Source organism: Mytilus galloprovincialis, chromosome 9, assembly GCF_965363235.1.
Source record: "Mytilus galloprovincialis chromosome 9, xbMytGall1.hap1.1, whole genome shotgun sequence".
In the NCBI taxonomy this organism is placed as follows: Eukaryota; Metazoa; Mollusca; class Bivalvia; order Mytilida; family Mytilidae; genus Mytilus; species Mytilus galloprovincialis.
Genome location: NC_134846.1, coordinates 44995451 through 45067539, shown reverse-complemented (window position 1 = coordinate 45067539; position 72089 = coordinate 44995451). Strand labels below are relative to the sequence as shown.

Below are 72089 nucleotides of genomic sequence, written 5' to 3'. Positions count from 1 at the left end.
GGAAGTCGTCGTAAGAACAACAGTAATCCCTCTTTGTCATAAATGCAAACCAATGTAATGTTATCACTTCAAGGTTCATTTAATATGTGATTCAGAGTTTAGTGTACTTCCATTTTCACTCAACTAGTATGGATAATGGTTAGGAGACCAGCTAAATCCCCATCTGCTGTGTTGAAGAATTATTTAGGTGGCCTTGGGCTGTATTTGCTCTTTAGGTCATGATGTTTTTCTACATGACACTTTTCCTATTTTAAATCTCAATTTATGTTCGACAAACAAAATTTTGTCTATGAAATTTCCTATGGACACATATTTTTTTCAATCGATATTAATTAGCTAAGTTATTGATAATTATGAAATCCAAAATCCAGGTCAGTGGAATATTTATAGATGTAGAATCTCAATTGACTTCATTTTGTACATAATTCAATAGTAATAGTTTATGAGTATTTATACAAGGAGGAAATTCCTTGTCAAACCATATATACCTGACAACTATTGTAGGATCTACCAGAGCCTTTCTTCTGCCAGCATGTGTTGGTTGATACAGATATACCTGTTTGTGTGTCACCATTTTCCTCTGCACGAAAATACATGTACATATATTAAAATCATGATAATTAAGAGAGAAAGTTTTTTTCCTATAGCTAAGATATATAGTGGTTATATTTTCACTATTTGTACTATAGTGTAATTAACAGTGATTTTCAAATTAGACAACTAACATGACTATGGGAATAACAGTACCGTAGTAAAAGATTTAAAATAATAAAAATAAATATTTATTAAAGAATTTTGTGAACAATAATATGAAAGGTTCTAAATAATGTACTGCAGAAACAGATAATAATGAAATTAAAGTAGCAATATTTTATAACACTTAACTCATAAAAATAGTAAAATTTGTGAACCATGTCATGACTGAAGGAATATGGACAATATTCAATAATAGTTTAGAAATAAGATATGGCAATAATAATTCTACTGCATACTAAATATCATAGACCTACAATTAAGGGTTCCCTGTAAAATGAACTTTTAATATGTAAGATATGCAAAAGTTTCAAAGTCAATGGACCATGCCCAAATAATCTCCATGGAAAAAAAATGTCAAGGCTTCTTAATCATGTTAATAATTAAATTTAAACACTGGTTCCATTTTGAAAAATCTAATGACCTTTGTCTGAATTCACTTCAAAGTCTGTATTAGATGTAAAAATGCTGACATTCCTTTTTTTAGCTCACCTGGCCCGAAGGGCCAAATGAGCTTTTCCCATCACTTTGCGTCCGTCGTCGTCTGTCCGTCGTCGTTGTTAACTTTTACAAAAATCTTCTCCTCTGAAACTACTGGGCCAAATTTAACCAAACTTGGCCACAATCGTCATTGGGGTATCTAGTTTAAACTAGAGGCTCTAAAGAGCCTGTATCGCTCACCTTGGTCTATGTGAATATTAAACAAAGGAAGCAGATGGATTCATGACAAAATTGTGTTTTGGTGATGGTGATGTGTTTGTACGTCTTACTTTACTGAACATTCTTGCTGCTTACAGTTATCTCTATCTATAATGAACTTGGCCCAGTAGTTTCAGTGGAAAATGTTAGTAAAAATTTACAAATTTTATAAAAATTGTTAAAAATTGACTATAAAGGACAATAACTCCTTAGGGGGTCAATTGACCATTTCAGTCATGTTGACTTATTTGTAAATCTTACTTTGCTGAACATTATTGCTGTTTGCAGTTTATCTCTATCTATAATAATATTCAAGATAATAACCAAAAACAGCAAAAATTCCCTAAAATTACCAATTCATGGGCAGCAACCCAACAACAGGTTGTCGGATTCATCTGAAAATTTGAGGGCAGATAGATCTTGACCTGATAAACAATTTTACTCCTGTCAGATTTGCTCTAAATGGTTTGGTTTATGAGTTATAAGCCAAAAACTGCATTTTACCCCTATGTTCTAAAGCATAAAGAAGTGACAATCAGTATTTCTTTGACTTGAATATTTAATGCCAACCAAAGTTGGGAGAGTTGGCAGACATGAAAATTATATATTCATCTAGCATTTGCATTTTTTCATTAAGTTGTACAAGTTGGCTGAAGGAACATTGACATGATTGACAGGATTTAAGTTAACACTTTTCACAAGTGGGAGGATTTGTTCTGCTCAATGAATATCATTACAATTAAAACCTGGTAAGGGGAACTGATGTCCCTTTGATACTATTAAATTAATATTATGTGTGTATTCATAAATTTCCGTACTGTAATAAACATAAAATTAAACATTGTTAAATGCATGTTAACCTGTAGCTATTTTAGTGTTGACATCAAATACACCTATGACTCTCTTGTTTTCACCAGGGTAATGTGTCTTTCCTAATTTAATTTTGATTAAACGACCACATATTGGTCTATTTCAGACGATATACAAGTTGGGCGTAATAAACACTTGAGTGGGTTCTATTGGTTTATTAAAGTAATCTTGAATAAACACCCTGTAACATATAAAATACACAAAAAGTCACAATACATACGTTCAAAGAACGATAACTCTAACTTTATCTCCATATTAATAAAATGAAATATAAATTATCCAAGTAGTTAACTTCAATTCGAAATATACCATAATTAATAAAGTATGTTTTACTACAAATCTTGAGCATGTATACCAAAGTCTATTTCCGGTAACTGTTCAATATGCAATTCTACAAATATCAATAACACCTTGTGTCAACGATCATTATCTAAAGTAATCGATTCTAATACACTATTCTATTCGGAGATATTCGTAAACTAAACAATAACACATTACAAACACAGACAAGACACACATTAATTAAAACACATATTACAAATAGACAACACGTAAACAAATAAACATGTAAACACAAAACACAGCTTACCGTGTATATAATACAAGGGCTGAGCAGTGCTCCTCTATAAAGTTACTGTACTCTTTAATATACTTCACATACTGGAATCTGAATATAAAGAAATATGACTTCATAAGTCTTAATGTCAAAAATAGTATATAATCAAGATAAACTCAATGCAAGACAATATTCCATGCTGGAATCTAATAACAGCCAAATATGAAAAATAATACAATAACTGTAATATTCTTTCTGTCTTGCAAATACCAACTTAAAGTAAAAATATGAACTCTTTCATACTCATGGGAATCAAAGTAGACTTTCATATACATTTTCATAACACATTCATATCTTTTATACCAAGATAAAAGTATAGAAATACATGCATCAAATACTAATGTAAGGAATATAACTGACCTGAATATAAAGAATGGTTTCCAGAATAAGTAGAATAAATATATCTAAATCACAATAAAGTATCAGTGTGCTATATCTCTGTGTAGGATTTGAAAAGAGTGCCTCAATATCAAAGGAGTTCACAGAGTAACCAATCGGAATAAAGAAATAGAAAACCAAGGATGTAAATACCAAAGTGAATAGAAAATCCAAGTACTGTCATACTGTATACTCTGTCAAAGTCAGTCAACAAGTCAATGCATGAACAAATATATACAAATACTATTTATTAACATAAATGATAAAATCAAGCTGTACTACATAGCTTTTGTTGGTTTCAGGAGGATATTTGGTTAATGTAGATGATGTTTGCAGTGATGATGAAATAAAATAAGGGTGGTCTTCTAAAACTATGTCTGAGACTGAGAACTTCTTTGTGTTTTAACTTTTCGTCTACTTTCAATAAAATTATGTATTCTTTCTACAGGTTTCTTAGTTGAAAAACGCCCTTTAACACTCCTAATGGTAGGCATTTCTAGGAGGAAGACGACATATAAAGATATTACGAAAGTCTCATCAAACATGAAATTTTACCTTTTTCTTCTTCTGTCGACGGGTCAACACGACTGGTTGAGGATTCGTTCTATGTATGTGATTTATGTGAAACTGCCTCATAGTACACCAAAATGCTGCTCATGTTCTATATTTTCTGAGCAGCAAGTTAGTTATTGTAAAAAGCAGTTCACCGTTGAGCAATGTAAACATCGCCACGTCTTTTGTTATGTCCATTTTTGCTTTTCCGTGCATGCCGGAAGTGATCACTGCCAAATGTTATTATTAAAAGATGTGTATTTGAATTTTTTTTTCAATAAAAAAAAAGTGAACCCGATTAATTGAAGGACATAATGAAGAGAATTATGTTTTATTTTCATCTTGGTACAAAGTATTTCATTTACGACAACAAATTGAATGTCGATATCAGATGCGCAATTTCTTGCGCAGAAGGCGCGAAAATTTAAACTCCTATGCCACTAGGGCTTAAGGATGTACTTAGGTGAGGTTAGGTGAAAATTAATAAATTAAGAATTAAAATTGATGCTATAAACTGGTAGAGCATCAATTAAGGATAAAGATAAGCTAAAAATATTGATAGGTCATGGACCTTCTTTTCAAGATATTTTGGATTTAAAATATGGCGGGAAAAGGCTGACTCGGACTTTTACCTTATATTTGCATTGATATTATGTTGGTTTCAAAACAAAAGAAAGAAAATCAAGAATCTACTAAAATTTTGGTAAATGACCTTTCATGGGCTATTAAGTCTTATATGAAAAAATTAATCGGTGTTATGGGGCAAAATATGCTACCTTGTATTGTATGGAAAAACACCAAGGAGTCCGAACATTTGACCTGAATTCCAAAATCTTACCTAAGTACATCCTTAAGTATTGTTAATGAATGATTCAGTAGATCTATCAATGATGGAATGATTACAAGAATGGATTTGGCAATGTTTCTGGTAACCATTGGCTTGGTAAGTATTGTAAATGAATGGTTCAGTAGAATTATAAATCTGTAATGATTACAAGAATAGATTTGGAAATGTTTTTTGCAACCATTGGCTTGGTAAAAGAGAAACAAACGAAAGATAACATGGGGCATTCAAACTCATGTTGTCTGCTCCATGGTCGGGTATTTGTCTGCTCTATGGTCGGGTTGTTGTCTCTCTGACACATTCTCAATTTCCATTGTCAATTTTAAGTCGAAAATGAGATGACAACTCAATGGGTAAAATAAGAAAAAGAGATAAACAATAGTACACAAAACACAATATGCAAAACTAAAGGCTGAACAACTCTAACACCAACCTCTATACAGCGGTGTCGTTCGAGTCATACTTTCCGTTCTCTTCAAAATCAGCGTAGCCAGATGTCACCACTGTTTCGGAGTTTGCACGAACCCCACCAAACAATGGGGATGATCAATGATGTTCAGCTTCTTCGTATTGCTATTTAATGGTTTAGTAGATTTTATCTAAACCTTATCGCTTTTCCCGCTTGATCCGAGAATCTGTCCTCCTTTAAAATTTGACGTTATACAACAATCACTTTTCTATGCATTGTGGCGTCAGATATTTTCTATTTTGACATCAAAATTTTACGGGAACTTGTGTGATGTCCAGTAATGGTGGATAAATAGCGATAAGTAGTATACTGGAATAATTACAATTATCGAGCTGGAAATGTTACTGTCAACCAGGGGCTTGATGGGTATTGTTATTGAATGGTATAGTAGGTGTATGAAACACCATAGCTGTCTTATAATAAGAATAATTATATCATTAAGAATTGAGATATAACATGACGCAAATTTTCTATACTAAACTATTACGACATTTGGCTATATACTCTGTCAATTTGCTATATTTCTTAGATAAATTCATATACTATAAAGACGTTTTGATGTAACATAAAGTTACCTTAACATACTGTTCTGTCCTTTTACTTTCTCATGAAGATATTCTTTTATAATATACTACATGTACTATGAATACATCTTGATATAACATGGAGCTACCTTGTTATACTTATTTGTCATTTTACTATATACTATTATGTGATATTGCTATATCATAAACTGAAGATACATTATATACTATAAAGACATTGAGTAACTTTATCTTACTTTTTTGTTCCCTCGCTTTACTATTGTATCGTGTTACTATCTTATAACGATAATTGTGTATACTATACAATCATCTCTATACAACATAGAACAACATTTTCATACTTTTCTGTTTAATCAATGGTACTATCTTACGAATGATAGATAGATTCGCATACTACAAAGACATCTTTTAAAATACATGTACATTATCGTATCACATCACTTTGCTATTCTAGCAGATTGCTATACCATAATGATGATGTTATACTTTAAAGACATATTGATATAACAGCAGTGCTGACCAAGGAATATATAAAAAAAGTGCAAGTTATTTTGTTTACGTAGAAATTACTAAATTGCTTTCAAATTTATTGCCTCAAATTCTAAGAATGACATGAATCAATAATTAACTTAGCCTTTTTCAAAAGTCGTCATTATTATTTATCGTGTTTACTGTAGTGTTTTGCAAGTGGTATTCCACAATGAATTGATGTCAAGGATTCAAAATATGTACACAATACATGTAATTTCATATTTAGTTATTATAAAAGCTAGCGACATTTCAACATGTGATGCGAACTTCGAGTATATTTCATCATAGAGTTAAGAAATGAGTATCATGAATTTGTTTAACTGGTCATCCACCAAAGATATTTTTTTAATAAATGTATTTAAAGATTAACAAGCACCTACCGTGTCTGCTAATTTGTAGCCGTTCAGAAATATCCTGAGCATGCGGTCCCGTAAGCATGTTACCTTTGGTACCTATTGTGGCAGTTAAACGCATGACACAAAACAAAAACATGCATATTTGTGTATTCTTTTACCTTTCTTTAAATTGTCTTTTTCAGGGAACGACAATTTACATATCATGACAAGAGCAAGAAACTATGTCATCAGATTTGAACTCAAAGACTTCGCAGACAACACTGCATACGCTGAATATCAATCCTTTCATGTCGCAAATGAAGCTTCCAATTACAAGGTCACATTTTCTACATACACGGGCACTGCTGGTAAGATCAGTTTTTAATGATTGGATGGGGTCTACTATACGACGGGCGGCTATATTGATTGGTTTTTGTTTTATTTGAGTTCAGTGGCATATATGTCATGCATGTTGCATCCGAAAACAGGATACCAATACATAGAAAAGATCAGCTCTACAAAAGGGACGATACAAAATGCAATTTCAAACTCATAGTTCAAAGACAAACTAGCTCCGCCAAGGTAAACGAGAAAATCGACAAAATGACTTCAAACAATCAAAACATTTCAAAGAAAACAAAACACAAAATGGATGATCGCAGATACTCTAGAAGGGTTAGTATATCATGCTTAACATGCGATACCCTTACTGTTACTCCTATAATATAGTGTCACGGTATAGTAGAATGATAATGGACTCTATCTTACCCTACAACATCCATCACCGATTGAATATCCATCAGACATGTAAATTTCCAAACTTGAACATGAAAGAATGAGAAATAATGAAGTTGTAAATCTTTTTCCAGTACAAAGGATAGACAAGTCTGTTACCGGAAAAAACAACACAGACATTGAAAAATTAAAAATCACAAAGGACAACACTGAAAACTGTAGCACGCGGAATACAATTTGAAACATGTATTGAAAATTAAAAAATTGTACAGACAATATTTACTTGAGCTAGTTTGTAAAAACTCTAGTTTGAATAACGCTCGAAAAATTGTAGTTTTAGAAGTTCGAAATCCCTAGTTTTGCTGTAGTAGACTAACCATATTTTTCTTTTTTTTTTTTTTTTTTATTTCTTTCTCTTTTTTTTTTTTTTTTTGTTACTTACTAACCTAGGGTCAATGAATAAATTATAGAAAATGCATTGGATATCAAGAATTTCAGTATTTTGATTCAACTGTTTTTAAATTAACCTATAGGTAATGCCATTGCTCAAAGTAATGGAATGGAATTTACGTCAAGAGAAAATGAACGTGACAACGACTTCCACATTTATCATTGTGGAAAGGGACGACTTGGACCCTGGTGGTTTAACGCATGCGGAAAATAAAGCCTTAATGGTCCATACATACGAGTACCTAGTACTAAAGAGGATGCTAAAGTAATACATTGGGCTACATGGAGAGGTTATATTGCATTGAAAGCCACCGAAATGAAAATAAAAACCCTCGAATGATACTTAGTCTAACTTTGTATCATGTCAATGAATAATGACAACAGTATATGTTGCTTATGACCGCATTCTACATAAGAAAATGTGTCTACCAAGTCACGAATATGATAGTTGTTAACCATTCGTTTGATGTGTTTGAGCTTTTGATTTTGTCATTTAATTAAGGACTTTCCGTTTTGAATTTTCCAGTATTTTTGTCGTTTTACTTTTTTTTATTCAACAATCAGGTTGCTTTTTAAATCTTAAAAAAAAAATATAAAGGTTTTTTTTTTCTAATTGTCGATAAATTGGAGTACAGCTAAATAGATTTTTTAAATTGTTCTAAATAATGATTTTTATGAGAAATAAATATAAGTTTATTTGTACCCGTTATGCGTGTACACAGTTGAATAGCATTGATGACACAAATTCAATAAAGATACCCTATTTTTACTACACAGCGTAAAAATCGAATTAATCTGTATGTAATAATGTATGTTTGTTCAACTTTCGTATAACTTTTGTATGTATGTACAAATACATCATGTAATATTTATTGTGTGTATTGCTATACCAATGTAATTTGGTAAGTTGAGAAATATAGATATGTAGAAATTCCTACAAACGAAATCAACTAATTAGGTATTTGTATTTTTATCCTTTCCCCTTCATGTAGATAGGCTTTGAAATAACAAAGTTCAGTTTTGAAGCCTCAATCTGTTAATTTATTATAGACGTGATTGTATTAAGTAACCACTATATTGAATGATTTTAATGTTAATCTTGTAATTGCTCTATTTTGTGTACTGTGTTACATGTATGTGCATTCAAGTGCTATATGTCAGTTTGATTTTTCATGAAAAGAGAAAAATATTTTGTTAAAATGAAAACAACGTACACAACAGAAATTCATTTATTTCCAGTTCTGTTCTAGTATCAATCCGCAGTTTTCTTAAATATTGTTTTACATTTTCTTGTGACATGCATGCAAATGGTTTCATTTGTTCTGTAAAATTTTGGCGGGAATGTCAAATCCACAATAAAACTTACAATTATTCATACGGAAAAGACTATCGATCAAAATTTATGTAGAAAAAATCCAGTGTCTATACTGGGATTCGAACTCAGAAATTTAACATACTTAAAGGAAGCAAGATACTTTCATAAGTGTGGCGAATTGGTAGACCTTTATTCAGTGGGGTATTAACCCTTTTCGTAAATAAGTGAGGTGTCAGACTTATTGTCCAATTGGATTAATGTTTACCCTTTCTCAAAAGTTGGACGACTTCGTAAACAAGAGAGGGGCGATTAAGTGTGGGCCGATTGGCTAGTGGAGAAGTTGACATAGTTTCATATTTAATCATCGTGTTCAGGGGTCATCATAGTTTTTCTCTATCTTGATATCATAAAGCCACTTTTGCATTTAATTAAGGTTAAAGTCTAGTCACTTTTTATAACGGATTAGTAATCCGTGGGAACGGAATAGTAATCCGTGATAACGGATAAGTAATCCGTGTGAACGGATGACCACGTCCACTTGTATTTTTGTCCATCTGATGAGTTAAGCCTTTTTCAACTGATTTTTATAGTTCGTTCTTATGTTGTACTGTTATACCACTGTCCCAGGTTAGGGGGAGGGTTGGGATCCCGCTAACATGTTTAACCCCGCCGCATAATTTATGTATGTGCCTGTCCCAAGTCAGGAGCCTGTAATTCAGTGGTTGTCGTTTGTTTATGTGTTACATATTTGTTTTTCGTTCATTTTTTTTTTACATAAATAAGACCGTTAGTTTTCTCGTTTGAATTGTTTTACATTGTCTTATCGGGCCTTTTATAGCTGACTATTCGGTATGGGCTTTGTTCATTGTTGAAGGCCGTACGGTGACCTATGTTAATGTCTGTGTCATTTTGGTTTTTTGTGGATAGTTGTCTCATTGGCAATCTTACCACATCTTCTTTTTTATAAGTTATCCATGGGAACGGATTAGCAAAATATATATAACATGTCCCTTTCCGTTCTCCGTAGACAATGAAGTGAATACGATGAAATCCCCCCCTCCCCCGAATAATTTGAATGTTTTGTACAAATTCTATTTAAGGTACGTCATAATCATTTAGCAAACTGACAGTCTACAAAGTTCACTCTGAGTATAAACACACCTGTGTATCTGGAAAAGTTTTTGAAGCATGACTGGACTTTATACAAATTTAAATGTTTGTGTCATATGTAGTTCTGTGTAGACTTGTGTTAACGAAGTCAGTAGAATAGAAAAACCTCGACAAGTTGATATTAAAAACGAGCACCCTCAAAACTGGGAAAAGGTAAGCGATATACATTTATGAAATACTTTTTACAGCAAATATGAAATTCTAGCATTGATTTTTAAATACCAAAAGGCTTATTTCAATTTTAAGTGCCTTGTTTGTTATGTAATTTTTAGTTTTAACTAGTTTCTAGCGAAATTATCTAAGGGAACGACCATTTACCTTCAATGGGTGAGAATCATTAATACCATAAAACAAGAACAAGGTGGTCCCTAGTTTTGACCTAAGCGGTACTTAAAGTATAATACTGCACTGACACACTATATCTAAATTTAGTCAAACAAAAAATCTTTATTCTACATATCGGTCTTTTGATGTTGTCCCTTAAACTTAAAAGTCTTAAATTACAAATAAATCTATATATTCTGCTTTAAGACCAAAATATTGTCGAAAAAAAAAGCTAAAAATGTTTCCGTTTCAGAGTAAGAAAGATTCCGGGAAATGCTCAGAATGCTGGATTTCGCGATGTTTTTCAGAGCCCTCGCCGATTTTGTTTTACCTCACTTCTAAAAGAGGCTAGTGTCGGCCCTAAAGAGGAGCTTCACAAACTTCTTTTCTAATTTATCTTCACACCTTCTGCAGGAATGGAAAAAAATGATAAGAAAAATCAAGAAAAGTTTATAATTTTCTAAAACATAAAATGCATTTAAATTTTTTTTTTTAATTTCTGCCATGTTTTTAAACTGTTCCAGGTGTATAGGTTTGTCTGTACTAAGAGTAAAAGTTAAGGTGTAAATACGGCCTACATTAGACAAAAATGTTTTGTGACTTTAAATAGCCTGTATGAGAAATGATATCCTCAATTTGATTTAGAATATTTTCATAACAATGTGGACGGTATTTAAATATCGTTTCGATCACTTAATGTTGACAATGACTTTACACAATTTCAGTATGTCAATGGGCGTGTACTTAATTGCTATCTTTACAATTATCCATTCCTAAAATAAGACTTTTGCATAAAGGTTATATAACTTATTTTGAATAAATGTATATCCTCATTAAAAAAAAGGTTTCTTTTAAAAGAATGAGTTGAATTAATAGTTAATATCACTCAGTAATTGAGAGAAAGTCTAGCACTAACGTATAATTTAGTAACGGGATCTCTATTCTTTAACTATAAATGAAGCGGGTAATTTCAATGAGTTTGGTCTTTACTCTACAAATTTATTATTAATTGAGGACGCATAATTGAGACAATTCTGCATACATGTTCATTTTCATAGGATTTTTCCGTACGCGGATGTGGACAATACACTGCACATTGTTGAAATAATCGAAATATTAATTCTAGGGTCAAGACAAATAGACGGGAAATACGACAAAAATTCAAAACATTTAAGAAATAATTGATACAAGCTATACTTAATTGTAGTTTTAACATGGGTAGGCATTATATTCGTGATTATTTTTGCCCGAATGATAGTGAGGACTAAAATAACACGAATATAATGCCTACCCATGTTAGAACTACAATAAAGTATAACTTGTATCAATCATTTCGATTCTGATAGGAAAAATCAATATATGAAACGAAAATCGATATACATCTATAAACCACACTAAAAAACGAAAACCACTGAACAACAGGCTTCTGGCTAAGGACAGGTGCATAGCCATGCAGCGGGTTTAAACTGGTTTGTTGGCGCCAAACACTGCCCCCTAACCTGGGACAATGGAGTAACGGCACTATACAAGAACAAACTATGAGAAACAATGAAAAACAACAACCACTAAATCACAGACTCCAGACTTGGGTCAGCACATTTACGGTGAAACGTGGTTTTATGTCAGCATATTGTGATATGATCAATTAAGCAGCAAAGACATATCCACCTGTTTAATCTTGTTTGTATACTAGTATATCGTTTTTAAATTCATGTTATTTTTCTTCGGTTTTAGTGTAAACCGGTATAAAATGGACTGGAAAGGTTGCTGGGAAAAGGGAACTATGCCCTGGCACATGGAAGATGTACATCCAAAATTTCTATCGCATGTAGACAAGATAACGGAAAAGAAGAATAACGCTAAAATATTTTTTCCTTTATGTGGAAAGGCTGTTGAAATGTTTTATCTAGCAAAGAAGGGCCACACTATCGTAGGAGTTGAATACATTGAAATAGCGGTCAAGCAGTTCTTTGATGAAAATAAGCTGTCATATAAAACAAAACATGTACCGGAAATAGATGGCGATGTGTATGAAAATGAAGAAAACAGAATAAAGATTTATTGTGGAGATTACTTCAAATTTGGACCAACTTTAGAAACCAATTTCGATGGTGTTTGGGACCGTGGAGGTCTGGAAGCTGTACTTATCGACGAGCGAGGGAAATATACAGACATAATGAAATCTGTCATGAAAGGTGGAGCTCCATGTGTTACAGAAGTCCCCGACCGACCGGTAGGAGAAGGACCGCCATTTAATCTAACTGTCAATGAAATAACCCAACTCTACGACTTAAAGGCACCACCAGAAAAAGTTGATTACGATCCAGCAAGCGAAATTCTCAAATCAATGAATGTAGATGGGATGTTTTATTATTATTACAAAATAAATTCATGATCATGATATGATCATATTGCAGCATGTTTATGTATCTATCTCAAAATAATGTTTTTATATATATTTAACAACTTGAGCAAATCAAAATGTTTCAGCAGATACATTTGTTTCTTCAAATTTTAGACGATGGTACATATTTGTTCCATGGATTTTCTAGCTGCAAAATCACTTAACTTTTTAATTCAGTATCTAATATATCAACCCACTTGTTATGCTTCATATTATGTTGGGGAAGTTATTTCGCTCAATCAACTGACTCGTGCAAACCAATAACTGTTTCGTTTTATTTAACATATAGCTGATGTTCTACTTTTCTAGTAAAAACAACAAATAATTGGTGTCAAATGTACTAAATGGTTTGAATCACTTTTGAAATAGACACCAAGTTTGTATTAATGAAACTGAATTTGATTTAAGATATATTACATGTGGAGTACCCCAAGGGATGTATTTAAGCTTTTGATTTTGCCATTTGATTACGAAATTTCCGTTTTGTATTTTTTTTTTTTTTTTCAGATTTCGGTATTTTTGGGTATTTTATTTTTTGCATCTTTTACAGCTTCCTACATAGTTGACCATGAGTTTAACTCCATATGATCCAGGTATATCCTGCATTGTACATGTATCACCTATCAACATGACAATTTTGAACATATGTTTAGAGTCTTTTAGCAAAATTTTAATCTTCAGGAGACAATGATCGCTAAAACTAACCCATTGTTTTTTTAGAAATCATAAGTAGGTACATGTATACTATGGTGGTCATAAATTTTCAATATTTAATGCAAATTCATGTACAAGTAGATTTGGGCTCACAATGATCTACATTTATTTTTCTTTCAATAAAAGTCTCATTTTTGCAACCTTGTGTTTTAGTTTAAGTAAACAATGACACCAAAAGCACTATTTTGTATGTTACCTTTAAATACGTTCTAAATTAAAGTGGGTGAATTGGTATATTTACATAAAAAAATACTCTGATCCCCAATTGGATGAACACAATTATTGTAGTCAGGCAGATGAAGAAAAAATATACTCCCGCTGATTCAAATTATCAAAAACATAATTATACGTAGCCATCTCAAAGTGACATTTTTTTAACATTTATATTTCAAAATCATATTGAGAAAATTAAACAAGTTGAGGCAACTCGAATAGATGGGTGATTAACATATTAAGATTCATCAAAACAATTGAAAAAAACATGCCTACTCTACAAAGTGTTCTATGAAAACAGACAAACTGATGCATCTAGGGAAGTTTTAAGGCATGACCGAACCTATATGTATAAAAGTTATATTAGGAATAGACAGGTGTAAAGAAAGAATTAAGTACATCCCCACTGAGAGGCCCATGCCATAATAAAATTGTGTGAAGTCATTGTGATTCGGTGATCGAAACGATAAATTTAATTACCGTCCACATTGTTATGAAAATCATTCTATATGTAATTTCTCAGACAGGTTATTAAAGATAAACAACCTGTAAAAGGTCTATGTTTTAGAAAATTACAAACTGATGTGCATTTTTTTTTTTGTCAAATGTGCGGAATGTAATAAAATAAACAAACACTTGAGTTTCATTTGATACGGTCAACTAAATTACATAACATAAGATTATTGAAAATGTATGTTTTGAAAAATTTAAGGAAGAATGGTATGACAAGATTATGTCAGATGATAAAAATAAATTACGTACATATAGAATTTTCAAAAATGTATATGGCGTAGAAAATTATTTTATTTTTAATATACCAGGTAGATACAGGAGTGCTTTAGCAAAATTTAGATGTGGTGTAGCACCCATCAGAATTGAAACTGGTCGTTATGAAAATATTGATATTGAAATTTGATTATGTTTTAACTGTAATGATGACGTTGAAGATGAAAAACATTTTTTGTTAAATTGTCCTGTATATTCAGATATTCGTAATGTTATTTTTAACCATGCTAGTATTGTTGATGAGAATTTTTTACATATGTCTGATAATGAAAAAAATATATTTCTTTTTACAAATGAAAATATGGTATTTTATACTGCCAAAATCTGCTATGAAATTCTAATAAAGCGAAAATGTATTTTATATTCATGGTAGTTGACTTAAGTTGTATTTGTATTATAATTTATGAAAAATTGTTTTATATATAGTCTATCATAACTCTTTATAGAGTGGCTCTTGTCGTTAATTTGTGTTTTAAAAAGCTGTATATTTTATATGTAACAAGTGGTGAGACTTTAAAAAAGTATTTGTCTTGTCTTGTCTAGTTTAAACCACCTATTGTTTGCAGATGAATTGCCCATCTATTGTCCATTTGAAACCATAATGGCATTTAATACAACTCACAACATTTTTATATTGGTTAAAGAGGGGAGGATTCTCAAACCTTCTGCAGGCATGGCAAAATCCAGAAAATATAGAATGCACTAAAAATTCTTTTTTTCTATTTAAAGTTAAAGGTGCATAGGTTTGTCTGTACTCGGAGTACAATTTGTGTTTACGAAAGGTTGTGATAAATCTATAAATAAACCGTCTGCGAAATTAGATATAGAGTGAAATTCATTACAATGTGGACGTTATTTAAATATTATCGTTTCGATCACTGAATCACAATGACTTCACACAATTTCAGTATGTCATGGGCCTCTCAGTGGGGATGTACGTAATTTCTTTCTTTACACCTGTTCATTCCTAATATAAAAGTTATTGCATGAAAGTTTATATGTTGATATATGAGTCAGTGCATGCTAAAAGGTACAAAAAGTCCTTTTGATAAACTTTACAGGACACTTTATCAAAGTTTGTTATAGTATTTTTGAAAAACGATTTTATCCGAAAAAAATACATTGTTAACATTCATAAAACTGTCAATTAAAACAGAAAAAGACGTAGAAATATCTAAATTTTTGGTATTTGAGCAAGTGTAAAATCATTTGTTTCCCGGACTAATGCTATACCGACCAGAAACTTAAAAATTTACGACACGTCAATAATTTCCGTCAGTTCTACAGTTTTAAAGAAAGTATGCCAACATTAAAAAATGGAAAATACAAAAACTATGTCATCTTGTGTTTTAGAAATTGAAGTTAAGTTAAGTTAAGATATTTCATATTATATAAATCAACCTTAGTTGCACGGGATTCGAACCGTTGCCCGGTTTGATTGCATTGATATTAGCATCGTCAGCGAAAGCCTTATCCCCACTGCTACCGGGGATAACATTACCGGTTGGCAAATCAAGCCTTTTAAACTGTACTTTGAAAATGATTGAAGTATATGAAATAAATTATTAAAAATCTTTATAAAACTAAAAGGGGGAGTCTCTGTACTTGCAGGTGCGTGTAGCTCACAGCTTAATGATATGAGGGAAAGTAAATATGATTTATAAATCACAAGTCTACTACCAATAATTATGCACACTTTTAAGAATTTCGTAAATTTTTCGTTTCTGTACCTTTTCGCATGGACTGGCTCATATGTATAAAAAAAACTTTCTTTTGAAAGAATGAGTATATTCAGAGGTGATTAACCAAAGTTATCGAGAAAACAATTATGTTTTTCTTGCATAACTCATATCGAAAGTTACGGGATCTATATATTTTATAACTTAAAATGAAACGTGTTATGTCAATGAATTTGATCTTGCTTAACTAATTTATTGTTTTTGAGGACGCGTTAATGAAACAATTATTTTCACATGTTTTTTCAATATGCGGATATTGATAGTAAACTGTAAGATTGATAAATAACAAAGAAATATTGATGCTAACGTTTACATGTACAACGTTAATATATGTAATATAAATATAGTATTTGTCAAAACAATGATACAAAAAATGTTTTTTTCTTTGATTTACTATTATAAATATCGTAAAGATATTGCTACAACGTAACCAGTTCATAAAAAGTACACACCGCGAATTCTGTCAATCAAAATGTATTTTTTTTTTTTTTTAATTTCGATATTTTGCACGTTAATGACCGGATTTATATGATTCTTGAATTATTTTTCTACGGTTGAAACTTTTGTTAAAATGATATACACATAATTAAGCAATAGTTTCTATCTTTGGAGTCTTCAATGAATTCCTTGCAAAAACTAGCCCCTGACATACTGTAATTGTGTGAAATCTTTGCTGTCGACCGAAATTAGATTTAAATACCATTTGTCAATGTACACGCTGTTATAAAACTGCCGGTTCATATGTGTGGTTGTGTGTGTGCGTTTGTAAGTTGGGTCGTTTTTTGAAAGAAAAAAAATATATTTTCTAAAAAAATTTGGAAAGGAAAAAAAAATTTTGCAGAAAAAAGAAAAAAAAAGGGAATGTTTATTCATGTGCACAAGAGAGAAAAAACAAATGAAAGCTTCTATATATTTTCTGTGTTTTGTAATTGCACAACTTTTGGAAGTTGATCATGATTTTGAAAATAAAAAAGATCCATAGTGAAAGATTCAGACCACTGCAATTTTTATATCTATTTGACGTCCGTAAAAGATAAATAGGCAACACGTGCATTGCAACTTTAAGAGCTAGTTTTTTCATATTTAAAAGACGTAATATATCATAAATAATTGTTTATCAAAACATAACAAACACTTCATTTAAGAATGATTGATTATTCAATATCAATAATGATCGCTATTTTGTGCATTTTTTCCTTTGATCTTTTTTTGTGATAATTTTTCATATCATGTTACTCGCTTGACATGGAAAATTATCGCTAGAAAATAAGGAGCCACGTGGCATTGCTATTGAAATTGACATCAAATTGACAACGTCGTCATAGGTAAAATAGCGATAACAGATTATCATTGGTCACCTCAACTCGATTGCTTTTCTCACTTTCGCCGTGATCGGCTCAAACGAGAAAATCAATCTCGTTGGGATAACCAACGATAATCTATAAGTCTATTCCAGTGCTAGGTTTCTAATACTTCATTTAGGTATTAAGAACCTTTGTTGACCGACAGTTAACGTTATTGTAAAGTTACCCTTATCCTGATTCAGAAATGATAAGTCTTTAGTTTCTGAGTGTCTAGTAAATCGAGAAATCTCTAAATAACTTTTGGTAAGTAAGTGGCAAATAATGCAGTGACTCCCCCGACAATTGTTAATTTCAGTGCATTAATAAATTATATCTTATACCAGTAAAAGCAACGAATTGTATTTTCAGGCGTCATTAAACTTTTTGAACTGAAATTAATGTAAAGGAAAGAGGGTTTTGTTTGTCTTGTTTCCGCCACTGTCTAATCCATAGACAGATTGGCACTTCAAATGATAATTTTTGTCGGCCTGAAAATAAGGCTAAAATAGTCGCGATTGACCGTTGTCGAATCTTAAGGACTCATGGTAATTCAATTATTTTTACCTCAAAATGAAAATAACGTGACATCATTGGTTAGATTTCCATTGTTTGAGATATTTTTAGTTGATCTTGACGGTTTGGTTGGAAATATTATCAAGAATTCGTAATATTCTGAAAATGCGAATTAGACGTTTTACAAGCTATACATTCATCAATCCATAGAACCACTGCTCAATATCCAACTGAATGTGCTGAAAATTATTTAACGGATTGTTCAGCATGAATCAATCAATCAGTCATCGTGAGGCTTACATAATCACCGGCTTTGGACTCGTGGTTTCAAGATAGATGTATTAATTAGATATAAATAGATGTGGTATGAATGCCAATGAGACAACTCTGTATCCAAGTCACAATATATAATAAGATAACATTTAAATGTCAATTTTAAGTACTGCCCTCAACACGGAGCATTGGATTACACCATAGAGCAAGCTATAAAAGGCCCTAAAACAGTTATTGTAATACAATTCAAAAAGGAAAACAAACGGTCTAACCTAATATAAAACGAAAAACGAGAAACATCTGTGAACCACACCAGCAAATAATAACCATTGAACAACAGGCTCCTGGCTTAGGATATGCGGGTGCATAGAAATGCACCGGGTTTTAACTAGTTTGTTGGCGCCAAACACCCCCGCCTTCTAACCTAGACAATGGAGTAACAGCACTATACAAGAACAAACTACGAGAAACAATGAAAACCAATAACCACTAAATTACAGGCTCCAGACTTTAAACAGCACATAAACAATGTAAAGTAGTTTTATGTCAGTATATTGTGGTATGATGAATTAAGCAGCAAAGACATATTCACCTGTTTAATCTTGTTTGTATTATAGTATATCGTTTTTAAATTCATGTTATTTATCTTCGGTTTTAGTATAAACTGATATAAAATGGACTGGAAAGGTTGCTGGGAAAAGGGAACTATGCCCTGGCATATGGAAGATGTACATCCAAAATTTCTATTGCCTATAGACAAGATAACGGAAAAGAAGAATAACGCTAAAATATTTTTTCCTTTATTTGGAAAGGCTGTTGAAATGTTTTATCTAGCCAAAAAGGGCCACACTATCGTTGGAGTTGAATACATTGAATTAGGCGTCAAGCAGTTCTTTGATGAAAATAAGCTATCATATAAAACAAAACATGTACCGGAAATAGATGGCGATGTGTATGAAAATGAAGAAAACAGAATAAAGATTTATTGTGGAGATTACTTCAAATTTTGCCCAACTTTAGAAACCAATTTCGATGGTGTTTGGGACCGTGGAGGTCTGGAAGCTGTACTTATCGACGAGCGAGGGAAATATACAGACATAATGAAATCTGTCATGAAACGAGGAGCTCCATGTGTTACAGAAGTCCCTGACCGACCGGTAGGAGAAGGACCGCCATTTAATCTTACTGCCGATGAAATAACCCAACTCTACGACTTAAAGGCACCACCAGAAAAAGTTGATTACGATCCAGCAAGCGAAATTCTCAAATCAATGAATGTAGATGGAATGTTTTATTATTATTACAAAATAAATTCATGATCATGATAATTATGATCATATTGCAGATTTTTTTTTTTTTTTTTTGTATTTTTCACAAAATAATGTTTTTACATACATAACAACTTGAGTAAATCAAAATGTTTAAGCATATACATTTTTCTTCAGATTTCAGACGATGGTACACATTTCTTCCAAGGAGTATTCTAGCTGCAAAATCACTTTATTTGTTAATTCAATATTTGATAAATCAACCGATATATTTCAAATGCATATACTTCATTATATGGGGAAGTTATTTTGCTCAATCAACTAACCCGTTTAACCCAATAACTGTTTCGTTTTGCTTAACATATAGCTGCTTTCCCTCTTTTCTAATAAAACTACAAATAATGGGTTTAAAATGTAGTGAATGATTTGAATCACTTATGTAATGGACAACAAGTTTGTATTAGTGGTACTGAATTTAATTTTAAGATACATTATATGTGAAGTACCCCCAAGGGATGTATTTCAGTTTTGGATTTTGCCATTTGATTACGGACTTTCCGTTTGAAGTTTTTTAGATTTCAGTATTTTTGTATTGTTTTGAGTTTTTTAGTTTTTAAAAATCACTTTTTGTTTTGTATATAGGTGTCATACCACCAAATTCAAAATCCCTATTTATTCAATCAAATTTTGCAATTTTTACAGCTTTCTCAATAGTTGACCATTACTTTAAATCCATATGATCCAGGTATATCCTGAATTGTACATGTACCACCTATCAACATGCCAATTTTGAACCTTTAGCAAAATAGTAATGTTCAGGAGACAATTATCGCTAAAAATAAACTATTGTTTTGTAGAAATCATAAATATGTACATGTATACTATGGCGCTCATAAATTCTCAATATGTAATGCAAAGTCATGGACAAGTAGATTTTTGCTCAAAATGATCTACGTTTGTTTTTCTTACAATAAAAGTCTCAATTGTGCAAATTAAAAAAAAATATGTTACTTTTAAATACGTTCTAATTTAAAGTAGGTGAATTGGTGGTCTAACATCTGTATACATATCTTCCATCTATTGTCGATTTAGTTCACACATTTCACTATTATTTTGGAACGAATTATAGGAACCTAAATACAGAAAAGTTTTCGGAAACATAGCATGCATTTGAAATTTACTCAGATTAAGATGTGTGGTGTAAATACAACCATGTTATACAAAAGGGTTATGATGACCCTTAAATAGGTAGGGCGAAATTCTCTTACTTCAATCTTAGAAAAAGTTTCCTGAAATCTTACGATCTTACAGTATTATTGAGTTTATGTAATTGTCAAATACATATAGCCAACTCAAATTGGTATTCTTTTGTATTTAATTCAAAATCGTTTGAAACTGGTTGAGCAGTCCAGTCCAGATGGGTAATTTACATCTAATGTAACCAACCAATTTGAGAAAAAAATACCCCAAATTCTATATGCATATCAATTGCAAAATATTATTCATTTTTAATTTTTAATAAATTTTTTTATCCAAAGTGTATTTGTTTATGTCAGCATTGGTGGATCCCGGGGGTCCGGGGGTTGGAACCCCCTTTTTTGGACGATCAATGCATTTGGATGGGCACATGTGGTTGGAACCCCACCCCCCCCCCCCCCCCCCCCACTTTATCCTGTGTTAGGACCCACCCTTTTAAATTGGCTGGATCCGCCCCTGGTCAGTTCAAAAAAGGTTTTGGTTATTGGCACTCCCGGAAGCTGTATAGATATGGCCCCGCCACAAAATATATAGATATTCTTATGCATTTGTTTTGTTTACCCTTACTGCACTGGTGAGGGATTGTATTTAAATTTTAACAACGTTCTACCTTAGCAGAGGATTTGTGTCAATTACCCATTTTTATATAACCTTGCGTATTTTTAAAGTGTTAATAAATAGGACATTCGTCCTTGAGAGTTAGAACAATTAGTTTCTTTATTATATTTCAGAACCTTTAAACCGATATGTAATACTATGTTTTAGCTGAACAATAAAGTCACGAGTATTTTTGAATATGGTTTTGTAATAACATCTATTGTAAGGTGATCTGTATAAGTCAAGGCGTAGTATTGGATGGTAATGATTTACAATAAAATAGTGCAATCATGATATGATAATTTTTTACAGCATTCTGATTTATTCACCTCAAAATAAATGTATTTTTATAAATAAAAATTATATAATAAATTGAAAAAGTCAAAATGTTTTAGCGTATCTAAATCTTCCTTTTTGTTTATAAATTTCGTACAAAGGTGTGCATTTTTCCAGGGATGTATTCAAGCTTTAAAATCACTATATTTGTTTATTCAATCTTTAGCATATCAACCCAATCGTTATTTTTTTATCATAAGGGGAAGGAAATTGCTTGAATCATTTGGACAGTCCAACGAATTACTGTTTAGTTCTGATTAAAAACACTCCTGCATCTCTATTAAGCGTGCGCCATTTATGAGTTACAGCATTTAGCGTTGTCAGTTTATTTGCGATCTATGAGTTTGAATCTCACTCTGGTATCTTTCGCCCCTCTTTTTAAACTGATTTCAAACAAATATACTTCACTGTGGGTTAGAATTCATTAGCTGTCAATATCCTATAGCTTTACAGCTGTTGGTTACATTGATATTTTACAATCCTCATTGAGGCTGGAGCACGAGTGATGTTTTATTCAATTCTATTGATGTATAATTTGTATGCAAGAGTGACAACCCTTTGTACTATGTTCTTATTTCAAACAGTATTACTAATCAATGCGTTCATTAAGCAGGTTCATGATTTTATCTTAATTTTAAATCATTACATTGTCTGTTAATTTGCTAGATCTGAGTACTATCACTGGTTTATTAAAGAAATGTATTTATATCTATAATTCTTTATATTTGTTTTATAAGGACCTTTTTCATTATTTTTTAAATATTACTTAGTTACATTTACGTCCGATTGTGTTTTTCATGTGTGTGACAGGTCATGGAATACACCTTTATCAATAAGTTACCAAGTTTGACCACACAAACTACTGTGGGTTACAGTTAATTCACCTGCTTAAAAATTAACATGACTTTAATAAAATTGAGAATGGACATGAGGAATATGCCAAAGACACAACAACCCGACCAATGCTTATAGAATAGCCGATGGCCACCGATAAGTCTTCAACGCAGCGATAAAATCAAGCAACGGAGTTGGTCCCTAAGTAAAATTGTATAAATATAGATTCTTACATTGATATCAGTGGATTATCGGATTTATCCAATCGAGATAGTTAAATTATCAATTTTAAAGTCCGAGCCTCTATCGAGATTGGATAAATCCGATAATTCACGAGAATCTGTTCTCTAATGTTGAAAAAACTAAATTTTCATTTTTTAATTAAACTATATCCCCTTCGAATGCCTTCCGCTTTCCAAAAACTAAAGCATGAGTTGTCAATTTCATTAACACCTGTTTATTTTAATTCATCCGATGAGCTGAAAAAAGGTTATGACCCTTAAATTCATCCAATCATCATGAGATTACTGGCAACCACACGTTGATTAAATTTGTTTATACAATTGGTTCGGAAAGGTATGAATTTCTGTAGAATTAGAGAAACTTCGAAATATGTAAATGAACTAAAAATTAAAAAAAACATACAAGAATAACAAAGGCAAGGAGCTTCTTACTTTAGACAGGCACAAAAATGCGACGGGATTAAACATATTTTATGAGATACCAACCTTTCGAATTCCCGTATACATCTAGCCAATGTAGAATAAAGAAATACATAGTGATAGACAGAGTAAAACTCAGTCCAAAGATCCTATGGGTGAATCAATATTAATACCAAAATATACAATTATTAATGACCAGACAACAATATCGTAACCATATCCTTTCCGAGTAAGTCTGTTTAAAGGTTTGGTTAGCTTTAGATGTAATTTCCGACATTTGTGTGCTTTGTAAAGAACATTACCATATAAGATTGGATGTGAAAAACCTGAACGTATACGATGTCGGCATGTTGATTTATATTTACGAATGATGTCCTTGTACTGATGATAAAGTTTAGTAAATGCTTTTACTAGTTTGTGGTATTGAAACCCCTGATGTAATCATTTTTCAGTAATACAGAGATTTCTTTCGTTGAAATCAAATACGTTGTTACATACAAGAGCAAATCGAACAAGTTGAGATATATAAACACCATAATATGGTGACAAGGGAACAGCACCATCTTAAAAAAGACAAATAACAATAGGAAATGAATAATAAATCTCTTTTATAATAAATTTTGGTAATGTTTACTTTTAAATCCGTATTATGATAACATATTCAAAAAGAATACTCTGTCTTCTTTGATTTGAGAGACAATATTCAGGTGAATAGCACTTGATTTATTCTGCTATCAAAAATATATTGCGTTAAGATGTTGTCCGCAATATATAATTTCCTACAGCGTTGAACCTGTAACTTGTAAAACATTCGTCGTTTTATATGATGTATTCAATTATGTAGGAATTCAAATGAAGCGGATATGCCTGAATTTGTACGAATTTGTATACACACAAACTTTACATTCGCACTAACATCAGAACAAAACAACATCATAGCCACCACTTTATTCCAGATACTTAAAACTTATGTCAAATGCTTAAGTGAAAAATTATGATTGGAACCTACATTAAACAATTTACCTTTTTCGAAAAAGGTCATAAACAACACTGCATTACATTATCTCCCCATAATGATAAAATGTTGGGAAACTTAAGCAGAGTTAACTTACATTAATCACAGAGATGGGATAGCCAACAATATTTAAATACATGTATTAGCTTAATTAACGATAAAACAATGTCCCACTAAAGATATATGATACTTTATTCAAATATAAGGACTTTGTTAGCTAAATCTACTTATTTTATTTTATTCATGATTTTTCAAGACAATAGATTAACATGCTAGATAAATTTTACGTTCTATTACAATGTATCTCATGAATTGAAAAGAGACGAACACCATATGATTTGCATCTGGGTTTCTTAATTGTCCATAGTCATACAATTGGCTATTACTTAATATGTACATAGAGTAAACGCGCATTATTTCCATCGAGAATCTTCAACAAGAATACTCTATTGAAATTTACACTATGACTTTCTCATGTAAGTTCTATGAGGTTCTAAAAATGTGAAATGTCCTTATTCTAAACCTGTTAACTATGAATGTTTACGAGTATTCGAGTAACGCTCAGTAGTACCGAGTAACTAATACAAAAACAATACTCAATTAATCGGTTTCGCGTTGACTGAAAACCCATTTTGTATCTTAAAAATGTGCACACGATAATCGTTTTCTTGTCAATCAATCAAAATTATGGGTTATAATGAAACATTCACGTTAAGTAAATATTAACGAGTATAAATAAAGGTTGCAGTAGAGTAACGCTGTTCAATAGTCATAAAATGATAAAGCGAAAATCTAGGGTAAAAAACCAAAACCGGGGAAAACACATCAAATGTAAAACAACGAAACAACAATGAACTGCTAAAAAAAACGCCAACATACACAGAAATGAAATATTTGAAAATGACTTTAATATTCCAGACTTTGTACAGGACAATTTTAAACAAAAATAGTTGGTTGAACCTGGTTTTATGACTAGCCAAACCTCTTGCCTTTATGGCAATGTTACAAATATCGCAAAAATAACAACATTACATGAAAGGAATAAAATACAAATTAACACAAGAACACGCAGGAGAGAGAAATACATAAAAAGAGATAATAATGTTTATCGGTTTACTGATAATACAGGTTTAATAAAAGTTAAAATTCTGCATTTATTCTCTAGTCCCCCCTTTTGTCTTTGCATTCTGAACTTTGACCGTGTCTGTCACGTGACGTTGTCGTATTGTGACGTCACTTCTAAATTTTTTAACGTTTGAACGGGATGCTTGTTCAATCCCACCCACCTACCCCGACATTCTCTTTTTTTGGATAATTTTTTCTGCTGTTGTTTTTTATGTTTTTCAGGTATATCCTTAGTGAGATTAGGAAGACCGGAAACGGACCCAGCAGTAGACAATTGATTTTTGGACTAAATGCAGTGTGGCAATTATTGTAGAGAATGAACTTTTCGACTCCTTATAATAACGCAATATTGCAGTGGTTGTGTCCAGTTTTATCGTGAACTGTTATTGATATTACACGTTTTTCTGAATGTTTTTAAATTGAGGATGAAATATTCTTATACAAATACTTGATACTGATTTGAAACAGCCAGTGCTAGTTTTTACACATTTTACAATATGCTGATATCTTGATGGTGGACGTTTACTAAGAAAGGAGAAAACTTTAATTTCTAGAATTCAACTATAAAAACATATTGATATATGCGTTTCCAAAGACGGATTTATTTTAAATGCATTTTTATATTTTTCACTGTTTGTTAGTATTCTCTTTAATAAAACAGTTGTCGCAGTACTGGTGCAGAGGCGGGATCTGGCAAGATTACAGGGGGGTCATGATCCTATAATTCTACGTTATACCATATGTTCAAAAATTCTCCTGTGGTACCACAGGGAAGTTGTGCTTTTTTATAAACGGCTTTCTCTTGTTTACCAGAGCGGCCGGTTCGTCGTACATTACAATATGCATGTAAATAACGTAATAAAACATGTATTTGGAAAATGATTTTTATGGTCCTTAAAATATAAAATATAAACCACAACGATGTTAGTCAGTTGTATATGAAGATAAGATGTCCCTTATGTACTTCAATCTTATGCATCATACACTTGAGATATTCATTTATTACAAAATTCGTCGAGTAGATACTTATTATCGTATTGCACTTATTATTTTGTTTAATTTAAAGTATAGAGGTAATCTATGAAATGGTATTTTATCTTAATGATTTCCTCTGAATAACCAAACAAATTTATTTGTAGTAAATCGGTGTTTTTAAATTGGCAACAAAATGGTTAAAGTACGACTTGATACAGGAACGAAATAAACATGAATGCCTCCGTCATCAGGGTAACTGTCCATCTGAAGACTATTTTTGAGTCAGTATATTGATTTTTCGACTGCAACTAGGACATCATCCAATATTAATTGTCACATGTGAAAGAGGACGAAATGTTCTATACTCCATTTGGTTTTTTTTTTTAGAAATTCAGAAAATTAAATGTTTCAATTAGTTTTTGAAGAATTTCAAATCCTCTCTTTGATATGCACTCTCCCTTTTACAGCAACTATGGAGAGGGATTATCGCTCACATGCGAAAAAGAAAAAATGTAAAGTACTAAACCAAGAGTTCCAAATGGTGAAGTTGAAATCATCCCTTCATAAATTTTACGGACGCCATCACAAGTTGGTTGACGGTAATGGAATAACCGTTTCACAAATGATATTGGATATGTTCCTTACGTCGCAACTACAATCCCCTTCCCTTTCATGAATGTGACCTACCGAATAAGACTATTTATCGGATTTGTTATAACATGAGCAACACGACGGGTGCAACATGTGGAGCAGGATCTGCTTACCCTTCTGAAGCACCTGAGATCACCCCTAGTTTATGGTGGGGTTCGTGTTGCTTATTCTTTAGTTTTCTATGGTGTACTAATGTTTGACTGTTTGTCTTTTTCATTTTTAGCCATGGCGTTGTCAGGTTATTTTCGATTTATGAGTTTGACTATCCCTCTGGTATCTCTCTTGGTCTTCTTTCATGGTTTGGGATTAATAGTAGTATTGATTTAAATTGATTTTGAAATTACTGATTTTTGTACTGTAATCCCGAGGATGTTGTCCTTTTTTTTTAAATAATTCTGGTGGAATCATCTATATAAAATATGTTCGGATAAGCTTTTACAAAAACTTGTTTTGTAAGTGCTTCATAGTCTTGCTTTATATTTTTAACATGATATGTAGAATAAATGTTTAACAATACCAACAAAAAATTTCGACAGCCATCCACAGATTTTATATAGATAAAACCTTCGAATATATTTTCTTATATTTAATTATAAAAGTTATATCAATATAACAAAAGGATGAAAATCTTGTACATGTTCAGCATGACTGGAAACTGGATACTGATGGTATGCACGTAGAAGCATCTGTAAAACTGCTACAATGTAAATCCCGCTTTGCAGCCTGATTTTTCCATACATGACAAATAAGAAAGTTTTGCCATTTTTTAGAATGAATGAAATACGTCTCATTCATTATGTTGCGAGCGAGGTCGATCTGAACCTTTGATTCCAGATAACGAAGTGTGCGAAGCAATCCCGAATCTACTATGGCGTTACTGACTTCAGTTGTGTTCGGAGTTCCTCTAATGTCATCAAGATCGTATCCCCAGTAGCAGTGTTGTGTCGGAAGTACATTCTTAGAAATAAATCTTACTGTTTCGAATTTGTTTCGGAAAACGCTTCCTTGAACTTGTTGGTGAATTTTACAAACGGCCTCTCGATTATGAACGGCAGTTTTTATGACGTCAATATGTGAACTTAACTCATTGCTATTACATAATGGGACACTCGTATAAGTGCGATCATTTGTGAGACCAAGGCGGATTAGGTCGAGGTTATGACCCCAGTAACATATGGTTGTTGGTAGCACAGATTTAGAAATAAACTGCAGAAGTTCAAATAGATTTCTAAACACTTTGCTTGTTCTTCTCGGCATATACAGCTTATGTCTTTTAATAAAATGGAAAATAACCACTGGACGTTTCTGCTGTCGTTGTACCATTCTCTTGATTGCATCTAAAAACGCCTCCGTTTTTTTTACTTCTAATATTTTAACCTTTAGAGACTCAACATTGTGCGATAATTTTTGTACTATTGGTTGTAAGTAAAGTTGTTGAAGAGTTTTTAAGTTTCTTAGATTAGAACGACCTAGAACTGCTGGATTGTAACACCTATTACTGGCGTGGCCGTAAAAATTTGCAATATAATAATAAAGAGAATTGAACGTGGACTCGTATGTTTTCCCTTTTCTCGATATTTCCTCAAGATACTTTACAACAAATTGACAAAATTTACTCTGAAATGTTTTCATATCGTTGAAAGCACTCTCAAGTTTTGTCCTAGCCCGATATAGAACGTATTTGTTTTGCCTTAGTTGGTCTCGTATGTTTTTCTCCGCTAAGACGCTTGTAACTACATCGACAATGCCAAATGCAAATGAAAAAACTGCACCGATCCCAGACATTGCTAGCGCAATCGAACTGGCACTTGCTGCGATAAGTGCTGGCATTTCCATCAAGATATTAAGAGGTAGTAGTCTGATATTAATACCAGCAGCCTTTAATGCTCTAGATAGCCAATCGTCATATTCAGATAATAAATTAGTTAGTTGAGGAAAATCATGTCCTATTGATCTATACGCTTGAACCATGGAAGATAAACTTATATTGAGGGTTGTGTGCAAATCCGGTATTTCTATTATCTTCTCTTGAATTGTTTGTATTTGGTCATGGATTTTATCTACAACTGATTCAAACTCTTTTGGCTCCCCATATTCTAACAAGAATCTGTCCTTGTCATTTTGCAAAGATGTTAAAAGCCTCTTAATTTCGTCTCTACAATTTATAAAATAAGAAATGTACACGATCTTTAGTATTTAATCTTAATATTTTTCATGCATAGTAGTTTTAGGAGGATCAATCATGATTAAAAAAAATCTCTAAATTTTTTGTTCCGTTTCTAAAGTCCGTCAGTATATATATATTTTCCGTAGGTCTTCATCAATTAGTAAAATTTGCATCTGTATATTAAATTATAAAAGGCATTGGAATGACAAAATTAAGGACATAAACATCCATTTGGTTTGTTGTTTTAGTACTGAGTTCTTTTTTTCTTTATATAACACATTAATTCGTTCATTTATAGTTTGATGCAAAAAAGTTTATTTCTACAAAATTAAAAGTACCCCGTTTACTTAGTGAATTGCACATGGTCTGCCTAAAATACAGCAACCACCAATATCACAATTAAGGTTCATTTCAACAGGTGAAAAACGTTTGGATTGTCTCAGTAAAATTGTAAGCATGCTTTGATATACTGTGCGTACATCCCTATGTCTGTTACATTTTTTGGTTATTTATTTTTTTTTTTTTTCTATTCGTAAGAATAAAGTGCTTCTCCTGTTCCGAATACTTTATATATGTTAACATGTCCGTAACGCTAATTACAGATGACTGCTACTTCATTGAACAGACAATATTTGACATGGACATGCTTAAATACAAACTTCCCTGACTTTTGCATCACTTTGTATCCGTCTTACTTACCAATAATATGTGTTTTTCGTGTTAAACTCCGATATTGTCAAATTTGGGTTTTTTTTGTTATTCATTGTACATTATACATTCACAGTTGAATTTGCCCTCTTCTTTCAAACAAACATTTTGTCTTAGATGCATGATTTTTTGTATTAGTTGTTAGTGGCTTTGAACTATAGTTAGCTGTCAGTAACTGCGAGTACTCTCAGATCAGTATTTAGTGTCTTTTTGTTGTTGAGGTTATTTGTTGTTAGGAGCCTCTGTTTGTCTGTACTACATATCACAAGGAACAAACACTCTAGAGGCAGGCAAACTTTGTTCATTTATGGTGCATTTCACACACAAATCACACAGGATTGAACGATAAATCGTTTGTTTACCTGCACTTCATACTAGTACGCCATAACACATACCTTAACACAAAAGATCATATTTGGGTTTCTTGTAATACATACCTCATAGAACAAACACTTGGATAATACAGACATCCTCTTGTTGCTTGCACTGCATGTAGCGTTGTTGTCGTTACAATTGTTGTTACCGATACTGCAGCAAATATAGCCGTACTTGAGAAGAAAATAAAGATGAGGAGAAAACAATTTAAATTTAAAAGAATGGAATGCTTATGACTTATTTGTCTCTATTGTTGATATTTTTAAAACGTTTATTTGGTACTTTTCAAATGTCAACTGAGGCCTCGGTGGCCAACTGGTTTAAGTAGTTTTTCGTTTATGTTTATCAATCAATACGATACGCACGGTCATGATAACATCATGTCTTATAGCAATAATGTTAATCTGTTAACAAAGTTACGTAGTGGAACATTAAAGTTAAATATTGAAGTTGGCCGTTATAATAATATTCCTAGAGAAAATCGTTTATGTGAATGTTGTAAAATGTGTGTTATTGAAGATGAATACCATTTTGTTCTTGTTTGTCCATCTTATAGATCTGTACGAACACAATTTTTACCAAAGTACTATTGTCATTGGCCTAATAATATCAAACTATTAAATTTATGACAAGCTTCTAGTAAGTCTCTCACGATCAAATTATGTAATTATGTAAAAGCTGCATGGAATATTCGATCTCATATAGTCTCATAACTTAATTTATATGTCATGAGGTCTTTCCACTTTTCCGTGGAAAGACCTATTGTATTTCTTCTGATTATTATTATTAGGTCTTTCCACTTTTCCGTGGAAAGACCTATTGGATTTCTTCTGATTATTAGGTCTTTCCACTTTTCCGTGGAAAGACCTATTGCTTTTCTTCTGATTATTATTTTTTTTTTTTTTTTCTTCCGCCTAATTTTTTTCCTTCGCTGTTTTTTTGTTTTGCAAGATGTCGCTTAGAAATTTGGAATATGATATCGAACAGTTTATACGCTTTTGAAACCAACTCTGCTAAACCGAATACTTTACCATATAAGAGTTATCTTCCCGAACACTGTTTTTCTTGTTATCTCTAAGGCTTCGCAACCGTATAAGAAACCGACAAATTTATTTTTTCAAATTGCTCGTTACATCCTCAGGATGTTCTGTTTTATTTTGACTGAAGCCGTATATAGATTCCATATGAGAGTTTTCCCCCCTTTTATGTTTGATATTAGAATATGCATTTCTAACTGGTAAACCATAAGTGATAGAGGCCTAGGGTCTTTTGATTTGAGGTCCTTGGTTCAAAAAAATGAAAATTAGGTCAAGGTCAAAGGTCAAGGTCATGTTCAAAATTTTGAATTTGGCTTGTTATCTCTCATTTTTAGAAATCTTATAAGATATCGACAAAATATTTTCACACAATTGTTAGTCGCGACATGTAGTTACACATAAATTTTAGTCGAAAGGATAAGTAGATGTTTGATGCGAGTTTTCCCCCCTTTTATATCTAATATCAGTTGTATGGTAATATAACTCATAAACAATATAAAGTAAATACCTAGAGTCTTTTGATTTGAGGTCCTTGGTTTATGACCTTGAAATTGAGCTCAAGGTCATATGTTAATTTAACGTTCTAGATTTTGACCTTTGCTTTTACCTCATATGTATTCATGTTAAAGCTATCAGACTTTTTGCATTAGGTTGCAAGCAATATGACGTTGAAAAAGCTAACCGGAAGTGACCTTTTGTAAACCGGAAGTAGCTAATTTTTGTAATAAATTGTTGTAAAAGTATGTAAAACCATATATTTTTGGAATCAGCGTCAAGTAAACTATAAGACAATACCGGAAGTAACATATTTTGAACCGGAAGTAGAAAATTATCTCCCTTATTTATATCTTCTTGTGTAGAAACCTTATATTTTTTGAATCAGCGTACAATAAGTTGTCATTTGACGTTGAAATTGACATTTAAAACCAAATTTAAATATTTTCATATAAAAAAATCATTACTGGTGGAAAGACCATCAATGGTTCTCTGAACAATTGGTTTTTAATTATTATTTTTTTTTTTTTTTTTTTCTTCCGCCTAATTTTTTTCCTTTGCTGTTTTTTTGTTTCGCAAGATGTTGCTTAGATTTTTGGAATATGATATCGAACAGTTTATACGCTTTTGAAACCAACTCTGCTTAACCGAATACTTTCCCATATAAGAGTTATCTCCCCAAACACTGTTTTTCTTGTTATCTCTAAGGCTTCACAACCGTATAAGAAACCGACAAATTTATTTTTCCAAACTGCTCGTTATATCCTCAGGATGTTCTGTTTTATTTTGACCGAAGCCGTATATAGATTCCATATGAGAGTTTTCCCCCCTTTTATGTTTGATATAAGAATATGCATTTCTAACTGGTAAACCATAAGTGATAGAGGCCTAGGGTCTTTTGATTTGAGGTCCTTTGTTCAAAAAAATGAAAATTAGGTCAAGGTCAAAGGTCAAGGTCATGTTCAAAATTTTGATTTTGGCTTGTTATCTCTCATTTTTTGAAATCTTATAAGATATCGACAAAATATTTTCACACAATTGTTAGTCGCGACATGTTGTTACACATAAATTTTAGTCGAAAGGATAAGTAGATGTTTGATGCGAGTTTTCCCCCCTTTTATATCTAATATCAGTTGTATGGTAATATAACTCATTTACAATATAAAGTAAATACCTAGAGTCTTTTGAATTGAGGTCCTTGGTTTATGACCTTGAAATTGAGCTCAAGGTCATTTGTTAATTTAACGTTCTAGATTTTGACCTTTGCTTTTACCTCATATGTATTCATGTTTAAGCTATCAGACTTTTTGCATTAGGTTGCAAGCAATATGACGTTGAAAAAGCTAACCGGAAGTGACCTTTTGTAAACCGGAAGTAGCTATTTTTTGTAATAAATTGTTGTAAAAGTATCTTAAACCATATATTTTTGGAATCAGCGTCAAGTAAACTATAAGACAGTACCGGAAGTAACATATTTTGAACCGGAAGTAGAAAATTGTCTCCCTTATTTATATCTTTTTGTGTAGAAACCTTATATTTTTGGAATCAGCGTACAATAAGTTGCCATTTGACGCTGAAATTGACATTTAAAACCAAATTTTAATATTTTCACATAAAAAAAATAATTACTGGTGGAAAGACCATCAATGGTTCTCTGAACAATTGGTTTTAAATTATTATTATTTTTTTTTTTTTTTCTTCCCCCTAATTTTTTTCCTTCGCTGTTTTTTTGTTTCGCAAGATGTCGCTTAGATTTTTGGAATATGATATCGAACAGTTTATACGCTTTTGAAACCAACTCGTTTTAACCGAATACTTTCCCAAATAAGAGTTATCTCCCCGAACACTGTTTTTCTTGTTATCTCTAAGGCTTCGCAACCGTATAAGAAACCGACAAATTTATTTTTCCAAATTGCTCGTTATATCCTCAGGATGTTCTGTTTTATTTTGACCGAAGCCGTATATAGATTCCATATGAGAGTTATCCCCCCTTTTATGTTTGATATAAGAATTTGCATTTCTAACTTGTAAACCATAAGTGATAGAGACCTAGGGTCTTTTGATTTGAGGTCCTTGGTCCAAAAAAATGAAAATAAGGTCAAGGTCAAAGGTCAAGGTCATATTATAAATTTTGATTTTGGCTTATTTTCACTCATTTTCAAAAGCCGTATAACTTATCGACAAATTATTTTTACTAAATTGTTAGTTGCGACATGTGGTAACACGTAGATTTTAGTCGAAAGAGTACGTAGACATTTGATGCCAGTTTTGCCCCCTTTTATATCTAATATTAGTTGTAAGGTAAAACATCTCATTAACTATATATAGTAGAGGCCTAGAGTCTTTTGATTTGAGGTCCTTGGTTGATGACCTCGAAATTGAGCTCAAGGTCATACATGATCAAGACTTGGGACTTTTTAAATTAGGTTGCAAGCAATGTGATCTAGATAAAAAACAACCGGAAGTGACCTTTTGTAAACCGGAAGTAGCTATATTTTGTACTTCATTAATGAAAAAGTATATAGAACCATATATTTTTGGAATCAGTGTCACTTAAACTATCAAACTATACCGGAAATAACATCGTTTGAACCGGAAGTAAACAATTATCTCCCTTATCTATATCTTTTTCCATAGAAACCATACATTTTTGGAATGAGCGTTCAATAAGCTGTCATTTGACGGTACAATTGACATTTAAAACCAAATTTTAATATTTTCATATAAAAAAAGGTCTTAACTGGTGGAAAGACCATCAATGGTTCTCTGAACAATTGGTTTTTAATTGTATTTTACTATTGTTCTCTGTTGTCTATTTATGTTTTATATTATGTAATATATGTTGTTAATTTTGCCATGGCATGTCTATGCTTTGCAATAAAGATTCATTCATTCATTCATCATGCAAACTTATTAAACAGTTGTATTCAACTGACACATATGTTACTGCTAGAGCAAGGAACGCTAAAGAACGCCATTGCACAGTTTTGCGGTCATCTTGACACACTGTTCTATTTGCATTGAGAATCTATTTGTGTATTATTCTGTTTTAGTTTTTGTTGCGTTTACTTGAATTGTATTTTTGTCACGTATTGTCGTAATTTAACAGTATTTTCAATATTGCTATAAAAAAGCGGGAGATTTGGCTAGACATATAACCACGTTCTACTTTAATTTTTAAAAATATCCTATACTCAGGAAATCAGAAACTTGTTTAAAATTGTTATCAAAAAGTCTGTTTCTATGTATGACGGCGTTTGTTGCAGGTCTTTGTTTCTGTTGTTCCGTTGCTTTATTGTTATACTAGTAGTTGATGGTTTTGCTTTTTTACCCGTTGTAGTATTTGATTAATTGATTTATAATTATTGAACAGCAGTATACTACCGATGTCTATATCCGGTCATCAGAAGCGTTTTTCAAGTCTTTAATCTTAAGGTACAAGAAAATTCATTCGATTTGTTCTTTAAACTGTTTTGTCAAATACCCTATTGTGACATTGTTAAAAGAATTTTGACTTGTATAACGGGACATGCATAGCTGTAGATGCATACGCGGGTGACAGTTCCCGGAGTAAGAGTTAGTTCGATTCCTTTGAGTGTATTGTGATAAAAAAAAAAGTTTGTTTTTTTCGAGAGGGGTTATTTACTTATTTTGTATATTTATATATTGCATTTGAATACGATAAACTACTGTCATATGTTTTAACTAGGAAATGTTTGCTACTTACAAGATGAATCTCTTTTCTCTTACGCCTGAAATCCGATCTAAAAATAGAAGAAAATATCTATACAACTAGTATATACGGAAAATATTTCCACTTTATTTGATTAAATATTAATAAAAGAATAATGTGCGCGTCTCAAATTTAAAAAAAACATTAAAGCAAAAACTGATCCAACTGCTTATTCTTGGTACGTGATTTGTAAATTAAATCAAAAGTTTTAATACACATTACCTTCTTCACATTGCAAGCGAAAAGATTCGTCAAATTCCCATGTAATATCAGTTCCATTTTTGTTTGGTATCAACATTCCTGGAATTCCATCTCCAGGGAATGTAACATTTGAAGGTTGCACCATGGACACAAAACTACCATTGGTATTTGATTTTCCTTTAGAATAAAAAAAAAGATTTAAAAATTATTTCTGAAAAGTTACTGTTATCATCTCCATCCAAAAACTAATTAAACGGCCTTTCAGAAAAATCTTTAATATTGTTTTAGTTGTGTATATAAACCACGTTTTAAATAAGTTCTAACATAAATGGTCATTACTTACTGACAAATGATAATACTGAAAAATTATAAATACACAAATTCTGGTTAATAGATACAATTTCATTGTTTAATAATGTCTATTTTAGACATAGTTTATGGTGCAAAATAGTAAACTGAGACTTAACATACAACCACATTCAATATATTTAGAGATGCGTGTCGTTTTGTCAAAACTTTGAAGGCTGCTGAAATTATATGTTCAAATTAAGAAACTTTTGATGGGGTGAACCTTGAATTAACACGATTTACTTTTACAAAGATGCAGATATTAAAGATAAATACTTCAAAAACATATTAGTCATATCAGCATCTTATCTGTAAGTTTAATTGCTTTCGCTTTAGACTGCATTAGGCGGTTTTCATATTTGATGTAATATAATCAAAATAACTAACATTGTAATATGATGTAGTTGAACCTGTTTTGTAGTGCGTTTTTTAAACCGTGCACCACATATGAAAGATTTTATTTCGAACAGCTCAGTCGAACAGAAAGAAAAAATACAGCCTTTCCATATATTTCAATTCCAATTTCCCTTTGTAAGGAGTAAGTTATGAAAAGAACGTAAAAACAATTAAAAACCAATTGTTCAGAGAACCATTGATGGTCTTTCCACCAGTTAAGACCTTTTTTTATATGAAAATATTAAAATTTGGTTTTAAATGTCAATTTTAGCGCCAAATGACAGCTTTTTGGGTGAAAGCTTATTAAAAAAAATATATGGTTTCTATAAAAAAAATATATATTAAAGGGAGATAATCTTTTACTTCCGGTATTGTTTGATAGTTTACTTGACACTGATTCCAAAAATATATGGTTCTATATACTTTTACATTGATTTAGTACAAAAAATAGCTACTTCCGGTTTACAAAAGGTCACTTCCGGTTGTGTTTTTAAGGTCACATTGCTTACAACTTAATGCAAAAAGTCCCATGGCTTTATCATGTGTACATATGAGGTAAAAGCAAAGGTCAAAATCTAGAACGTTTAATTAGCATATGACCTTGAGCTCAATTTCAAGGTCATAAACCAAGGACCTCAAATCAAAAGACTCTAGTCCTCTACTTTATATTGTTAATGAGTTATATTACCATACGTATGATATTAGATATAAAAAGGGGGAAAACTCGCGTCAAATGTCTACGTACCCTTTCGACTAAAATTTATGTGTTACGACATGTCGTAACTAACAATTGTGTGAAAATATTTTGTCGATATCTTGTATGATTTCTGAAAATAAGAGATAACAAGCCAAAATCAAAAATTTGAACATGACCTTGACCTTTGACCTTGACCTCATTTTCATACTTTTTGAGCAAGGGCCTCAAATCAAAAGACCCTAGGCCTCTATCACTTATGGTTTTCCAGTTACAAATTTATTTCACTTATTTCAATACAAAAGGGGAAATTACTCTCATATGGGGTCTTCGTAAAGCTTCGGTCAAAATAAAATGTAACATCCTGAGGATATAACGAGCAATTTGGAAAAATAAATTTGTCGCTTTCTTTTACGGTTGCGGAGGAGATCTGATAACAAGAAAAACAGTGCTTGGGGAGATAACTCTTACAAAGAAAAGTGTTAGGTTAAACAGGGTGAGTTTCAAAAGCGTATAGACTGTATGATCTCATATACAAAAAAACTAAGCGACATCTTTTGAATCATTTTTACACCGCAACAAAAAAATTAGGCGGAAGAAAAAAAAAATAATCAGAACAAAATCAATAGGTCTTTCCACACGAAAGGTGGAAAGACCTAATTATATATTTATGAACTGACAGACAAAAAACTTTCAGCTAATCAGAAGACGTGTTACAGGTACTATTATATTAATTATTTCTCTGTCTTGGGTGTTCTTGCATTTTTTTTTTGACTGCATGCCCGTCATTAAATGTTGTCATTTTAGCACTATATTTAACATTAAGATAAAGCGTGAGGTTTATTTTTTGAGTTTCTTAAAATGTACTGTACCAACTCAAAAATATGGCAGTTGTTATCTAATAGTTAGTTTCTATGTATGTTGCATTTTCGTTTTTGTTTGTTGCACTTCAGTGTTTTGTTGTTTTTCTCTCATAGTTGATGTGTTTCCCTCTGTTTTTGTATGTAATCCGAATTTATTTTCTCTAAATCAATTTATGACTTTTGAACAGCAGTATATAATTGTTGTCTTTATTTACATTCAACAGAAAATTATGTTAAAATGAGATTTTCTTTCTAAGATGCAGATTTTTAACTAAATGATTTCTCACATTTACTACAAATTGTGTTTATTTAATTAATAATGGTTCAGTCATAGTACATACTTTTAAATAATGTTATAAATATGTTCACTACATATTCATTGTAAGACTATTGTTTTGCTATCTTACAATCCCGTATAGTTTCTTCAGTATAACTTATTTAAACAAGCATATCATGATTATGTGTGTTTTAGTATGTAATATAATTTAAACGGATCTTCATAAGTTTGGTCATATACTATGATTCATATCAATACTGGAACAAGTCATATATCTTAAGGGCGAGGGTAACGTTCAAAAGGAACATCCCCAGTATGCATATAAACTTTAATGCTGAAAGTTAAAGAAGAAAATTCACATATTCAAACATCTGATCACTGTTCAAATTAGTGTAAATTATAATGCTTCACAGGAGTTGCAGCAGTACATTTGCAATCAGATATTGCAAAAGACCACCTGATCTAGTAAGAACACTATTGTTTAATGATATTTTATGGCAGTTCTGTGTAGAGAATAGAAAAGTCAAGACTGTCAATCGAATAGTGTTATGTTTACATGATACATTATCACTTTTATAGTTTAATTGGCTTATAATTAATACTGATAGCTAGGAACTTATAATCATCAGATTATCGGATGTTTCTGTCAATAGATTATTGTCTGATATCACCTCTTATCATAGTTCATAGCTGCAGTATTCTGTTAGGTTTTATGGGCGTAACATTCCCATGGCATTACACTACTCTTTGTTTTATATATACTGATGTATTGCAGTGTGTAGGTTGTACTTTAATAAACATGTATACTCTAATGAAATAGCCATCACTGCAGCCCACGATAAATACATAACAAATAGAAAGGACCTTAACCGTACGGAAAGTAACACATCAAACAAGTATTTTACACGCCAACAATTATCAATTCCATCATTTCCATACATGCTAGGTGACTTCAGTCATTAACAAATTCTTAAAATATATTCATGGAGGTAATTTGATTTAACAAACAGGAAAATAAGTTGTAAAACTGTTTCTTATGGCAGAAATGAAACGATAGTTGACGGTTTTTCATGTAGTTTCATGTAGTTTAATAGCCGTTATACAGTAAGGAAGCTTAAGGTGTGTGGTAATGATATGAGTTGGCTCTCAGGGGAGCACACGACCATTAATGTAGCAGAATTGATGATTGTATTCTAACGAACTTCCATGTCGTTTAAAGTCATACAACTACTTTATTGTCGGATCTTACTTCAACTGGTCCTAACACAAAAACCTCGTCGCGGACTTAACGTGTATTTATATAGTGGGGCGTTTAGTTACTAGTTAATTTAGAAAATTTGATACTAGTACTAGTATTCGAATATCCACATTATTCATGTTGTCATTATACTTAATCAAAGTTATTAAAACAGGAAAAACTACAATACCTATTGCCCATGCGTTCAGTTCTGCCACAAAGAAAATCTCTAAGTCATTGTCGTTTATAGATTTGTATCTTGTTGTTAAGCCTGCATCTGGTCCTTGTCTCCGAAACTTTGCAAGAGTGATACCTTTGGGATATTGTTTGCCACCGGTAAGCCTTAGTGTATTGCATGCACCTGTTGTAATAGACAAAAGATTTATAATAAAACAATGCACATTCATAGAAATATTTTAATTATTATACATATAATAGCACGGAAAATAAACCTGCCAACAGGCCATCATGCTTTGATCGCACGTTATATTTCCATGCTCACAATCAATGTTAAATCCTGATTTGGTATATGATTTAAAAAGTTAAAATGTTAACGACTTTGTGCATTAAACTATACACTCTGGACAACAACTCGTGGTAATAAACATCAAATTTAACTTGAACTAGAGAACATCATATTCTTAGTCAAATAAAGACAACAGTAATATAATTCTGTTCAATATTAACAATTCGATAAGTCGAAAACAAATCCGGGACACAAACTAAAACTGAGGAAAACATCCCAAAACGCTAATTCGGCAAATAATATTAATGTTTCACTAAAACATTCATACCGTAATGAATAAATGCACTGTATTTCAAGTTGATTTTACCACAAATGCAAGGAAAACTACTGTAACTGAAATATTTTACATGAAATGGGATAGACAAACGAATGGACGCACAGACTGAAAAACATAATTTCAAGTTTTATGTTTTATGACACCTTCATCTCTACCTAATTATTGCTATTATATAACAATATTCATATTTTATTACAACAAAAACAACTACTGCTACTGCTAAGCATACTGATAATAATTACTGATTACGATATTGCGGTTAAACATATAGATACTTGGGGACCGGACACATTTATTTTATACCCTCTTCCTTTTTCAAAAATCACTTTATTTTGGGTTTTTTTTTATTTCAATTATCAAATGCGATTTTCTGCGATTTTCTGCGATCGTAATTTAATTTAAATGGTATCAATAAACTCACAGAAGGCTCATCCAGCGTCACTGATGAGTCTTTTGTAGACGAAACGCGCGTCTGGCGTATATATAAAATTTAGTCCTGGTATCTATGATGAGTTTATTTATCATTATATTGAAAATAAATAACTCGAGTTGATAACAGCCGATATTCAATTCTCACAAGTTGTTGGACCTATTTCTCTTATGGTTAACTTTCTCGTTGTGTAAAATTAAAAAATCCGCGAATAATTGATCTAGTTTTTTGCACAAGTGTGGCGTCATATGTCCGGTTCCGGTGTCAAACTTTAACATCGGACATTTTAAGTTTTTCGTTCTCTTCAGAATATTATTAAAATTTGACAAACAGAACATTTTTAAAAGTGCGAGTATTTTGTATATTATTGGAGAAATTAAATATGTTCGTTGCCATGTAAGAAATGTGTATCGTCTTAACCGTTAAAAGTAATCAATAATATAATGGAAAGCCAATAAAAATGCCGTAATATCGTCTCATAATGCTGGATTAAGCCATTCAAATTAACGCAGATTTTCGTATATTTTTTTACTTTTTACCATCAATTCATAGCTTTCATTAAAATATATACTAAAACGAACCATACCCACTGACTCAACGGAAGGAAACATCTTATAAATTAGGCATGTAATTCTTCCTAGAATTCACATGGAAATTTGTTTTTTTTTTCTTTCTATAACCTAAATAACTTCTTCTTAATTTACTTCAATAATCACTCCGTTGATGATTATTATAACTATAAAACTTCTCCTACTGCAATATTAAAATAAAATATATAATAACGATGTTGATGAAGTTAGTCATGAATGTTTTGTTTAAAAAGAAATGAAATCCGTACCACATGAAACAATGTTGTCGTCAATACTAATATTTTGTTGACACATCTGCAGTGAAAAAAGGCAAGATGAACGATATTGGACGCCTTGTTCATCACAAACCATCCCACTAGCATCTCCACAACCGTCAGTGGTACTTGCACAAACACATTCTATTCCATCGAATTCTTCCCAATCACTACAGTTTTCAGGAGTATCTTAAAAAATAGTTTCTATATTCTAGTATCAAGATATATGAAATGATATAAGCAATATCGTTGTAATCATTTTTGTTTTACCTATATTAATAAAACAAAATATTCATCTGTAATTAAAAATATCATTTAACCCTATTTGTGTAGTTATGAGTATTTCTAATATTTATTATAATATGTTTCGCATGGGAAAGAAATTGACAAAACAAAACTATTCATTTCCAGATGTGAATAAATTAATTACCTCGGAGATCAAAACATGTGAACAGCTGTCCATCGGTCCATCAAACACCGATATTATGAAACATTCAAATTAATATGCTTGTGAGTTTCGTCGGTGTTTCCAGATCTAATTTATTAATAAATTGACAAGTTCTTCATCGATTCAAAAAATCTGACTCAAAAGTCTAAGGTATTCATGCACCTGATAACTTCCATAATCAAGAGAATATTACATATGAAGAGCTGAGATCTATTTTTTTTTTTTTTTTTTTTGTAAGAATCGTTGCTTGTAAACCTCCTTATATGCTTACATTAAATTGAGTGTCTTGCACCTATTTTTTAGCAAATATCTTACCAGCTTGGTCGTTCTCCACATGATTTTTATACGAAACCCCATCCACTGTTAATGCCACAGCTGAAACAATATTATTAAAATGGCCATTGTTTATTTATTAAATAAGTAAGTGTATTTTCGTTATTTATTGTGTTTGGTTCACATTTTCAACCCACACCTTTGCGACACTTTCTTCTTAAATACCTTTACGACAGTTTACTAATTGCACTCCTCTACTGAACCATTCCAGATCAGACACGCTCACGTGACAGTCACTGATTAGTTATGTATTTAAAACACGTTAAAAAATAAAATCAAGATAATAACCAATAAAGAAAATATTCAAAAATCATACTGAAGTGAATAACCCCTGAGAATTAGTGTAATTAAAGTTCCGAATGTTTACAGGTATCTCAGTTTACAAGTTTTATTAGCAACAGCACCGTTGGTATAAGTATGAGTTGTCGTCAGTCAAGAAATCATTCATCTTGATAATGACTGAGAGGGTCTTGTTTGAATAAGAGTATTTTTAAAAGGTACGATTGTCCCTCCCTGAAACAAGATACCTGTATCTACGGTGGTCAATATTTTTTATTAAACAAGGCAGGAACAATTTTTTCAATATGTCTTTTAGTTTGGAATGGGGAATATTCGAATCAAGAATGGGACAGTACTTATTGATATATTTTAAATATGTTCCTTTGGCTGTATTTCCACTTTATAATTAGAAACTTCTTGAATATTTAAAGGAAATTAATTAAGAAAAAAAACGGAGAATGTGTCAAAGAGACAAAACATCCAACAAAAGTAGAAAACAGCACAATTCCACCAATTTTATGTCTGCAATGAAAGACGATACAGTTACAGGGTAGGTAATGACGTGAAATGCATTTTTTCGACTGTTTTTTAAACAGATAAATATACAGCAAAATGCGGTTTTTTTTAAATCATAAAAAACCTTGATAAAAATATATTATTTCCAAAGATTTGTAATACAATTGTTATACAAATGTACTGCAATTGTATGCATAAATATTGTCCATATATTTATACAAATTTAACTTTTAAAACAAAAGAAGTTAAGTATGTCTACCCATCTTAAATATCCTGTACCAAGTCTGAAAAATGGCAATTGTTATCGTATAGTTCGTTTCTGGGTGTGTTACATTGTCGTTTTTTTTTTTTTTTTTTTTGTTGCAATTCAGTGTTCCTGTGGTTTCGTTGTTTTCCTCTTATATTTGATGTGATTCCCTCAGTTTAAGTTTGTAACCCGGATGTTTTTCTCTCAATCGATGGATGACTTACGAACATCTACTGTTGAATTTTTTTTTAGGAATGTCCGATAAATAGAAATTTCTTAGAAAATGTCTTAATTTTCTACCCAAATTTTATATCTAAAGATGGCACATGAAGGTATATATGGTATACTGTTTATTACATATTTGAATTCAACAGGTGAAAAAAATAGCCTGTTGGCAAATGTGACTTATTTTTATGTCCCTTTTGGTCATAGTACTCCTCATTAAATGATGTCCTTGATGACAGCTCATCTTGGAAAGTGCTAGGGACCCACGAAATTTACACAGCTTTATTTTACTCTAATATTTTAATATATACACGAATTTTACTGCCTTAAAACTTACCGGCCGGATGTTCAAATACCAAAATTACTATCAACACAAGCCGATACGTCAATGTCACAGATTTCTTCATATTTTTCTCAGTGATGCTAGCCTTCACTGTGAAAAGGTAAACTGAAAAAAGAAGTGTTCATGATAAAACAAAAGACACATTAAAAAAGCAGGTTTATATACGAGGCTTTCCATGGGCAGATCGATATCAATTTTCATCCTGTTTTCCTGGTAAACAGCAATTGAAAAAAACCGGTTAATGTTAACATGTGATTATGACGAATGATAATCCCCCAAAAACAGTGAGTGGTTAACGTCAATCAAAGTTTAAGGCGGTTTTTTTCATAGGAAAAAATGGTGTTCTTCGAAATGTCGAAAGTCATTGTTATGTTATTCATTACTTGCTTCAATTTGGGGCGATTGAAGTTCCCTTCTGTTAAGACACTAATCTGTTGTCAATGCCGTTAAATGTTGATTTATTTATTTTTTTCATTTGATTGCCATGTGTTAGGGGGTATACCCAATGTAGCCTACTGTTCGTATATATTACTACATGACAACAAAACAAAATGAAAAAAAGGAATGTACTGATTATAATCTTCAAAGAAAGTCCACGTAGTGATCAAAATCTATGGATAAGCCAACTAGCTGGCTGGTATGTGCAAAAAAAAACATACGTGAAATATATCACTTGTTAAAAGTATAAACGCATTTCTGTGAAATTCGAATGTTTAGCTGAATGGTTAAAACAATAAATTACGTCTGAGGCAATTTTAGGTCCATATGAAACAGACGAGCAGTCTTTTATGTGCATGTCCAAAGTAAGAAGCATGTAATTCAATGTGCTTCGTTGGTTTCTGGCGTATATACAAAATTTAGTCCTGGTATCTATGAAGAGTTTATTTACAACCACTGGGTCGATGCCACTGCTGGTGGAGATTTATTTCCCCGAGGGTATCACAAGCCCAGTAGTCAGCACTTTTTGTGTTGACATGAATTATCATTGATATGATTATATTTATAAATTAACTGTTTACAAAATTTTGATTTTTTTAAATACTAAGGCTTCTCTACCTCAGGCATAGATTACCTTAGCTGTATTTGGCAAATCTTTTCGGAATTTTGGTCCTCAATTTTTTTTAACGTCGTATTTTATTTTGCCGTTTTATTTTTTTGGGATTCGAGCGTCACTGACGAGTCTTTTGTAGACGAAACGCGCGTCTGGCGTATATACAAAATTTAGTCCTGGTATCTATGAAGAGTTAATTCTATCTGCCATATTTGGTTTGAGTTAACTCTTTTGTATTAGATCAGGCCGTTTTTTGTTCTTTTTATTTTTTAAATGTTTTATATTTTGTCATGTCGGTCCCTTTTATGGTTCACGACATGGTATAGATTTTCCCCATGTTGATTGCGTACGATGACTTATAGTTGCTTGTATTAACATCCTTTGTCTCTATTGTAGAGTTGGCTCATTCTAAATCGAAGCCCATGTTGCTATTTTGTGAAACTTAGATTCAACATTGTTTCTATAGAAACATTTGTCATAGAGTACAAGGTGATGTTGCTTATGCACTTTAAAAAAAAGATGAAGTACAAAGAGTACGCACGGAAGCATATAAAATTCGGGGAATGATGTTGGAACGCCTTAAATGCGCACTTTTCAACAAGTAACAAAAAGCACCTCTCGCACTTAAATACTCGACAAAAATATTTGTTTAAATACATAGTTTCCGATTTAAAGAGTTCACACATTTGCTTATGTAATTCTGGAAATGATGTTGACACGCATTTAATAAACACTTATCAACATCTAACAAAAAATACCACTTGAACTAACATACGTGACAAACATTTACATCTTTAAGTAATTTCTTGGGAAAACAAAATTGTTTGACGTATATAGAAAACACTTAACTCATTTCAAATTAACATAAAACGGTCACAAATGCGGTTTATATGGTATTCTAAAGTAAAAACCCATCAAAGGTTCCAGGAATTATTTGCATGTCAGGTCATGAGCAATCATTAGTTTATTAGGATGGTAATGCCTCCGAACGAATCACTAATCGACAGTGGTTTTAATCCATTGGTTTAAGAATACACCCATCTAAAATAGCAGTTTTATAATTTGATACGAAAGGTGGATGTTTTATGAGTGCCAATGAAACAACTCTCTCATCCAAGTAACAATTTGTAAAAGTAAACAATTATAGGTCAAATTACAGTCTTCAACATGGAGCGTTGGCTCACATCGGACAACAAAGTATAAATGGCATGAGTAAAACCATTCAAACGGGAAAACCAACAACCTAATCTATATAAAAACGAGAAACGAGAAACATTTATGAACCACATTATCAAAAGACAACTACTGAACACCAGGTTCCTGACTTAGGACAAGTGCAAACAAATGCAGCGGGTTTAAACGTTTTAAAAGGTACAAACTTTTACCCTTTTCTGGAACAGTAAAGTAACACCACAACATAAAACATACACACTATAAAATATCAATTGCGATGACTTAAGGTAGCACAATACAAAGATTTTTTCACTCCCAATCAGACAACTTTAAACTGATGTAATTCAATTCATCCTTCTTTATATTTTATAAATGAGGTACATAAAGAAAGAAGAAAGATTAATCTTTCAAATTGTGATAATTTCATTATGACATAATTATTACATAATTAATTATTATGTAATTAGTTGCTATATTGTGATGTCCACACTTGAATGAATTTAGCGTCTTTGTTATTCATAGCATCCCAAAATATTTTATAGATTCTTGTACAACACAGCTTGATATCCAAAACTGTGTCTCAGATTTCCAAAAACATCAATAGAACAAATTTTATACCCAATTGAATTAAGTGGTCTCTTATGAATTGATATTGCAGACTTCATTGAAGATTTATGAGAGAATGAAATACAATAGGAAAAATCTGAGACACGGTTTTGGAGGTCAAACCGTGTTGTGCAAGAATCTATAAAATATTTTGGGATGCTATGAATAACAAAGAAGCTAAATTCATTCAAGTATGGACATCACAATATGGCAACTAATTACATAACAATTAATTATGTAATAATTATGTCTTAATGAAATTATTACAATTTGAAAGATTAATCCTTCTTTAATCTTTTGGTACCTCATCTATAAAATTTAAAGAAAGATGAGTGGAATTACATCAGTTTAAAGATGTCTGATTGGGGATGAAAAATCTTTGTATTGTGCTACCTTAACTCAATCATAAGACATAATTACACATGTGAACAAACACTGATCTAGTATATTTGATATATGACATAATGTATATACAAAGTCAATAAAACACGGTGTTATATGTTAAACAATGTCAGAAAAAATGAACAAAATGCCACAAAAAAAGAATAATGTACACAGGTAAATGAAAATAATTCTGTTGTAAGGTAGATATAATTGTAGAATGGAAATATTTAATACAAAAAAAATTATGTTGTGGTTCATAGTTCACCGAACAGAGAGAGAACATTTATAGTAATACAAAACACTCGCCAGAGCTGGTTTATAACGAATAGGGTGACGAGATAAAACCCTAATCAAAACATTCAATAACAAAAAAAACCATTACAAATTGCATCAACAGGTCAAATTAACAAGAAAGTACGATTTGAGAGTATTCGCAGTTACTGAAAGCTAGTTAAAAGCCAAAGACAATAATAAAAAAAAAATGCATCAGAGACTTAAATCAACTAAAACGTATCACCCGGATTTAGTATTTTAACTTCATGGACAGTCAAAGAAGACATGACTTATGCAATGCCAAAATTTAAAGTATCGACAATTAGTAGGACAGATCGAAGTTAACCTCTATATAAAAAAATGAACGTGGATGTGTATTTATTCATTCTGTTTGAAAAGAATACAAATTAAGCTATGTTTTAATTTGCTGATGACAAAATCGATATTAGTGCCAATATAAACTATGTTCAAAGATCTAATTACAATATTGTTACGATAACCCTTACTTATAAGTTTGTTTAAAGGTTAAATGAGTTTACACGGATTACATAGTGATATCAGCGGTGTAAGTACAATATCATCGATTGTGATTTTTTCAGCCCCATTTAATAATCAAATCTTTGTATTTATTAAAGAATTTAGTAAAAGATTTTAAGTAATTTATGGTAACGAAATCCCTAACTAAATAATTTACCAGTGATCCATTGATTACGTTCGTCACAATATATGACATCACTACACACGCGGGCATATCGAATGAGTTAGGATATATTAACATCGTATGAAGGAGCCAAAGGGACATCGCCGTCTAAAAAATGAAAATTAGCAATAGGGAATGAAACAAGAAATTTTAGTATAGAAATTTCAGTATGGAGTTTCCCTTTAGAAATTGATATGTCTCAATCTATAAAAGGACAATTACTGCTGTTTATGTTAGATTAAGGTAAAGTTAGTTCCTTTGGGTAAATTTCAGAAGTAAAATTTAGAGAACACTGGATTTTTTAACGAAATAAATATCATCAAGATAACGCTAGGTATTGTTGAATGTAACAACCAAATGTAACAACGATGTGCCTTTACTGAGTGTGATCATAAACTGAGATTCATAGCAATACATGAATAAATCTGTTATTAAAGGGGCTCAGTTAGTGTCCATAGTACCTGTCGATATATTTTATCGCCAAAACGTACATATATGTTGTCCAGGAGAAAATTTAAAACTTCAATCATATCTTCACATTGTCAGTAAGTGTATCTAGCATAATTTCCTTTTTCGTTACAGAAAAGGCTTTAAACGAATTACAGCAAATAAATTTGCAACATGAAAAAAAATGCATAAGTGTGTGTCAAATCTGGCTATGGTTATTTGAGGTAAAATCAAAATTTCTCTTTGTTTTGATTATTTAAATGTGTTACTAACATGATATGTAGGGGATTCAGTAAAAGAGACATTTTTGTCAGCATAAACACCTTCTGACATTCTAGGAAATAACGTTGTGTACTGTATTTCTGCGAAAACAAATCCACAAACAAACAGTTTTGAATTGTAAATGTGTGGTCTCTTGCTTTTAGTTTTGGCTCGTTGATTTTCATTGAAATTGATGTGGTCTAAGTATGCATCCATAAATAAAACAAATCAATGTCCTACATAGGCTAGCTTACTTAAAGCTGTGTCTATATAGATATCAAATCGTACAGCAGTCTGTTTGTTTCATCTAACATTATTTTGTCCAAGTGCATAACATACTGTTTAGAATGTTCAGTCACTTATGAAAAAGAGAGATTATCAAGGGCATGCTAATAAGAATAGCAGGATAACAGGTTTTAATTTCAAACATTAAATATGACTTGACAAAGGGAAAAAAATAAAAGTTCGCTTGAACAGAACCAGGACAATAAAAGTTTTAGGCAAACTGATCCATATGAAGTGGACTCACCTAGGATCACCCAATCAACAAGTCTTAAAATATTTACACAGTGGTCATCGAGTACATGAAGCTACTAATTTGCTTATGCAAGATTGTTTAAAAATAGATCAAACATAATCATTCATAATTCAGAGAATGATGTTGATTATCAAATCACCGTTTTAACAAGAAAAACCACAGGATAAATTACTAATGAATCCGGGTTAAATAATATTTAGAACATAAGTGAGACATATAAAAGCACATGAAATGTTTCAGTTGCCAGCAGAGACGCACAGGCAGAAAATGTATATATAAAATATACTACAAGTATTTTTCAAGGTAAGGATGAATATATAAGAGAACTTGTTATACTAAACCTTTAAAAGTGTAATATTTACGTATTTCTTGAATAACAAATATATTTCAAAGATATTGGAGAAAAACAATTTGAAAGTCGAAAACGCTTGAGAATATTTTAGAAAAAAAGATATAATTCATTCAGGCACAATCTTAAAAGTCAACTTTGACTTATGGAGTTGCTACACTCGCGCCTCAATACATTTTTTCGACAATAACCTTCATTAGTTACCCTAGACCAGTATTTTGGAAAATATATATTGTGAATTTTGTACAGTTCTATCAAAACTTCGGTCCTAACCATATCACATCACCTTCTCCCTGATTGATTTAGGCGAACGTAAACACTAATTGGGTGCTAACACGAATTACCTCGTTGAACCACACATAAGTATACTACTAATCTAGATATTCTGCCTTACAGTGTGTTTTTTTTTTTATTGAAGCAGATGGCCGAAATGAAACTTGTATCTCATACTGTGGATTCATTATTATTCGTTGGATACCAATTTTCGTGGGTTTCAAGGGAACAGGTGAATAACGAATTCAAATGTTCAACGAATAACATATTTTCAATAGGCTTTGTTTGCAGATATTGCCAAAACCACGAAATCAAATATCCACGAATATGCAAGTTTTCAGCAATCCACGAAAAAAATACCCACGAAAATAAATGAGTCCACAGTAATTGTGACGATTTCAGCTTTCCAACCGTGATCTTTTCATTTTAGACAGTAACGTCCCGTTTGTCTCATTGTTAGTAGTTTTTCGATAGATACTTTACATGTGTGCATAGTCACATTAATATATGAGCTGCATAACTATTGTAATGTTCCTCATTCCCAAACATTTTATTTTGTGACATTTCGATTAAATAAAGATTTGTCTGGCCTATAACCCTTCCCTTGTTGACATTCCCTTGGTTGTCTATTTTTAAGTGGCATGAGTCATATGTTCATCTATTCGTCTATATCTTGATAAATTCATCTACTGATATGAAAATAGGAAATCAAAAGGCCAGAATACTCTACTTTGATGGGTTTTCAATCTTACTATCCGTCATTCTATTCTGCTATCCTTCAACAAGACATCCGTTTATTCATCAACCCAACCGTCCGTCAAATTCATATCAATCACAAAACATTTATGTTAATCCAATGTTCATATAATGTTATAAATCGTGTCTACATCATGTTTTTGTTACATTCATTATGTGAGTTCTTTCTCTTTTATATTTCTACTTTACTGGTTTTTATATTCTCGTGCTGGTTGCTGTAAGCTGGATAACGACAATTTTTTTTTAATTTCAGCTTGTTACCCTGTAAAGAATGTTATCGACTAAAAGGTTTTTAGTCATTCTTCTGGCAGTCAGTTACTGTCTAGGTAAGATATATTAATACTGAGGAAAAAACATGGTAAAAACCAAAACGAGGACACCTGAAAAATAAGGTGAAGCTAAATTCGTTCCTGTGTTATTAAATACAAAAACAAGATAAAAGAGTTATACGCCATCTTTATTTGATTTAAATGATGCTTTTTTGCTGTTGAGTTCTGTCGAGGACACTTGAAATTTGGAATTTGGAATATTACATACTTCCTGTTTAGTTCATTAAATGTTTTCGATGTCGTCCTCGTAACCCATTAAAAATAATTTTTCTTTTCATTGCATTTTGATAGATTAAATGAATAGCTGAGCTGAATAGAAATTATACTTATATTATCATCAAAAATGTAAAAAGTTGTTATACATAACAGTAGTTGTGTCTTCTATTTAAATGTCATTTTCACATCATATGTAACCATCCATTGCAGAAAATTGCCACACCATATGTTGATTCATTTTGTTTTTGATCATGACGTATTTACATCGAACTTCGCTGAAATTTTATATTCTTTGACGAAGTGATGATCTGTTGTATCATAATGTTCAATGGTTATAGGTAGTATAATCTAAAGCTTATGAGAGGTTTAGGTAGTATAAAACCAGGTTCAATCCACAATTTCTTCATAACCAAGTCAGAAATATGACAGTTGTCCTCCATTAGTTTAATTGTTTTAAGCTTTTGATTTTACCATTTGATTAGGGATTTTACGTTCTGAATTTTCCTCGTAGTTCGTTCTTTTGTAATACTACTTTTCATAACTTTTTTTCAGCTGAAGATAAATTACCAAGTGACGAAGTAAGACCAAGTCAGGGAAATGTTAAACCAAATCACAAACAGTCGTCAGGTGACGATGAAAATGGCAAGTACCTTAAAATTTCAAACATTTGATGCATATAGTAAATAATGTATATTCTTTATTCTATTTTCAAAATATAGATATATTTGTACAGTTGAGAAAAGATAGGAGTGAAATACAAGCAAATATCATAAAAATTTCCTTCTTTTTTTCAATATCAATACTATTATCTCCTGTTATGTTTCTTAGACCTTGTCGTTCGCGTTCGTAATCTTTTAACTAAGTCAGGAATATAACGGCTGATTTCTATTCGATCCGTTGGTTGATTAAGACCAGGGTTCGATAATGTCATTTCTTCTGGACTGCCACTTGTTATTTTACCTTAGAGTTCGGTACTATTTATTTACTTTTTTATTATATTTGTTTTGATTTATATTCAAGGGCACATCAGAATGTATATACATCTATTTGTTTTACGTTAAAAGATGTTATTTATTACAGTAATTATTTCTTTCTCTGAAAGTTTTTATACCAGCATATACATGTATACATTCCTTAAAGAACATTACTACAAAACGGAACGTCTCTTCCTGATTTTCGTGGCGTCTGATTTTCGTTAATGTGTTTCCCTCGGTTTTGTTTTCTCTTAATCGATTCGTGACTTTTGAACGGCGGAATACTACTGTTGCCTTTATTTGATCAGGTCGTTTTTACATCAACCTTCACTGAAATTTTATATTGTTTGTCGGAACACGGATTTGTTGTATCATACTGGTAAACTAATGTCAAGCTTATATTGATATCTTATTTTTCAGCTGAAGATAAATTTCCGAGTGACGAAGTAAGACCAAGACATGGAAATTTACAAATAAATCACAAACACTCGTCAGATGTCGGTGAAAATGGCGAGTACCTTTAAATTAAATACTTTTTCAATACATATGGTATAACAATGAATAGTTTATACATTCTTTAGATTAATAATATCTTTGTACATTTAAGAAAAGATAGGAAATGCAATTCAGAGAAATTTTCCTTCATGTTTTCAATAGTTATAACTAAATCTCCTGTTCTATAGTTGGCGGATTCTGTGTTTATCTTAGTTTCTAGCAGGAACCAGAATAATACTTATATCAATAGTTAGTATGATTTTGGTATTGTATTGCTTTTCATTTTAACATTTATTGTTTTTACTGCTGCAATTAGTAAGAAGAAACATAAAATATATGATAATATAATGTCACTTTCAATTCTTTTATACTAATAAATGTTAAATATTCCGAAACACATATACACTAAAAGTGTTGTACAAACCAAATATGAACTTTTAGATGATATTCAAAGAATAGATTATGGGTCGGTACCTTCCGTGCATTACATTATTTGGTACTAACAAAATATATTCTTTTACCTAGCTTTACCGTTTTTCTTCGCCTCAATCACCACCCCTGTCAAATATAGACAACATCATTCATGATTTGTAATCTTACTCTGATTCCGGCAATTAGTCAATGACTATTATATGAGTATAATTTATCATTTAGGCATTGAACTACTGCATCGTCAGAAACGAGGCTGGGGATCAATTCTATGTAAGTAAAAAATATGACATATAGTACATTGCAGTGGTTTTCTGTTGGTTTGTTTGCATGCTTGTTAACGTTCGTTAAAATCACATTAAAAAAAACACTGCGATTTTACTACACTCTGATGTACATGTCGTTTTCCTGATTGGCACAATATTTGGAGTGTTTTCTCAAAACAAATGATTATAACACACTGTAATTTAGGCGACCGAAGGTATGATTAACATCTATCAGGAATAATCATAGCCAAAAAAATTGAAAGCATGGATGTGAAGAAATGAAAAACACTCCTGGAGCTAAATGATCAAAAGATGTCAAATGATATAATAACAAAGTCCATCTTAGGACAACTTTGCCTCAGTGAGTATAGGATCTTTCTTAAGATAAATTATAAATCTATTATCGGATAACATAAGACAGATATGTTATAATCATAATTGTATCAAAGCAACGAACTGATGATATCTTCTTAGACTCATAGTCCACAGCAGCGGTTTCGAATTTGTAATAAAATATACCTTCTAACCGTTTCCATTAGAGAAAAATATGAGTCTTATGTGGACAAGACCATGTCTGTGGTGTCTTTACCTTTTTCAATTAAAAACATGGTATAGAGTTTCTCACTTTATATTAATAAAAGCTATCTTGTTCTTGTAGTTACTGGTGCTTCTATGATAATAAAGGCAACAAGCCTTGGTTTAACTCTTGGTAGTGCACTTTCAGGTTTGTAACTTCATATATGTAATTGATAAACATGGTAAGTTGTTACTGTGTGATTAGTCCATTATGTATAGCTTGCTGTATAGACAAATCAAGTCTTGCTCCGTTTGGAGTTTGTGCATTTTCTTTATATTTTTCAATGTATCTTAATCTATATATTCTTAATATGTCATCAAGGTTTTTATATCGGCTCTATTTTTCATTTCGTTAAGAGTGTAAATATTATAGAATATACAAGAAATAAAACAATTAGCAACAATTGAACTAATTTAATTCCAAGAATAATACCAATAAACAAAATTTACAGCATTGAGTTTAAAAAAAAATAATAACTCTTATTCATAAGCTGAGACAAATTTTAAAGGAATAACGTCCTTAAATGACTTCTTGTTTTGAAATTATGCGTAGAGATTTTTCACGTATGGATGAGAACAAAAACAAAGCTTTCGATATGAACAAAGTCTACGTTGACCATTTTCTAATTCATTTTGGATTGATTGTCACAAGCAATGTTGATCTGGGTTATTCTTTAGGTTAAGTCCAATTTTAATCATTCAGCTCTTCGCCAGTTGAGGATATAAAGCCTACTTAGCTTTCAAGTTTTTGTGTGTAAACTTTCTAAATGAAGGTCTGTCCAGAACTGATCTTCCGACTCAACAAGTTTATAATGTTCATAACCTCATAAGTCTAAGAAACAACGTCATAAGAAAAATCGATAGACGAAGAAAGGAGAAAACGAAATCCTATATGCAACACGAACCCCTCTAATAAACTGGCATGCGGATCCTGTCTCACTAGTGACATCAATCATGTTGTTCATGATACGTTCGAATTTGTGATCAGTCTAGTTCAGTGATGTCAAAACCCAAGAAAAGTGGATTGAATTTTGGTTTGACAACTCGTGTTGCGTCCGTAACACTTTCGAAGAAATGGTTTCAGCCCTACCGCTTCAATTTCTTCGTTCAAAAGCTTCCTAGTATTATTCCAATTTTTTGCATTTTTTTAATAAAACGTTATGTCAGAGTCATGAAAGAGTGTGAACAAAAATGTAAATCTTAGTTATCGATCGTATATGTCCCTCATTGTATATCATAATTTATTGTTCAGCTGTCTCGCTTGGGTTTTTCCACCTATGTCGCCTTTCATACATGTAGTAAAGAGGTAAATGTACAGTAATAGATAATAATCAAAATATATTTAGATATCGTTATGTTCCTTTTTACTTGTGAAGTCGTGCTGTGTTCTATTGTTTGGTATATCTTTTAGAAGACGATTATGCAATTATTTGAAATAAAGATGTGAAAGTAGATAATGAAGGCATCTGTTGCAACTATACCATGTTAAATCCCATACATTAACATTCCAACAGCAGTTGTTTGAAACAAGTTTGTTTTGTAAAAAGTCTCTATTTATAACGTTTATAGATAGTACATTGCAGTGGTTTTCTGTTATTTTTTGCAGGTGGATGTATGTACTTCCCAAGTATTTGCACAAATAAAGACGAAATTGAACGTCTTGATGGGAAAATAAAAACCATGACTAGAAAATATGAAACAGATTATAAGCGCAGTAAAATGATGTACTACACTTTAAAAACAGCCACTACGGATAATGCATATATAGACTACTATATAAATCAGACAATGCAGGCATTTCAGAAATTACAAGAAATCGAAAGTGATCTGACAATATTTCTGCAAGTTAAATTACCAGAATTGTCACGGATGACCAAGAATGAAACATACGAAAAATATCTTGAACATGCTGTTGGTACTCTTGAATACCGACTTTCGGACCTTAAACAAATATTATTTGAATATAAGAAAATGGCGCTTATAGGTATAGTTGTTCAGTTTGTCGTTGAAGCAACTGTTAATAAATTTTTTAATGCACTTAAAACAGCATATGTACAAGTTCTAAGCACCGCAGATATATTATCCACCACATCTGAGGAATTGTGGTCACGCATAGAAGGATCTCAAACAAAATCAACCAAATTCGGAATAGTCAAGAGGTTGAAACTAGCTCCTAAAGTTTTAAAACAAATGGCCAAAAATTTCGGTCAGAATCTCCGCAATTTTGGAAAAAATTTCAAAAAGTGGAAAACTTTGAAAAGCTGGAAAGGATTTAAAGGAAAGCTAAAAAACACTTTTAAATCACCGATCCAAAAGTTACAAAAGGCAAAACAATTTTTCACTCCTTCAAAGAACAAGATATTTGTGAAGAACTACAGACTTGGTTGGTCGCAGAAAATAATGATGGGTATTAGCATTTTAGGGGATGCCATTTCAACAGGCGTACAAGTTAAACAATGGTACGATGTTTCAAAAAAGATGAAAAAAGCACGCGAAGACTATCAACAATATCATGACAAATTGTTAAAAGAACTTAAAACGAATGCAGAAGAAACTTTAAAAATGGAAGGTCTATGGACGGACGTTGTGCAGACTTTTCAGCATTTAAGTATACCCTTCAAACAATTGGTAGAGAACTCAACAAACTTCAGCAACTTTTCCGATGTAATTGGACTTCCAAGATTACCAGTGGACACGTCGGGTCCCTTGTTTTCAATTAATTTCAACTCTGTAACAAAAGAATCTATAAGATCCCAACAACATGATGTCATACAATTTCTGAAAAAGGTTAACAACAATATGACAGAAATTCAGGAGAAACTGTCAGCGCGAACAATCATGTACAAGTATACATTACGTGAGACCGAAACAGAGGAAACTGTAGAAGATATGGAGTCAGGTATCAAAAGCATTTTACAATTTAACCCGTCAGGAATAGTTCGGGAGTTTGGTGACGCTCTTAACCGTTCCGATATGGTTTGTACCGTCTCCATATTACGGTATGATTTGGAAGAGTATGATTATTTTCCAATAGCTGCGTTCCGGCCTCAATGTGATGTCAATTCAACCATATTTGAACATTGGAACCAACAAGCTCATAAAATGAAAACCGCTTCTTTGGCTATAAAAAGTGATCTGGGTGTATGCCGTCGGTATGGATTTTGTCCGTGTCTGTCACAGGTTGCAACCACAAGCCAACTTGCTGAAAAAGAGGTTGTTTCGGTCTTGCGTCATCTTGACCCGCTTTGGCAGCAGAATACAGCGGCTAAGATTTGCATACCTTCAGGTTGTAGATGTTCCCACCTTTGAGTAAAGGATTATAAAACATAATGCAATAAAATGACTTAAAGTATTCCACTGAATTCAGACTCTATTCTGCCATTTCGATCTTTAATTTATATAAGCCAGTGAATTTAAAATAAACTTTCGGGTTTTTTTTCTGGAATAAGGCAACGTTGCAAATCTTTATTTCCCTAACAAGACTTTTTTTTTGGGGGGGGGGGGGGCTCAGTTTTTAATTATCTATGTCGTACAGTGTGTATTGTTGTTTGTTGTTTGTCTTTTCGTCTTTTTTTGTTTTTGTCAGTTTGTTTTCGACTTGTGATTTGAATATGTTTTTTCTTTCTCCTCCCTTTTAGTTAATGCATAATTTTATCCTCTCTTCTTCTCCTTCGATATATAGCAATTCCTATACACATTTTATTTGCGTGTATTATCCAACAATCTAAGTATGAATGACACAATTTGGCACCAAATGGGTGCCAAGTGGAGAATGGTCTCCTTCCCTTCTGATGTACATAAGGTTAACCACAGGATTAAAAAAAAATTTTGAACCCTTTTTGCCCCTATTACCAAAATTGTTGGTACCATTTCCCCGTAAAATCAATCTTCACCTTTCTTTTGTGGTATTGAACCTTCTGGTAAAATTTCATAGAGATCCATTTACTTGAACTGAGGAAATTGTCATGTCCAAAAAAGCACAACTTGTATTATTTATTTAGGTTTTTATAATTGTTTTTTATTCTAAAAAAAAATGTTGTTTTTAACAGTGTTTTGTGTTTGATTCTCATTTCAGCAAGCTCACTAAGTATTCAGTTGATTAAATTTTACAGTTTTCTTTTCCTTGATTTATTATTTTTTTAGCAAACAGGAAACTTTAGTGTAGCACCTGTGAAGAGATATTTTATGGAGTTTAACTTTATATTTCTGTTCAAAAATAACTTTTGTGGGCCACACTCATGGTCAGCGATTGTTTTCTATACCACCTCAGTATACTCCTTGTATGTCCTATGCGTTAGTAATTCATAATTGAAATTTTAAAACCTTAGTGGCGGATCCAGACACTTTAAAAAAAAGAGATTTCCAACTATAAGTCCCCATTCAAAAGCATTGATCGTCATTAAAGGGGGTTTCACCCCGGACCACTGCTTCTGGATCTGTGACGGAGCTTGGACCGCTTGAACAAGATAGGTTCAGGAGATGCTTACTTTGGACTAGCAATCAAAAATACGACAAAACTGAAGCCTCCATTATATTAAAGGTTACGTTGTCTTTGTGTGAATCTTTTCTTAATCTTTCTATTGTCAACAATGGTCTCAACGCTATCAATTCAAGCAATAGGCTTCATAAATCAGTATGACATACCCGCTAACTGAAATATTAACATATTCCTTTCGTTATTGCTGCGACTGTCATAAAAGTGAGAGATTGAGCTAGTTATAAAACAAGTTTAAGCCATATTTTTTTACATAAGGAAATGCCTGTTCAAATTAAAAAATATAACAGTTGTTTTCGATTCGATTTAGGCGTTTATTCTTTTGATTTTGTATTTGGTAAGGAATTATCCGGTGGGAATTCATATCAATACCACTCATATAACAACTAAAACTTTCAACTATAGACATCAGTTGAAGGATCTCAATATTGGCGACCTTAGGTCTGAACCTCCTGATGACATCTGTGATATTTCGCGAACCTTATAGAAGGCCACGTTCTTATTGGTCACCTCAACATTGACAAAAACACTTCTCTGCGGAATATTTTAACTAAATCACGCAGATAGCTTGAGCATACCTTTTAATAGGAAATAGAACTTCAAATACTAATGGTTCAAGACTGTGAGGTTTTTGATACAAAATATGATAAAAAAAAACGGGTCTATTACCACGTTTACTATACTAGTATGTGTCATAAGATCTAAATGTTGTTAAGCATCTGTCCTACCACCATGCAAAAAGTAAAATCACTAAAATACCGAACGCCAAGGAAATTCAAAACGGAAGAATAAAACAGAAGGTATATAATGATCTGTTCACTTTATATTGTGCGTAAAGTTTCAGTTGACTTACTATAATAAGCGGATTCTGATAAGAACTGAAATGTGTGTATGTGACAAAGCATGTCATGACAAAGAAGATGCACTAAAATAATACGGGGAAATGATATGAAACAGGAGGGGGGAATTTTATCATGTGAAATATTGAAATTTTAAAAAAAAATCTAAAACCAGTTCATGAACAATAGCGGGTACTACTGTCATTCGATAAGACGAACTGATCGACCGATTGTAGGAAATCACAATCACTATGTATCACAAACTTTAAAAAACAAAACATTGGTATTATAAAAAGTAAAATAGCAAAAATATCGAGCTCCAGGGAAATTCAAAACCATAAACCACTTTATCGAATCACAAACACAAAAGCTCAAACACATCAAACGAATGGAAAAAAAACTGTCATATTCCTAACTTGTTACAGGCATTTCCTTATGTTCAAAATTCTGAATTAAACAGAAGTTATCAGTGTATTAAAATCTGAACCACTATAAAAACAAACCAATATGTTTCACAAAGAAAAAAAGTCATATGGACAAAGCACACAAACAAAACTGAAAGACAAAATTACAAAATAATGACCATAGCAAAACAATACAATGGGGGATGCACAAAATGTATAGTTATTCTAGCAAATAAAGCTCAAAACAACATAGTTTTTGTTTGTAAATTACATAATATAAACTGATTGCAAATCAACATATACTTTCATGACACTTACCAAATAGAAATCTTTAAAAAATCGTATACTTGTTCCTCTAATACTAGTATTCCAACCAAAGATGAAGAACAAAATTTCATATGGCTTCACAAACAACGCTGTATTGCTGCATCTGATAAGTGCTCCACGAAACTTCTCCCTAAACGTTTAAAATAAATTAGTACCTCTTATCAACGAACTTCTCTAGGGGCATAAATAATACTAAACAAATTTAGAAATCTGTTAGAGTACGTACAAGCTAAGTTTCATTCTTTTTTTTATTCTGAAATTTGATAATGGATATTCGATTTTGAATTTTCATTGTATTTGAATTTTTCTTATTTCACTTTTTTCCTCTTGCATAAGAATAAAAGCATTTAACCATTTACACTAGTATTCCACATTCTTAACTTTGACTTATATTGAAATAAGTCCAAATGTGTTTCATTTAAATACAAATGACCAACGCAGATACAAATATACTGTTAAAAGAAGTATCTACTTTGTGATATTTAACAGACAAAAATCTAAAACTGACATCTTACAGATGCTTGAGTTTTGGATTCACAATATATTTGTTACGTTTGGATGTCGTGATTGTCAACAAAATCTAGACAATACTATAGGAACAAACTATACTCCTCTTATGTCTCTTTTTTCTTTATTCGTAACGAAGTTACTTCCCAAATTGTATTTAATCATGGAGATATTTTAAAATGATGTTTTATAACCTACAAATTATATGAACTCTGAAATAACATTATTATATACATGTACATAAAAAAAAACTGTAGTCTTTCAATAACGCATAAGTAGGAGAAAAATGAAATATATAACAACAAGAATGTGTCCATAGTACACGGATGCCCCACTCATCATTTTCTGTGTTTAGTGGACCGTGAAATTGGGGTAAAACTCTAATTTGGCATTTAAATTTGAAAGATCATATCACAGGGAACATGTATACTAAGGTTCAAGTTGATTGGACTTCAACTTCATCAAAAACTACCTTGACCAAAAACTTTAACCTGAAATTTGCACTATCATTTTCTATGTTCAGTGGACTGTGAATTTGGGATCAACACTAATTGGGCATCAAAATTAGAAAGATCATTTCATAAAGCACATGTGTACTGAGTTTCAAGTTGATTGGACTTCAACTTCATCAAAAACTACCTTGACCAAAACCTTTAACCTGAAGCGGGACGAACGGACGGACGGACGGTACGACGAACGAACGGACGCACAGACCAGAAAACATTATGCCCCTCTTCTATCGTAGGTGGGGCATAAAAATACCGAATTCAAAAGGAAAATTCAGCCGGAAAGTCCTTTATCAAAGTGCAAAACGAATGGAAAACAACTGTCATATTCCTGACTCGGTACAGACATTTTTTTATGTACAAAATATTGAATTAAACTTGGTTTCATAGCTTGCTAAACCTTTCACGTGTATGATAGTCGCATAAAATTCTATTATATTTAGAACAATGTGTGAAAAAACATAATTGGTAAAAAAAAAGAGTTGATATCGATCCGGCAACACGAATTATCATACCAAGAGTTCCAAATGGTGAAGTTGAAATCATCCCTTCGTAAATTTTACGGACGCCATCACGATTTGGTTGACCGTTATGGAATAACCGTTTCACAAATGATATCGGATATGTTCCTTACGTCGTAACTACAATCCCCTTCCCTTTCATGAATGTGACCTACCGAATTAGACTATTTACCGGATTTGTTATCACATAAGCAACACGACGGGTGCCACATGTGGATCAGGATCTGCTTACCCTTCCGGAGCACCTGAGATCACCCCTAGTCTTTTGGTGGGGTTCGTGTTGTTTATTCTTTAGTTTTCTATGTTGTGTCGTGTGTGATCTTGTTTGTTTGTCCTTTTCATTTTTAGCCATGGCGTTGTCAGTTTGTTTTAGATTTATGAGTTTGACTGTCCCTTTGGTATCTTTCGTCCCTCTTTTTTTAATGTAGATGTGATGACTAATTACTATACAATATATAAAAATATTTTTAATTTTAATGAACCATTTGGGTAGCAAAATCCCTCAACAATCCCCAAAAGTAAGTAGAGTTGTACGAATAATGTGAATACACAGAACCGCTATCCAATCCTTCTAATGCTAAAATTGTCCATAACTCCTTGTTGTATATCTACCAAAAGAATTCTATTTTACTATAATTCCCATTGTAGTCTGCAAACATCTGCATCAAAAATAGATATAAAATTCCGCTGATTGGCTGAAATTTACTTTTTAGAACGTATTCAATATCTACATCAGAAATGGTTATGTTAAAATTAAAATTCCGCTGATTCGAAGGTCAAAATCAAAATTCCAGTGATTGGTTAAAAAGTGCTTTTCGGAATGCACTGAAAACCGTCAGCGGTCTTTGGAATAACTTCAACTGACAGAAACATCTAGAAAAAATTTTGCAGGCCTTTGCTTCAAAAGGTAAATTAAACCAACTTAAGCACTAACGCATTGGCTAGAACTTCGTGTCTATCAATTTTGATTTCATATTTTCCAAAGAAACTTTTAAATATGCAAACATTCTTAATGCCTTGTGTACTTTTTGTCGTCCTTTCAAGTTAACCTGGTATTATTGTTATTTGCAAAAACTTTTAAAATGTCACTATAAGAGCAATAAACCCGATACTAGTAGTATCATATATTTAACAGTTTATTAAATTTTATTCCGTTTCATTTTCTTTTTTGTTGATTTTTTTTTTTTGTTTCGTTTCACACTTTACAGGCACCCCCTTTTTTCAATCTTGTCCGTAAAGATGTTGCATTTGTCATTCTATTGGCCTGTTAGTTTTTGTTCGAATCCCTGTCTGTTTTGATTGTGTAGTCACCTGCTCTGTCTTTTAGTGTGTGCCTACTGCTATATGTTTCTATATTTCCGTTCAACTGTGTGATTCATTTGTTCGTACGTCTGCTTGTTTTTGTCATAAAAAAAAAAACAAGGCAACAAAAGCATTCGGTATATGCTATATGCATGAAATCTGTGTTTTTTTTTCTCAATTATGAACTTATTACAAAAATCATTTCTGTTAGCCCACATGAATTAATGTTTGACAGTTTGGTCCATACTCGGTTCTCGTGTGTCCACCCTTTCCAATCTCATATAAGTCGTGCAAACATGGTTTATGAGTTTGAATGGGTCCACTGTTGAAAAGATAATACTTTTTGATGAGCCTCTTGGTCTAAAATAAATCTCATGATATGTAAATTCACTTTTAAAAACATATCAACTATAATAAACTTCAATTAACGTAAAAATATCGAACTTAAATTCTATAAAATCGTAAAAAAGCAATGTCGCCAATTTCGATTAAGGAATATGCAACCGAAAAAAACTGTCCTGTGCACCAATTTCATGCTCTTTCTTGATTAAATCCAAATGATCCTTACATGAACTATTGAATATGAAAGTAAAAATAATATCAAAACACCACAAAAAAATGTTTATCAACAATTTAGATGTGTCGTCAGTTTCATGATTCTTCCATAACGGTGATTTGAGTATATTTCAAAATGAGCAACTTACAGGTTCGGAGGTTTTAATGTTTGTTTAAGGGTTTAATAGTGTTGAATTTTGAATTACTATTTCAATCTGTCCATTAAAACAAGCTATCTCTGGGAATTTCTCTTTAATTTTTCATTTAACCAATTATGCTCATCAAATGATTCCTCCGTAACCGTAGGCTTAACCATTGATACAGTATAGAAACAAAAATTTCTGTTTTTCTTTTAACCAATCATACTATTTCGACCATAAAACAAGCTTTGGTGTAATTTGGTTAAGCAGCACTCTTGATAAAAAAAACAAAAAAACTGCTTGGAAATTCCTCCGAAACGATTCTTCCGTAACGGGACAATTTTATACAGGGCACATTTTCATCCATACACCGGTTAATCATGTATCACGTGGTTTTAAAAGTTTCATAAGCGGGGTTGTTTGAAGGAAAGAAGTGTTTGACCACATAAAACGATTGAATTTGAAGAAAAAGGATTTTTTTTTTGGAAATTCTGTGAAGGTAAATATATCATTTCATAGAGAGGTAATTTTAAAGATTGTATATTTGTATTTTAAAAGATTTTTTACCCTAAAAACATAATAACAATACTGTATAAACAACTACCAAAACGTACATAAACAACTTTTGGGTGCAGAAGGAAAAAAATACAAATAAAAAAGCGCCTACAATGTTACGGAGGAATCACAATTCCTCCGTAACATAATTTTATTGACAATAATGATGCAAAATATGAACTACAACTATTTATTAATGAATATAACAAGTTTAGGCATATTTTATTATTAGTATTACACTAAATATCCAAAACTACACTTATATAGATATACATATAGGACGATGTGGTATGAGTGCCAATAAAACAACTCTCCATTCAAGTCACACTTTAGAAAAGTAAACTATTATAGGTCAAGCTACAGTTTTCAACACGGAGCCTTGAATATTTCTAAAATGTACTTGAAACTAACATACGACAACAGAATCTCTGAACAAGCATGCAAAAAGCAAACAAAATATCCATAAACGACAAATACAAGAACTCGCTTATCTACGAAATCATATAAATATGAGAGACTATCCTAGTATTCCTGACTGGCTACAGGCATTTTCAAGCAATAATTATCATTTTACAATGGTTTTTCGGCATGCCATACAATGGTGTAAAACCTATCTAGACTATAGTTGTCTACTTTAATCACGTGACTTTAATGAGATTGTGTCTTGGATAGAGATTTGTTTCATTTGCACTCATACACACCTTCTTATTGATATATTTATTTTTCAGCTTAAATGGCACTAACTAATGCTGAAAGACAAAAACTGTTCAGAGAAAGACAAAAGGCAAAAAATGAAAAAGAATACCTGCAGAGGGAAGAACACGTAAACGAAAAGTATACATTCCATCAAAAGAACTAAGTATGTCTGAAAGAAAGAAAAGAAATAAACAAAAGCTGACCAGTAATAGGGAAAGTAGAAAAGGGAAAGCAAATTCAAATCAGGAAGTATTGGTGCTTAAACTAAGTTTTCCAGCTAAGGCAAATGGCAGTAAATCTAGGAGAAAGAAAATTTTGTTGGAAAAGACTAATGCATTACAGCGTTTACAAGAAGAAAATTTGAAACTGAAAAGAAAATTTCAAGCACTTACTAGAAAGCAGCAGAGGATAAACAGGAAACTAAGAGACACAGATTCCCCAAGAAGCAAGGCTAACAAAGATATCCAGGAATTAATCTCAAAGAAGACCAGTGCTAATAAAGTTAGAAGAAAACTAGTATTGTATCATACAATGACAAATGAATTAAAAGAAACTAACAAAATGTACAAGTTCAAAGCAAAGCCCAAAAGTTCAATTTATTCAGTTAGCAGTGTCTGTTACCTGAAAAAATATAGAATGTTAAGTAGCACAGCTCAAGAAACAGGACTGACCAGGAATACTTTAGCAGGAATGGCCAAACTGAAGATAAAAGAAAACTATCAACGTAAAAGATCACTAAAAGAGCAAGGAAAATATCAGATCGCAATCATCGAATTTTTAGAACCACCATGCCGAATAAGAAGGACGTCAAAAAAGTTAATGACCAACAAAAGCCAAAACGAATACTTAATGATTATATAGACAATTTATATGATAAGTTCAGTTTGGAAAACCAGACATTCAAGGTCAGTAGAGCTGCCTTCTACAGATGTCGTCCAAGTAATAGTATACCAGTTTCGTTCACTACAAAAAGATCGTGCTTATGCATAAAGCATCAAAATATGGCCCTGATGACAAGCAAAGGACTGAATGAAACTCTTGGTAAAAGTGACAGAGCACTAGACAAGTTTTATTACAGAAATTCAAATGAAGATCTTCTAAGGATAGTTGATGATCTGGACAAAGAGAAAATAGGGTTTAGTAAATGGCAGAGAATTGATATTGGTGACGGACGAAAAAAGATAGGATTGGTAAATGTTGAGCTTGAAGCTAATGAGTTCAAGAAAGAATTAGTCAAGTGTGCTGATATCTTTAGGCAACACGTTGACATGGTTACTAATCAATACGATGAGATACGCAAATTGAAGGAAAATTTGCCAAATGGTCATGTATTAGCGCAACTTGATTTTGATGAAAACTACACCTGTACCACATACGACGAAGTACAATCAGCATACTGGAACAAAACCATGGTCACTATACATCCTATTGTTTTCTACTTTCGAAACATTGAAAACGGCAAAATAGAACACAAATCATTTGCTATGATTTCAGATGAACTATCCCATACAGCAGCAGCAGTGTTAGCCTTTCTACGGTCATTGCTTCCTAAACTACATGAGCTTGTTCCTAATATGTCATGTGTACACTATATATAAATGACAGCCCGACATCCCAATACCGAAACAGATATATCTTTAATGTAGTAGCTGAACATGCATCACTGTTCAACGTTCCTGCTAGCTGGCAGTACTTCAAAGCAGGTCACGGTAAGGGTCCTTGTGGTGGTGTAGGTGCCGTGGCAAAACGAATGGCGGACAATGCAGTTAAAAGGGACAAACATGTCATTCAAGATGCCAAGTCCTTTTTTGCATGGGCTTCACAGTCTGAATCATCAATCAATTATATGTGGGTTGGGAAGGATTTAATTGCTCAAGCTGATATAGACATTAAAGCTACTGAACTAAAACCTATTAAAGGAACAATGTTGTTGCATGCAGTTTTTTGACATAATGAATCTACTATAATTACAAGGGAAAAGTCCTGCTTTTGCGAGGAATGCATTGTAGATCTGGCAAGTTGTGCCCAAATAGTGTTTGCGGAGGTTGGCAACAACATGAAATCAAGTCTGTGTCAGCACCAGCGGCAGTTGAACAAAATGTCCAAACAGAACCAACAAATGTACAATACCACAATGGTGACTGGATTGCAGCAGTATATCAAAAAGACTGGTATATTGGGCAAGTCATTGATATTGACATTGATGAAGGAGATTACAACATATCCTTCTTAACAAAAACCAAACTTCGGGGAGCATATAGTTTCAAGCATCCAACGAAGTCAGACATTATGTGGGTTTTTTCTAGTCAGATTCTTTGTACAGTAGACGAACCATCACCTATAGGGAAAAGTGGACGTGCTTTCTCTCTTTCACCGGACACGGTTATTAAAATTGAAAGACTTTTTCTTGAAAATTCCTCCGTAAAAGAACATTGAATTTAAATTGCTTTTTCTGACAAATTGTTTACAATTATTAAATTTCTTTGTTTGTCCATGTTTATTAGTATGAAAATTTATAACGTTGCTATTGTATACTTGCAAATATATATGACTGACATGAATTATTTGTTCTAAAAATAATATGAGATTCCTCCGTAACAGAAATTGATGTGTGAATAAATGAGTAGATACTATCAAACATGAAACATCAAATACATTTATGAACTTCATCATCTTTGATGTTCAATAATACATATATATAACAACAACGACGTCATATTATTTCACTTTCAAAAATCTTGATTAAACTGAATTCCTCCGTAACAATATCATTGATTACTTATTGATTATCATTTAAGTAAAATATATTTAAAATATGCATACATTATATCTATATCAGATAGAGGTTTATAACCGAACTTAATAATGTTAAAAATCTTATATTGTGCTGTTAAACCAGTTGAGTACAGATAATGGCATATAAGGTTTGTTTTAAAATCTAAAAATACAAATTTAATCAAATAATTATCCATTAAACTCATAAATTTCACTTTTATAAACATCATAGCTTACCATTTTCATCAATTTAGATCAGTTCTATACATATACAAGTTTAAAAATCAGAAATTGGCTTGGCATTTTTTGATTGTTTTAAAAGAAAAAAAATGCATCCTTGTGAGTTATTCCGTTGTTATGGAGGAATCTGATGATAAGAGTTTAGCAGAAAGCGCTTGTCTTTGGATATTCGTATCTTTAAAAGTAGTTGAGATTTGATCAAGATATTTTACAATTTTAAAATTCAATATATTTCAAAAATAAAAACGAATACAGTTTCTATCTATTGAGGTTTTATTTCTTATGCATTTAATATATCCCATTGCATGACTTATAATAATATTTTTTAAAAATGCACCGTATAGCAAACATGCATCCATCTAATGTCGTCCCGCTCATTACTATATCACCTGCGAAGTACCATTTCCCTTCATTTTGGCAGTCACCTCTTGCAGGGGGAGGGTTTGTCGGCGGAGGACGTGTTGGAGGTAATTAAGTTGTAGTTGGACAGTTAGGCTCATACTCTGTTCTAGTATGGCCAACTTTTAAACAACATTCACTAAACATGCATCCGTCTAATGTCCATCCGCTCATTACTATATCACCTACGAAGTACCATTTCCTTCATTTTGGCAGTCACCTCTTGCAGGGGAAGGGGTTGTCGTAATAAGAGGAGTATTAATTCCGGTTTCAAATTTTAAAGATCGTTTTTCCAACATGCCTTTCAAAACGTTTATCCCTTTAGTATCTGCAAAATAACCACGAATTTTAATATCAGACATGAAACAACAAGCAAAAACTTCATGTGACATAAGTTCAAAGGTTCTTATTTAAGTATGTTCACAGCTTAAAGGGAACTATCTGAGCTAAAATCTAAAATGTTTTGAAATGGAGCACTAGACCATTAATAACTTAAAAGTTAAAACAGTTAAAAACTCGACCAATTGTTGGACTAGGCATTATAACCAATACTGCTCGTGAGTACAATCGTAAATAGCACTATAGCCATTGCAGCTCGTGAATAGTCATAGAGCACTATAATCACGACAACATGTGATTACAATCTTATATCACTAGTAACCATCCCACTACTAGTACGGCGGCTTTGTGCACATCCTGCTACAAGCATGAAATTTGGCATAGACCTTCCTCATCTATTACTCTTTTATTTCAGATAGGGAGGCATTTGAAAAGAATGTCTCACTTCCGGTAAAATCCAAAATGGCGGACTTCATACTTATATCAGCCCAATATCGAAGGCTAGTATGTGAAAAGGTGTTATAATCATGCTACTATTATAATATTTGGTACAAACCTTTGTTTTTTACTAATTTTGGATATATTATATAGATTAGATGTCTTGAAAAACCCTACTTCCGGTAAAATCTAATATGGCGGACATTGTACTAAAATAAGCTTATTTTTTAGGGAGGGTAATTAATATATGTTTAAACATATTGCTACTATCATAACATTGTGCAGGAACCATTTCGTTGGTGCTTCTCATGAATACAATGTATAAGACATATTTCTTTAAAACCATCACTTCCGGTAATATCCAAAATGGCGGACATAGAAATATCAATTTCTTTTTTTATATATTCAACTTTTTTCAAAATGTAAAGAAAATGTTGTTTATTGTGCTGGCTTTAAGTTATCCTCAAAACCACTTATTCTATTCTGCTGTAAATGTTTAAATACAAAGTTATTACTTCCGGTAAAAAAAAACAATCGGGCGTAAATTTCGAAGATGAGTCCTCAATCCATATCTTCGATGTAGAGTTTTGGATAGATTGATTAAAACAAAACAAAATTACTTAAGTACTAAAACATTTTAAAAACTGCTACTACGATTCGGCCAAAAAGACATGTTCATTCACGATCACCACTTCATGCATACAAGGCAGTCTACGGGAGACACGATTTTTCACATCATCCTTTCTTACATCCACATGTACAAGCTTCTGACAAAATGATGAGGCCTCAGAAAGAGTTTTTTTTAAAAGGGATCCTCTTTGTCCCTTCGTCATCCATTAGCGCCTGGACTGGGTAACATAAGAGCCACTTCCAAGCTCGTCCCCATAAATACCTGCCTTAGTATATTTCACGTTTTACATGCTGGAAAAGACTAGATCAAGTTGAGGGAATAGCCTCAATTAGCCTTCCCTTTTGCGCAAATAGTTATTTTCTTGCTACGTTAACCATGTTAACCCAATCTGTTAAATTTGTGGTGCGATCTTATAGTAAAACCCCGGTAATTTAGGTTGATCAATCATCATTCTTTATGTTAAAGTCACATTTTCAAATGTAATCAATGTCTCACACGCAGTCTTCTTTCTTTTCAAGTGAAGACAGAACTGTATCACAACTGGTAAAGGCATGGATCACAATAAGTGTGTGTGATCACTCATTGCCTAGTGCATTGGAAAGGTCATTGATAGATATTAATTCAAAGTTTTTTGCCCTCCCAAACACAATCCATAGTTCGTCTACCGCTATGTCACGGAGAAGCGAAACAGTAATGACAGCATCATCAGTAACGACTGTTCGAATCATAACTCGTTTAAGTTCGTTTTTCACTGCATCAGCTACATGCACCATGATTCTAGTGTCTGCCTCTTAATGTGAACATAGTGCTAAACTTGAAATACATAACGTTGTGGATAAGATAGAATATCCTGAACATTTGTTGCTACAACTACCATACGCATCCGAGAATTAATCTACTCGTGTTACAGTTTCAAGGTATTTTATTGAGGTAAGGACATAATACCCAATCAGCATACTCGTTGGCCCGCAAATACATGTTTATTCACAATCGGAGAGCTGATTTTCTACATTTACAAAGACCGGTATTGTTTCTTACATCCATAATGTACAAGCTCCTGATAAGATGAAGAGGCCTCACTAAGAGTTCAAAAGGGTTCCCATGGATCATATGTGTTCCTTCGCCATTCATAAACGTCTGGACTAGTTAGCATAGGAACCAATTCCAAGCTTGTTACTCATTCATAGCCGCCATGGTATATTGCACGTTTTAAATGCTGAAAAAAACTAGACCGAGTCGTCAGAATAGCCCCAATAAGTCTTTCCTCTCCCAAAAACGCATGTTTTCTTGCTTTGTACTCATTCTAAATGCTAAAGTCAAATCTTCAAACGCCATCCATGTCACCAACGCAGTTCCTTTTCCAGCAAACGTGTAATCTCTCAATGCCTAGTGCATTTGAAAGGTCATATATAGATATATATCTAAAGTTTTTCCCACTTCCAAAGGCAAACCAAAGCTCGTTTGCCCCTATGTCACGGAATAGCGAAACAGCAACGACATCAGTATCGACTGTTCGATGGTGCTAAACTTGAAACATCATCAAGTGGTGGATAACACTGAACATCCTGAGCATTTGTTGCTACAACTTCCTTTTCCTCAAAATTTTATTGAGCAAGCTGCTGTGAATGAAAACTAAAAATTTCTTTCTTATTGTCGTCATCTCTCAGAACACTTTGCAAATTTTGAGGAATTTGTTTTGACCCTGGATTCGTCTGTGTATTCTCTTTCCCCAAAATGTAGCTATTGCTTCTTGTAGCAGCCTTCAAACAACCAGTATTGTCTATGTACGCATCCGAGACTACATTCACTATTGTTACAGTTTCAAGGTGTTTCCTAACGAGTATGCTGATTATTATGTCCTTACCTTAATAAAATACCTTGAAACTGTAACAAGAGTGGATGAAATTTTTGATGAGTATGGTAGTTGTAGCAACAAATGCTCAGAACTTTCAGTGTTATCCACCACGTGATGTATTTCAAATTTAGCACCATGTTCACATTAAGAGGCTGACACTAGAATCATGGTGCATGTGT

General features: G+C 32.2%; 2 long non-coding RNA genes across 2 annotated transcripts; one reads left to right on the top strand and one right to left on the bottom strand.

The window, feature by feature from the left end:
• Positions 1-27862: 27862 nt before the first annotated feature.
• Positions 27863-44423, bottom strand: LOC143045091 (uncharacterized). Its single transcript, XR_012968859.1, has 8 exons — positions 44285-44423; positions 42663-42722; positions 41894-42088; positions 40013-40183; positions 36029-36184; positions 35801-35837; positions 30604-30714; positions 27863-29446 (listed from the first exon to the last, which is right to left on the bottom strand). It is a non-coding gene; the product is annotated as an uncharacterized LOC143045091 (long non-coding RNA).
• A 5462-nt stretch (positions 44424-49885) lies between these two features.
• On the top strand, positions 49886-56687 carry LOC143045090 (uncharacterized). The gene is made up of 7 exons (XR_012968858.1): positions 49886-50026; positions 51355-51427; positions 52199-52288; positions 53041-53130; positions 53770-53817; positions 54469-54534; positions 55993-56687. It is a non-coding gene; the product is annotated as an uncharacterized LOC143045090 (long non-coding RNA).
• The last annotated feature ends 15402 nt before the right edge of the window (positions 56688-72089 follow it).